The sequence below is a fragment of the Mustelus asterias genome, unplaced genomic scaffold (assembly GCF_964213995.1).
Source record: "Mustelus asterias unplaced genomic scaffold, sMusAst1.hap1.1 HAP1_SCAFFOLD_97, whole genome shotgun sequence".
NCBI lineage: Eukaryota > Metazoa > Chordata > Chondrichthyes > Carcharhiniformes > Triakidae > Mustelus > Mustelus asterias.
This window is the reverse complement of record NW_027590145.1, coordinates 1,062,333-1,132,893: the sequence shown is the minus strand read 5'-3', so window position 1 is coordinate 1,132,893 and position 70,561 is coordinate 1,062,333. Positions and strand designations below refer to the sequence as shown.

Genomic DNA, 70,561 nt, shown 5'->3' with positions numbered 1-70,561 from the left:
GAAAATTCCACCCCAAGGTTTTCCATCACAGCCATTCTCCAGAGGCTGATATGTCAGAGGTTATCATCGAATCCCTACAGTGCAGAAGGAGGCCATTCGGCCCATCAAGTCTGCACTGACAACAATCCCACCCAGGCCCTATCTCCGTAAGCCCACATATTTCCCCTCTAGTCCCCCCGACACGAAGGAGCAATTTAGCACGGCCAATCCACCCAAACCTGCACACCTTTGGACACTAAGAGGCAATTTAGCATGGCTAATCCCCCTAACCTGCACATCTTTGGACACGAAAGGACAATTTAGCATGGCCAATCCCCCTAACCTGCACATCTTTGGACACTAAGAGGCAATTTAGCATGGCCAATCCACCTAACCTGCACATCTTTGGACACTAAGGGGCAATTTAGCATGGCCAATCCACTGCACATCTTTGTCGACTCATGTGGAACATGGACACACTGGGATAAACAGCCTGCTTTGTAGGAAACTCAATGCAGAAAGAAAGCCCCATCAATCTACCTGATTTGTCCCCCTTGAAGAATGTCCTCCCCGGTTCCATGAGAATAATCCTCTCTCACACCAGCCGAAGCACCGAGGCTGCCAGCTCACACTGGGTCTGTGCCAGGGAGTGATGGGGCACAGATTGTGCGAGTGTGTTGGAGCGTTCGAGCTTTCAGACAAAGACGGACTGTCCCCTCCAAGTCCTGTATGGCTGAGCGGCGAAACACAATGCGGTGTGCACTCAACCCGCTTTCAGCCAAGGCACCCGTCCGTAACTCACACGTGTCACTTATTCCATAGAATCATACAATCCCTACAGTGCAGAAGGAGGCCATTTGGCCCATCGAGCCTGCACCGACCACAATCCCACCCAGGCCCTATTCCCATAACCCCACGCATTTACCCTAGCTAGTCCCCCTGACACTAAGGGGCAAGTTAGCATGGCCAATCCCCCTAACCTGCACATTTTTGGACACTAAGGGGCAATTTAGCATGGCCAATCCACCTAACCTGCACATCTTTGGACACTAAGGGGCAATTTAGCATGGTCAATCCACCTAACCTGCACATCTTTGGACACTAAGGGGCAATTTAGCACGGCCAATCCACCTAACCTGCACATCTTTGGACACTAAGGGGCAATTTAGCATGGTCAATCCACCTAACCTGCGCATCTTTGGACACCAAGGGACAATTTAGCATGGCCAATCCACCTAACCTGCATATCTTTGGACACTAAGGGGCAATTTAGCATGGCCAATCCACATAACCCGCACATCTTTGGACACTAAGGGGCAATTTAGCATGGCCAATCCACCTAACCCGCACATCTTTGGACACCAAGGGGCAATTTAGCATGGCCAATCCACCTAACCCGCACATCTTTGGACACTAAGGGGCAATTTAGCATGGCCAATCCACCTAACCCGCACATCTTTGGACACTAAGGGGCAATTTAGCATGGCCAATCCACCTAACCTGCACATCTTTGGACACTAAGGGGCAATTTAGCATGGCCAATCCACCTAACCTGCATATCTTTAGATACTAAGGGGCAATTTAGCATGGCCAATCCACCTCACCTGCACATCTTTGGACTGTGGGAGGAAATCTTATGTGAGGAATAAAAGAATGACCAGGGTGAGGTTAGGGCCGGTCAAGGACAGTAGTGGGAACTTGTGTATGGAGTCAGTAGAGATAGGCGAGGTGATGAATGAATACTTTTCTTCAGTGTTCACCAAGGAGAGGGGCCATGTTTTTGAGGAAGAGAAGGTGTTACAGGCTAATAGGCTGGAGGAAATAGATGTTCGGAGGGAGGATGTCTTGGCAGTTTTGAATAAACTGAAGGTCGATAAGTCCCCTGGGCCTGATGAAATGTATCCTAGGATTCTTTGGGAGGCAAGGGATGAGATTGCAGAGCCTTTGGCGTTGATCTTTGGGTCCTCGCTGTCCACGGGGATGGTGCCAGAGGACTGGAGAATGGCGAATGTTGTTCCTCTGTTTAAGAAAGGGAATAGAAATGACCCTGGTAATTATAGACCGGTTAGTCTTACTTCGGTGGTTGGTAAATTGATGGAAAGGGTCCTTAGGGATGGGATTTACGACCATTTAGAAAGATGCGGATTAATCCGAGATAGTCAGCACGGATTCGTGAAGGGCAAGTCGTGCCTCACAAATTTGATAGAATTTTTTGAGGAGGTAACTAAGTGTGTTGATGAAGGTAGGGCAGTTGATGTCATATACATGGATTTTAGTAAGGCGTTTGATAAGGTCCCCCATGGTCGGCTTATGATGAAAGTGAGGAGGTGTGGGATAGAGGGAAAGTTGGCCGATTGGATAGGCAACTGGCTGTCTGACCGAAGACAGAGGGTGGTGGTCGATGGAAAATTTTCGGATTGGAGGCAGGTTGCTAGCGGTGTGCCGCAGGGATCAGTGCTTGGTCCTCTGCTCTTTGTGATTTTTATTAATGACTTAGAGGAGGGGGCTGAAGGGTGGATCAGTAAATTTGCTGATGACACCAAGATTGGTGGAGTAGTGAATGAGGTGGAGGGCTGTTGTAGGCTGCAAAGAGACATAGATAGGATGCAAAGCTGGGCTGAAAAATGGCAAATGGAGTTTAACCCTGAGAAATGTGAGGTGATTCATTTTGGTAGGACAAATTTAAATGTGGATTACAGGGTCAAAGGTAGGGTTCTGAAGACTGTGGAGGAACAGAGAGATCTTGGGGTCCATATCCACAGATCTCTAAAGGTTGCCACTCAAGTGGATAGAGCTGTGAAGAAGGCCTGTAGTGTGTTAGCTTTTATTAACAGGGGGTTGGAGTTTAAGAGCCGTGGGGTTATGCTGCAACTGTACAGGACCTTGGTGAGACCACATTTGGAATATTGTGTGCAGTTCTGGTCACCTCACTATAGGAAGGATGTGGAAGCGCTGGAAGGAGTGCAGAGGAGATTTACCAGGATGCTGCCTGGTTTGGAGGGTAGGTCATATGAGGAAAGGTTGAGGGAGCTAGGGCTATTCTCTCTGGAGCGGAGGAGGCTGAGGGGAGACTTAATAGAGGTGTATAAAATGATGAAGGGGATAGATAGAGTGAACGTTCAAAGACTATTTCCTCGGGTGGATGGAGCTATTACAAGGGGGCATAACTATAGGGTTCGTGGTGGGAGATACAGGACGGATATCAGAGGTAGGTTCTTTACGCAGAGAGTGGTTGGGGTGTGGAATGGACTGCCTGCAGTGATAGTGGAGTCAGACACTTTAGGAACATTTAAGTGGTTATTGGATAGGCACATGGAGCACACCAGGATGATAGGAAGTGGGATAGCTTGATCTTGGTTTCAGATAAAGCTCGGCACAACATCGTGGGCCGAAGGGCCTGTTCTGTGCTGTACTGTTCTATGTTCTATGTTCTAAATCGGAGCACCAAGAGGAAACCCACGCAGACACGGGGAGAACATGCAGACTCTGCACAGACAGTGACCCAAGCCGGGAATGGAACCCGGGTCCCTGGCACTGTGAGGCAGCAGTGCTAACCCGCTGTGCTACGGTGCCACCCCATAGATTCTTTATTCCAGGTGTTTTTTTGCATTATTCAAATTCCACCATCTGCCGTGGCGGGATTCGAACCCGGATCCCCAGAACATTAGCTGAGTTTCTGGATTTACAGCCTAGCGCGCAAGAAACAATACTTTTCACTGTACCCCAGGACATGTGACAATAATAAATCAAATCAAAGCGTGGGCGTTTTCAGGGTGCTGTGGACTTTTCCATAGAGAGCTTCAGGTCCCTAGGTGGCCAGATCACGAACAACCTGTCCTGGTCCCCCCCATGCCGACACTATAGTTAAGAAAGCCCCACCAATGCCTCTACTTTCTCAGAAGACTAAGGAAATTTGGCATGTCCGCTACGACTCTCACCAACTTTTCCAGATGCACCACAGAAAGCATTCTTTCCGGATGTATCACAGCTTGGTATGGGGCTCCTGCTCTGCCCAAGACCGCAAGGAACTACAAAAGGGTCGTGGATGTAGCCCAATCAATCAAGCAAACCCAGCCTCCCATCCATTGACTCTGTCTACACTTCCCGCTGCCTCGGGAAAAGCAGCCGGCATAATCAAGGACCCCCACGCACCCCGGACATTCTCTCTTCCACCTTCTTCCATTGGGAAAAAGATACAAAAGTCTGAGATCACGCACCGACCGACTCAGGAACAGCTTCTTCCCTGCTGCCGTCAGACTTTTGAATGGACCTACCTTGCATTAAGCTGATCTTTCTCTACACCTGAGCTATGACTGTAACACTACATTCTGCACTCTCTCCTTTCCTTCTCTATGAACGGTATGCTTTGTCTGTATAGCGCGCAAGAAACAATACTTTTCACTGTATGTTAATACACGTGACAATAATAAATTTAATTAAATGTATTGAACTGATCTTTCTCCACACCCTAGCTATGACTGTAACACTAAAATAATTTTTATTATTTATTATTAGTCACAAGTAAGGCTTACATTAACACTGCAATTAAGTCACTGCGAAATTCCCCCAGTCACCACACTCCGGCATCTGTTCAGGTCAATGCACCCTAACCAGCACGTCTTTCAGAATGTGGGAGGAAACCGGAGCACCCGGAGGAAACCCACGCAGACACGGGGAGAATGTGCAATATCCACACAGACAGTGACCCAAGCCGGGAATCGAACCCGGGTCCCTGGCGCTGTGAGGCAGCAGTGCTAACCCACTGTGCCACCGTGCCGCACTACATTCTGCACTCTCTCGCTTCCTTCTCTATGAACGGTATGCTTTGTCTGAATAGCGCGCAAGAAACAATACTTTTCACTGTATCCCAATACATAGGACAATAATAAATCAAATCAAATGTCCGCAGCGTATGCCCTTAGTTGGTGTAATCTCTCCTCGTAGTCACTCTGGTAAATCGGCACTCCCTCCAATGTCAATATTTTGCTGACAAGGTGTGGTGCCCATAACGGCTCATTCCAAATGTGGCCAAGACAAGGCTACTGGCCCCGAACTGCTGATCTTTGGAACTTTGTCCCAATCCCCTATCGCTCGCTTTCTAGTCAAGAAACATCCCCGTTTTAAAGATTCTAACCCGAGTTATCAAATCCCTTTGTGTCCTCCCACACCCTTTCCGATCTCTGCAATCTCCTCCAACCCCGCAACACTGCCTGAGACACCTGCATTCCTCTTCTGCTTACACCAATTACAAACGCTCCACCGTTGGGTGGCACAGTGGTTAGCACCGCTGTCTCACAGCGCCAGGAGCCCGGGTTCGATTCCCGGCTTGGGTCACTGTCTGTGCGGAGTCTGCACATTCTCCCCCCGTGTCTGCGTGGATTTCCAACAGGTGCTCCGGTTTCCTCCCACACTCCAAAGATGTGCAGTTTAGGTGGATTGGCCATGCAAAATTGCCCCTTAGTGTCCAAAGATGTGTCGGTTAGGTGGATTGGCCATATTAAATTGCCCCTTAGTGTCCAAAGATGTGTAGGTTAGATGGATTGGCCATGCTAAATTGCCCCTTAGTGTCCAAAGATGTGCGGGTTAGGTGGACTGGCCGTGCGAAATTGCGTCTTAGTGTCCAAAGATGTGCAGGTTAGATGGATTGGCCGTGCTAAATTGCCCCTTAGTGTCCAAAGATGTGTCAGTTAGGTGGATTGGCTATGCTAAATTGCCCTTAGTGTCCAAAGAGGTGCAGGTTAGGCAGATTGGCCATGCTAAATTGCCCCTTAGTGTCCAAAGATGTGCAGGTTAGGCAGATTGGCCATGCTAAATTGCCCCTTAGTGTCCAAAGATGTGCAGGTTAGGTGGATTGGCTATGCTAAATTGCCCCTTAGTGTCCGAAGATGTGTCAGTTAGGTGGATTGGCTATGCTAAATTGCCCTTAGTGTCCAAAGAGGTGCAGGTTAGGCAGATTGGCCATGCTAAATTGCCCCTTAATGTCCAAAGATGTGCAGGTTAGGTGGATTGGCTATGCTAAATTGCCCCTTAGTGTCCGAAGATGTGCAGGTTAGGTGGATTGGCCATGCTAAATTGCCCCTTGATGTCCAAAGATGTGCAGGTTAGGTGGATTGGCCATGCTAAATTGCCCTTGGTGTCCAAAGATGTGCAGGTTAGGTGGATTGGCTATGCTAAATTGCCCCTTAGTGTCCAAAGATGTGCAGGTTAGGTGGAATTGGCCATGCTAAATTGCCCCTTAGTGTCCAAAGATGTGCAGGTTAGGTGGTCTCTAAGCTCATCTGCTAATCTCCCTGACGCGAAGGGTCAGTTTAGCATGGCGAATCCGCAATTGCAGCAAAACATCCCTATCCCTATACTCAAATCAGCTGTCTACTTGCTCAAGTCCCTTTTGTCCTCCATTGTCTCCATCTCTTTGCAGTCCAGTAAGTAACCTGTGTATCCCTTATGGTCACCGATATATCCCACATGTGAATAAGGAAGGATGTCCTTGCTATAGAGGGAGCGCAGCGAAGGTTTACCAGGCTGATTCCTGGGATGGCAGGTCTGTTATATGAGGAGAGACTAAGTCGGTGAGGATTATATTCACTGGAGTTCAGGGCAGGAGAGGGGATCTCATAGAAACTTATAAAATTCTAACAGGGTTAGACAGGGTAGAGTCAGAAAGAATGTTCCCGATGGTGGGGGGAGTCCAGAACTAGGGGGTGATAGTTTGAGGAGAAGGGGGTAAACCTTTTAGGACTGAGGTGAGGAGAAATTTCTTCACCCAGAGAGCGGTGGAATTCACTCCCACAGAAAGTAGTTGAGGCCAAAACGTTGGGTGATTTCAGGAAGGAATTAGATATCGCTCTTGGGGCTAAAGGGATCGAGGGATATGGGGGGGGGAAGGGGGGAATCAGGATATTGAATTCGATGATCAGCCATGATCAAAATGAATGGCGGAACAGGCTGGAAGGGCTGAATGGCCTCCTCCTGCTTCTAGTTTCTATGACCAGAAACTGAACTAGACCCAGCCACATCTTATTGATCTTATCCAAACTTACAGGACGCTGGGAGGCAAGTGGGAAATGTAATTCTGGGGGGGCGCGCTGGGGGAGGGGGCTGGAGTGGGGGGGGGGCGAGGGGGGGGGGTGCGGGTGGGGGGGTGGAGGCCTGGAGTATTCCTGTGTCTCCTGTTATGAAGCAGAGGAGGATCCCCCCCTCCGAGAACTAAGACCTAACCACTCAAAGAAGAATACCTCTTCCTATAATCTGTTAAAGGGAGTGTGAAGTGGTGCGATCTGCGTGTCAGCAACTTCTAGTGATTAAATCAGCTCATTGAGTGTCTTTAAGACAGAGATAGACAGGTTCTTGATCAATGAGGGGATCAGGGGTTATGGGGAAAAGGCAGGAGAATGGGGATGAGAAAAATATCAGCCATGATTGAATGGCGGAGCAGACTCGATGGGCCGAGTGGCCTAATTCTGCTCCTCGGTCTTATGGTCTTATATAAATATTGTGGCTGCCAGAGCAGATCAGAGCAGACTCGAAGGGCTGAACGGCCTACTTCTGCTCCTACTTTCTATGTTAACCTTCTAGAACAGAGAGAAGACCCAGAGACAGACATGGAATTGTGATGAACCATTCAACCCTTTATTGCAACCACGGTTCCGAGACATTTGAGGAAAATTAAAGGATTGGAAATCTCGTTGGATCTGTTCAGTCGCGTTCAGACCCACTGGTCTCGGTGGTGGATCCAGCCTCCAATTCCACGTCTCCAGGTTCTGACCAGATGTCAGTGAGTTCGCACTCCGCATAGCGGCGAGTGAACAGGTCCATCCCAATACTGTCTCAAACAGAGAGAGAGAGAGGCAAACCACAGTTAAAGTAGAAATGGGTAGACATGGTTCACATTTCTGATCCAAAATTAAATATTTGAGCAATATTTTAGAATCATGCAACTCAGACATTGCCATCTTAAACCCAAGATCATAATTCACCATCAAACACTCCCAGGACAGGTACAGCACGGGGTTAGATACAGAGTAAAGCTCCCTCTACACTGTCCCCCCATCAAACACTCCCTGGACAGGTACAGCACGGGGTTAGATACAGAGTAAAGCTCCCTCTACACTGTCCCCATCAAACACTCCCAGGACAGGTACAGCACGGGGTTAGATACAGAGTAAAGCTCCCTCTACGCTGTCCCCCATCAAACACTCCCAGGACAGGTACAGCACAGGGTTAGATACAGAGTAAAGCTCCCTCTACACTGTCCCCCATCAAACACTCCCAGGCAGGTACAGCACGGGGTTAGATACAGAGTAAAGCTCCCTCTACACTGTCCCCCATCAAACACTCCCAGGCAGGTACAGCACGGGGTTAGATACAGAGTAAAGCTCCCTCTACACTGTCCCCCATCAAACACTCCCAGGACAGGCACAGCTCGGGGTTAGATACACAGTAAAGCTCCCTCTACACTGTCCCCCATCAAACACTCCCAGGCAGGTACAGCACGGGGTTAGATACAGAGTAAAGCTCCCTCTACACTGTCCTCATCGAACACTCCCAGGACAGGTACAGCAAGGGGTTAGATACAGAGTAAAGTTCCCTCTACACTGTCCCCCCCATCAAACACTCCCAGGACAGGTACAGCACGGGGTTAGATACAGAGTAAAGCTCCCTCTACGCTGTCCCCCATCAAACACTCCCAGGACAGGTACAGCACAGGGTTAGATACAGAGTAAAGCTCCCTCTACACTGTCCCCCATCAAACACTCCCAGGCAGGTACAGCACGGGGTTAGATACAGAGTAAAGCTCCCTCTACACTGTCCCCCATCAAACACTCCCAGGCAGGTACAGCACGGGGTTAGATACAGAGTAAAGCTCCCTCTACACTGTCCCCCATCAAACACTCCCAGGACAGGCACAGCTCGGGGTTAGATACACAGTAAAGCTCCCTCTACACTGTCCCCCATCAAACACTCCCAGGCAGGTACAGCACGGGGTTAGATACAGAGTAAAGCTCCCTCTACACTGTCCTCATCGAACACTCCCAGGACAGGTACAGCAAGGGGTTAGATACAGAGTAAAGTTCCCTCTACACTGTCCCCCCCATCAAACACTCCCAGGACAGGTACAGCACGGGGTTAGATACAGAGTAAAGCTCCCTCTACACTGTCCCCCCCATCAAACACTCCCAGGACAGGTACAGCGCGGGGTTAGATACAGAGTAAAGCTCCCTCTACACTGTCCCCCATCAAACACTCCCAGGACAGGTACAGCACGGGGTTAGGTACAGAGTAAAGCTCCCTCTACACTGTCCCCCATCAAACACTCTCAGGACAGGTACAGCACGGGGTTAGATACAGAGTAAAGCTCCCTCTACACTGTCCCCATCAAACACTCCCAGGACAGGTACAGCACAGGGTTAGATACAGAGTAAAGCTCCCTCTACACTGTCCCCCCATCAAACACTCCCAGGACAGGTACAGCACAGGGTTAGATACAGAGTAAAGCTCCCTCTCTGTACCTGCTGCCCATGTCCTTCTAGGTGGTAGAGGTGGTGGGTTTGGAAGGTGCTGTTGAAGGAGCCTTGGCGAGTTGCTGCAGTGCATCTTGTAGATGGTACACACTGCTGCCACTGTGCATCGGTGGTGGAGGGAGTGAATGTTTGTGGTTAGCGTATCGATCAAGCGGGGCTGCTTTGTCCTGGATGGTATCGAGCTTCTTAAGTGTTGTTGGAGCTGCACCCATCCAGGCAAGTGGGGAGCATTCCATCACACTCCTGACTTGTGCCTTGTAGATGGTGGAGAGGCTTTGGGAGGAGTCAGGAGGCAGCGATAACTCAAAGAGACCAACCATCGCAAGAAGAAGAAGTGTACCCTGAAGGATGCTTCAGAGAAGGAGAAGATAGATTCTACATTGAGGATATTTCTTGGCCAAGGTTTTCTGAAACTTGATAGTATCTATTTTCAGTTCAATAGTTAAAGTTGATGTTTCGCTACAGTTGATGTTTAGTTACAGTTAAAGTTCAGTAAAGAGTTATTGAGCTGCAACTGTTTATGTTTGAGTTGGTATCAGAAGTATTGAATAAAGAAATAATTGAAATACTGTCCTTGTTTAGAAACATAGAAAAACTACAGCACAATACAGGCCCTTCAGCCCACAAAGTTGTGCCGAACATGTCCCTACCTTAGCGATTACTAGGCTTACCTATAACCCTCTATCTTACTAAGTTCCATGTACTCATCCAGAAGTCTCTTAAAAGACCCTATCGAATCCGCCTCCACCACCGTTGCTGGCAGCCCATTCCACGCACCCACCACCCTCTGAGTGAAAAACTTACCCCTGACATCTCCTCTGTACCTACTCCCCAGCACCTTAAACCTGTGTCCTCTTGTGGCAACCATTTCAGCCCTGGGAAAAAGCCTCCGACTGTCCACCCGATCTATACCTCTCAACAACTTATACACCTCTATCAGGTCACCCCCTCATCCTTCGTCTCTCCGAGGAGAAAAGGCCGAGCTCCCTCAACCTATCCTCGGTTTGCCTCAGTAATCTGCAATGCTTGGGAGGTTCTTAAAGCTGCATAACAACGTTATCGACACACAAACCGCGCATCCGTTACCTGGTAGCTTTCCAGTTGTCACTTGCATTCACGTTTTGCCGGAGTAGCCACACAGTCTTCAAATGCTCTTTAGCTGCTATCTTCTCGTACTGCCCCGTCCAAACCGTGATGCTATCTGCGGAGGAAGGATATTAGGAAGCAGAGCTGACGGTAGGAGAGTGTGTGGACTTGCACAGGTTAAAAGGAACACTGATTTGATTTGATTTATTATTGTTACATGTATTGGGATACAGTGAAAAGTATTATTTCTTGCGCGCTATACAGACAAAGCATACCGTTCATAGAGTACACAAGGGAGAAGGAAAGGAGAGGGTGCAGAATGTAGTGTTACAGTCACAGCTAGGGTGTAGAGAAAGATCAACTTAATGCGAGGTAGGTCCATTCAAAAGTCTGACAGCAGCAGGGAAGAAGCTGTTCTTGAGTCGGTCGGTACGTGACCCCAGACTTTTGTATCTTTTTCCCCCAGGGAAGAAGGTGGAAGAGAGTGTCAAATATGCTGATCCCCCCGCCCCCCCCAAATCCCTTTAGCCACAAGAAGTGCATCTAATTCCTTCTTGAAATCACACAGCGTTTTGGCTTCAACTATTTTCTGTCGTGGTAAATTCCACAAATTCTATTACAGATGCACCATAGAAAGCATCCTTTCCGGATGTATCACAGCTTGGTATGGGGCTCCTGCTCTGCCCAAGACCGCAAGGAACTACCAAGGGGTTGTGAATGCAGCCCAGTCCCATCACGCAAACCAGCCTCCCATCCATTGACTCTGTCTACACTTCCCGCTGCCTCGGGGAAAAGCAGCCGGCATAATCAAGGACCCCCACGCACCCCGGACATTCTCTCTTCCAGCTTCTTCCGTCGGGAAAAAGATACCCAAGTCTGAGGTCACGTACCAATCGACTCAGGAACAGCTTCTTCCCTGCTGCTGTCAGACTTTTGAATGGACCTACCTCGCATTAAGTTGATCTTTCTCTACACCCTAGCTATGACTGTAACACTACATTCTGCACCCTCTCCTTTCCTTCTCTATGAACGGTATGCTTTGTCTGTATAATGCGCAATAAACAATACTTTTGACAGTATACTAATACATGTGACAATAATAAGTTAAATTAAAAGATACACCACCCTCTGGGTGAAGAAATGTCTCCTCACCTTAGTTCTAAAAGCAGTTAGTCAGTTGGTACGTGACCTCATTCTTTTAATGTTTATTTATTAGTGTCACAAGTAGTCTTACATTAACACTGCAATGAAGTTACTGTGAAAATCCCCTAGTCGCCACTGACCGGCGCCTGTTCGGGTAACACTGAGGGAGAATTTAGCACGGCCAATGCACCCTAACCAGCACGTCTTTCGGACTGTGGGAGGAAACCGGAGGAAACCCACGCAGACACGGGGAGAACATGCAGACTCCGCACAGACAGCGACCCAAGCCGGGAATTGAACCCTGGCGCTGTGAGGCAGCAGTGCTAACCATTGTGCCACCGTGTATCTTTTCCCCGACGGAAGAAGGCGGAAGAGAGAATGCGTGGGGTCCTTAATTATGCTGGCATGGGGAGTGGGGAGAATGCGGGACTCGCTCCCACGGAGGGAGAGGGGGAGAATGTGGGACTCGCTCCCACTGGGGAGTGGGGGAGAATGTGGGACTCGCTCCCACGGGGGAGTGGGGGAGAATGTGGGACTCGCTCCCACGGGGGGAGTGGGGGAGAATGTGGGACTCGCTCCCACGGGGGAGTGGGGGAGAATGTGAAACTCGCTCCCACAGGGAGTGGGGGAGAATGTGGGACTCGCTCCCGTGGGGGAGTGGGGGAGAATGTGGGTCTCACTCCCACGGGGGAGTGGGGGAGAATGTGGGACTCACTCCAACAGGGGGAGTGGGGGAGAATGTGGGACTCGCTCCCACGGGGGAGAATGTGAGACTCGCTCCCACGGGGGGAGTGGGGGAGAATGTGGGACTCACTCCCACGGGGGAGTGGGGGAAGAATGTGGGACTCGCTCCCACGGGGGGAGTGGGGGAGAATGTGGGACTCGCTCCCACGGGGGAGTGGGGGAGAATGTGGGAATCGCTCCCACGGGGGAGTGGGGGAGAATGTGGGACTCGCTCCCACGGGGGAGTGGGGGAGAATGTGGGAATCGCTCCCACGGGGGAGTGGGGGAGAATGTGGGACTCACTCCCGCGGGGAGTGGGGGAGAATGTGGGACTCACTCCCACGGGGGAGTGGGGGAGAATGTGGGACTCACTCCCACGGGGGAGTGGGGGAGAATGTGGGACTCGCTCCCACGGGGGAGTGGGGGAGAATGTGAGACTCGCTCCCACGGGGGAGTGGGGGAGAATGTGGGACTCGCTCCCACGGGGGAGTGGGGGAGAATGTGGGACTCGCTTCCACGGGGGAGTGGGGGAGAATGTGTCCCCGTGTGGCTGAGGTGAATACACAATTAAACGGTGGGGGAGTGGAGCGGGGTGGGGCGGGGGAGAATCAGACGAGGGGGAGAGGAATCGAAGGATTCGGTGATGGGGTGAATCTCTATGCCCGCATTTGGCAACTTTCAATTCCTTGCAGAGAGTGAAAGGCAGAAGGGGAGTCGGCTGAGGAGAGTTTGGAACATCGACAGACAGGAACAAGGCTCAGAGCATCATTCAACTGAATCGATATTTTGGATTACCAATCTTCCATTTGACCACAAATCCGAAGGTTGGCCGCTTGAGATCCTGCTGATATCCAATCATGACTCCCTTCGCCATCTGTCCGGTGCTTGACACCTTCGACCAATAGGCACCACTGATAACCCCCGAGTCGCTCACGATCATCGTCATGTTCGATCCAAGATCATTATCCCAACAGCCGCTCAGCGACATCGCCTGACAGGAAGACTGCATTGTTAAACATCGGTGACCTCTGCGCAGGTGAAGGAAATGTTTGGGCCTTCCAAAGCCCCTTCCTTGACCACAGGTAGCCCCTCCCTCCCCCCCCCCCCCCCCACCTCCAAACGTAACCATCGACCCAGCGTGTACTTGCCCCACAGCTCAATAAATGAGGAACGAAGCAGCCATATTGCGCACGGCAAGGTCGCACAAATATCTCATCACCCCACTCCCGGTTTCCTCCCACAGTCCAAAGATGTGTAGGTTAGGTGGATTGGCTATGCTAAATTGTCCCTTAGTGTCCAAAGATGTGTAGGTTAGGTGGATTGGCTATGCTAAATTGTCCCTTAGTGTCCAAAGATGTGTAGGTCAGGTGGATTGGCCATGCTAAATTGCCCTTTAGTGTCTAAAGATGTGCGGGTTAGCTGGATTGGCCATGCTAAATTGCCCCTTAGTGTCCAAAGATGTCTAGGTTAGGTGGATTGGCCATGCTAAATTGCCCCTTAGTGTCTAAAGATGTGCGGGTTAGCTGGATTGGCCATGCTAAATTGTCCCTTAGTGTCCAAAGATGTGTAGGTCAGGTGGATTGGCCATGTTAAATTGCCCCTTAGTGTCCAAAGATGTGTAGGTTAGGTGGATTGGCCGTGCTAAATTGTCCCTTAGTTCCCAAAGATGTGCAGGTTAGGTGGATTGGCCATGCTAAATTGCCCCTTAGTGTTCCAAGATGTGCCGGTTAGGGTGGATTGGCCATGCTAAATTGCTCCTTAGTGTCCAAAGATGTGCAGGTTAGGTGGATTGGCCATGCTAAATTGCCCCTTAGTGTCCAAAGATGTACAGGTTAGGTGGATTGGCCATGCTAAATTGCCCCTTAGTGTCCAAAGATGTACAGGTTAGGTGGATTGGCCATGCTAAATTGTCCCTTAGTGTCCAAAGATGTACAGGTTAGGTGGATTGGCCATGCTAAATTGGCCCTAGTGTCAGGGGATTCGCGGGGTAAAGATGTGTGGTTACAGGGATAGGGCCTGGGTGGGATTGTTGTCAGTGCAGACTCGATGGGCCGAGTGGCCTCCTTTTGCACAGTAGGGATTCTATGATGCTATGAAACAGCGTGATGTTTCCCCCCCTCCCCCATCCCCCCGATACTTTGTCCCCCAGCACATCACCCCGGTTAGTGAACCTTGAATCAGAGTGTTCGGTGTAACGGAATGTGTCTCGGGGAGAATTTTCTCCTTTCTCTAACCCCTCCCCTCCCCCGGCGAGGGGACGGGGACGGGGACGGGGACGGGGGACGGGGGACTGGGGGGGGCGGGGGGGGGGGGGGGGGAGAGGGGGGGGTGGGAGGGGGTGTGGGGGGGGGGAGGGGTTACCATGCCTGAAATTTAAGCTCTTTGTTGCGGAGTACTGCCCTCTGTAACCTCTTCCCCCCCACACCCTTTCCCTCACCCACACACCAGGCTGACCCCAAAGGGAGTGCGACATTCTTGTGCCCATCATAGACTCACCCCATTTGGGGGTCTCCTGTTCTCAGTCAGTCTTCAGTCCGTTTGTCTAACACTTAATCAGCAAGAACACAGTTTGATTCATCAGACCAAACCCCCTCTCTCCAAGCGTTGGACAGTGATCAGGAGCAGGATCCCTGGCTGATTTCCCCTCTCTCTCTAACCTTGGGGTCACTGGACAGTGATCAGGAGCAGGAACCCTGGCTGATTTCCCCTCTCTCTCTAACCTTGGGGTCACTGGACAGTGATCAGGAGCAGGAACCCTGGCTGATTTCCCCTCTCTCTCTCTAACCCTGGGATCACTGGACAGAGATCAGGGGCAGGAACCCTGGCTGATTTCCCCTCTCCCTCTCTAACCCTGGGGTCACTGGACAGTGATCAGGAACCCTGGCTGATTTCCCCTCTCCCTCTCTAACCCTGGGGTCACTGGACAGTGATCAGGAACCCTGGCTGATTTCCCCTCTCTCTCTAACCCTGGGGTCACTGGACAGTGATCAGGAACCCTGGCTGATTTCCCCTCTCTCTCTCTAACCCTGGGGTCACTGGACAGAGATCAGGGGCAGGAACCCTGGCTGATTTCGCTTCTCCCTCTCTAACCCTGGGGTCACTGGACAGTGATCAGGAACAGGAACCCTGGCTGATTTCCCCCCTCTCTCTCTAACCCTGGGGTCACTGGACAGTGATCAGGAACCCTGGCTGATTTCCCCTCTCCCTCTCTAACCCTGGGGTCACTGGACAGAGATCAGGGGCAGGAACCCTGGCTGATTTCCCCTCTCTCTCTAACCCTGGGGTCACTGGACAGAGATCAGGAACCCTGGCTGATTTCCCCTCTCCCTCTCTAACCCTGGGGTCACTGGACAGTGATCAGGAGCAGGAACCCTGGCTGACTTCCCCTCTCTCTCTCTAACCCTGGGGTCACTGGACAGTGATCAGGAACCCTGGCTGACTTCCCCTCTCTCTCTCTAACCCTGGGGTCTCTGGACAGTGATCAGGAGCAGGAACCCTGGCTGATTTCCCCTCTCCCTCTCTAACCCTGGGGTCACTGGACAGTGATCAGGAACCCTGGCTGATTTCCCCTCTCTCTCTCTAACCCTGGGGTCACTGGACAGTGATCAGGAGCAGGAACCCTGGCTGATTTCCCCTCTCTCTCTCTAACCCTGGGGTCTCTGGACAGTGATCAGGAGCAGGAACCCTGGCTGATTTCCCCTCTCCCTCTCTAACCCTGGGGTCACTGGACAGTGATCAGGAACCCTGGCTGATTTTCCCTCTCTCTCTCTGACCCTGGGGTCACTGGACAGAGATCAGAAGCAGGAATCCTGGCTGATTTTCCCTCTCTCTCTCTGACCCTGGGGTCACTGGACAGAGATCAGTAGCAGGAACCCTGGCTGAGTTCCCCTCTCTCTCTCTAACCCTGGGGTCACTGGACAGAGATCAGTAGCAGGAACCCTGGCCGAGTTCCCCTCTCTCTCTCTAACCCTGGGGTCACTGGACAGAGATCAGTGGCAGGAGCCCTGGCTGATTTCCCCTCTCTGTCTAACCCAGAGACTAATTCTAAGCTGCTAACTGCCCACACCCGACCTTCTCCCTTTCCCTACAGATACTCGTTCTCCAAGACAAGTGGACATACCTGTGCTGTATTCGTTAAGCACAATGATAGTGCAACAGCCAGTTGCAAGAACCGGAGCCACATGATGCTGTCCTCTCGGTTGGTCTGCTCCCGGAGCGTTGATGGAGGTCGGTTTAAGAAGCTCCTTCCCTTTGGTGGGCTGGCTTACAGTTATGCAACAGTTGAGTAAGAGAGCCGTTGAGAAAGGAAGGGTGAACCACAAGTAAGGACTGAGTAATCAGCAAACCGCAGCAATAACGGCCAACTGTTGGGACATGTTGGACACAATTCAACGGCCGTTCGCACCAGTGGGATTCTCCACTCTTAACGGCGGCGCACCCCAGTCCACGGGTCTCTCACTGGAATGGGGTGATATCAATGGGAACTCTCATTGACAGCGGCAGAATCCCACCACTGGCAAACACCACGCCACCTTCCGCCAGTGGGAAACAGGCGGCCAGGAATCGGGAGAATTCCGGCCATCGGATTCTCGGAGCGGGGACGGGGTGGGGGAGAAGTGGCTAGATGGGTGGAGAACTGGCTTGGCCATAGGAGACAGAGGGTAGCGGTCGAAGGGTCTTTTTCCGGCTGGAGGTCCGTGACCAGTGGTGTTCCGCAGGGCTCTGTACTGGGACCTCTGCTATTTGTGATATATATAAATGATTTGGAAGAAGTTGTAACTGGTGTAATCAGCAAGTTTGCGGATGACACGAAGATGGCTGGACTTGCGGATAGCGAGGAGCATTGTCGGGCAATACAGCAGGATATAGATAGGCTGGAAAATTGGGCGGAGAGGTGGCAGATGGAGTTTAATCCGGATAAATGCGAAGTGATGCATTTTGGAAGAAATAATGTAGGGAGGAGTTATACAATAAATGGCAGAGTCATCAGGAGTATCGAAACACAGAAGGACCGAGGTGTGCAAGTCCACAAATCCTTGAAGGTGGCAACACAGGTGGAGAAGGTGGTGAAGAAGGCATATGGTATGCTTGCCTTTATAGGACGGGGTATAGAGTATAAAAGCTGGAGTCTGATGATGCAGCTGTATAGAACGCTGGTTAGGCCACATTTGGAATACTGCGTCCAGTTCTGGTCGCCGCACTACCAGAAGGACGTGGAGGCATTAGAGAGAGTGCAGAGAAGGTTTACCAGGATGTTGCCTGGTATGGAGGGTCTTAGCTATGAGGAGAGATTGGGTAAACTGGGGTTGTTCTCCCTGGAAAGACGGAGAATGAGGGGAGATCTAATAGAGGTGTACAAGATTAAGAAGGGGATAGATAGGGTGAACGGTGGGAAGCTTTTTCCCAGATCAGAAGTGACGTTCACGAGGGGTCAGGGCTCAAGGTGAGAGGGGCGAAGTATAACTCAGATATTAGAGGGACGTTTTTTTACACAGAGGGTGGTGGGGGCCTGGAATGCGCTGCCAAGTAGGGTGGTGGAGGCAGGCACGCTGGCATTGTTCAAGACTTACCTGGATAGTCACATGAGCAGCCTGGGAATGGAGGGAGACAAACGATTGGTCTAGTTGGACCAAGGAGCGGCACAGGCTTGGAGGGCCGAAGGGCCTGTTTCCTGTGCTGTACTGTTCTTTGAGGGATCTAGAGGGTAGGTTCCCCGCGGCTATATTCATGGCCTGGGTGTCGTTGGAGAGATTGCGGTACCTGTTGGCACCATCGACCTCCTCCGTGCTCACTGGGCACCGCAGGGGTGGAGTGCATTATTGACCCTTTCAATCACCTTTTCTAAGTTTCATACACGCTTTGAACAACTGTGCAAGAATCACAAGGAGTTGGTTTGCGGGTGCAGCAAGAAGGCAAATGGAATTTTGTCCTTCATTGCCAGAGGGATGGAGTTTAAAAACAGCGAGGTTATGTTGCAGCTGTATAAGGTGCTGGTGAGGCCACACCTGGAGTTACTGTGTACAGTTTTGGTCTCCTTACTTGAGAAAGGATATACTGGCACTGGAGGGGGTGCAGAGGAGATTCACTCGATCGATTCCGGAGTTGAGAGGGTTGGCTTATGAGGAGAGACTGAGTAGACTGGGGCTATACTCATTTTAATTCAGAAGAATGAGGGGGATCTTATAGAAACATATAAGATTATGAAGGGAATAGATAAGATAGAAGCAGGGAGGTTGTTTCCACTGGCGGGTGAAACTAGAACTGGCCTCAAAATAAGGGGGAGCAGATTTAGGACTGAGTTGAGGAGGAACTTCTTCACACAAAGGGTTGTGAATCTGTGGAATTCCCTGCCCTGTGAAGCAGTTGAGGCTACCTCATTGAATGTTTTTAAGGCAAGGATAGATAGATTTTTGAACGGTAAAGGAATTAAGGGTTATGGTGAGCGGGCGGGTAAGTGGAGCTGAGTTCACGAAAAGATCAGCCATGATCTTATTGAATGGCGGAGCAGGCTCGAGGGGCCAGATGGCCAACTCCTGCTCCTAGTTCCTATTGGGGTTTTTTCAGGCTGTTCCCCCATTAAGGGGCTCCCCCTCTTGCTTTATTCCACAGTTTAGTTAATTTAGTTTAATTTGTTTAACTAAAAATAGTGGCAGGGTCGATGCGGAGAGTTTGTTTGCCCCCTGTGGGAGAGTCCAGGAACAGAGGGGTCATCTCAGAGTAAGGGGGGGTCGTCCATTGAAAACAGAGATGTGGAGGAATTTCCTCTCTGAGAGGTGAGTGTGTGGAATTCTTAACCGCAGAGGGCTGTAGAGGGACAGTGCGGCACTCCCTCAGCACTGACCCTCCCACAGTGCCGCGCTCCCTCAGCACTGACCCTCCCACAGTGCCGCGCTCCCTCAGCACTGACCCTCCCACAGTGCGGCACTCCCTCAGCACTGACCCTCCCACAGTGCGGCGCTCCCTCAGCACTGACCCTCCCACAGTGCCGCGCTCCCTCAGCACTGACCCTCCCACAGTGCGGCACTCCCTCAGCACTGACCCTCCCACAGTGCGGCGCTCCCTCAGCACTGACCCTCCCACAGTGCGGCGCTCCCTCAGCACTGACCCTCCCACAGTGCGGCACTCCCTCAGCACTGACCCTCCCACAGTGCGGCGCTCCCTCAGCACTGACCCTCCCACAGTGCGGCACTCCCTCAGCACTGACCCTCCGACAGTGCCGCGCTCCCTCAGCACTCACCCTCCCACAGTGCGGCGCTCTCTCAGCACTGACCCTCCCACAGTGTGGCGCACCCTCAGCACTGACCCTCCCACAGTGCGGCGCTCCCTCAGCACTGACCCTCCCACAGTGCGGCGCTCCCTCAGCACTGACCCTTCCACAGTGCAGCGCTCCCTCAGCACTGACCCTCCCACAGTGCGGCGCTCCCTCAGCACTGACCCTCTGACAGTGCGGCACTCCCTCAGCAGTGACCCTCCCACAGTGCGGCGCTCCCTCAGCACTGACCCTCCCACAGTGCCGCGTTCCCTCAGCACTGACCCTCCCACAGTGCGGCACTCCCTCAGCACTGACCCTCCCACAGTATGGCACTCCCTCAGCACTGACCCTCCCACAGCGTGGCGCTCCCTCAGCACTGACCCTCTGACAGTGCGGCACTCCCTCAGCACTGACCCTCCCACAGTGCGGCACTCCCTCAGCACTGACCCTCCCACAGTGCGGCACTCCCTCAGCACCCTCCCACAGTGCAGCACTCCCTCAGCACCCTCCGACAGTGCGGCACTCCCTCAGTACTGACCCTCCCACAGTGCGGCGCTCCCTCAGCACTGACCCTCCCACAGTATGGCACTCCCTCAGCACTGACCCTCCCACAGTGCAGCACTCCCTCAGCACCCTCCGACAGTGCGGCACTCCCTCAGTACTGACCCTCCCACAGTGCGGCGCTCCCTCAGCACTGACCCTCCCACAGCGTGGCGCTCCCTCAGCACTGACCCTCCCACAGTGCGGCACTCCCTCAGTACTGACCCTCCCACAGTGCGGCGCTCCCTCAGCACTGACCCTCCGACACTGCGGCACTCCCTCAGCACTGACCCTCCCACAGTGCGGCACTCCCTCAGCACCCTCCCACAGTGCGGCACTCCCTCAGCACCCTCCGACAGTGTGGCACTCCCTCAGTACTGACCCTCCCACAGTGCGGCACTCCCTCAGCACTGACCCTCTGACAGTGCGGCACTCCCTCAGCACTGACCCTCCCACAGTGAGGCACTCCCTCAGCACTGACCCTCCCACAGTACGGCTCTCCCTCAGCACTGACCCTCCCACAGTGCGGGCGCTCCCTCAGCACTGACCCTCCCACAGTGCGGCGCTCCCTCAGCACTGACCCTCCCACAGTGCGGCTCTCCCTCAGCACTGACCCTCCCACAGCGCAGCACTCCCTCAGCGCCGGCCCGGGACGTATCTGGCTAAATTTTACGTTCAAGTTTCTCCTGGAAGTGATTCGAACCGAAGAACTTTGGACTCTGGAGAGGAGTTCTACCCACTGGGCCGTGCGTTGAACAATGCTCTCGGCTGCCGGCCTCGGAAGAGCAAATGAGAAACTTGTTCCTCTTGAACAATCATCGTAGAACTTTATTGTACTGCTGCCAACATGGTAAATCCTGAGGTCAGTTTACACGTCAAATAATCGCAACCCTATCGAGGCAAAATCAATTCAAATGGCATCAAATATCTGCTCAGTCCAACCTAAAGGGGAACTCTGTTTTTCAAGGGGAGAGGGCGAAAGTTCAGATGGAGATTAAACTCCTTCTTTGCTGTTCAAACATAAATCTTCCCACACAGATTTATCCCAGATGGATCTGGTGTTGGACGCACCAATCGGCCTCCAAAGCAAAAAACGTACGTTTTCCCTCAGGCTTTTCAGGGCCTAAGGAAGGCCTCCCACGGCCAATGATAGCCGCCATTGCTGTGGTAACCGTGGCCACCCATTGGCGTCGCCTCATAAACTGAGTGAGGCCACCGCCGTCAGTCAACGGGAGAGGGCCTTTGCTTGACGTGGGTTCAACGGGAAAGAGCTGCTCATTGGTCCTTGGAAAATTCACGGACCTGGAGGTCACGGGCGAGATTTCCCAACTCCATGCCCACGCCCAGCCCGCCTCTTCCGTTACTGATCCCGGAATTGGGCGATGGTGGGGGGGCCAAGAATTGATCGACACACTGTGAACGCAATTGGCCAACAGAAGGGTCAATTTCTTCCCCGATTGGTCAAGAGATGGTGGGGGTGGAGGGGAGAGAGGTGGACAAATGGCGGGGTGGAAGGTCACATGATTGCAGTCGCCCCCAGCAACAGGCCTGGCCTGAGTTGGCACTTTGAGGCCTACATTACTCGGTTGAGCCTGAGGTAAACTCTCAACTGCACCTACACTCCCCTCTCTCCCTCCCTCATCCCGCTTGGCATCAAACAGAGTGCGTGTTCCGGTCAACACTGAGGGGGACATAAATCCGGAGCAGAAAAAGCAAGATAAAGGTGAGGCCTCAGGCCTAGATCGTAGGACAGGCCTTGCCTCATCATGGATGGGCAGAGGTCACAGCAGGGGTCAACGGGTTAGTCAACATCTGGTTCTTGTGATTAAGTTCACCACATAAACCGACACCCCCGCTCCACCCCACGCCGCAGAAAGAAAACAATTCTCAAGAGGATTCCTGTCATCAAATTCAAAAATTGCGCCCCAACGCGGGCAAGTTCAAAGGTTCGCGGCGGGAGGATCCACAGACTTGCGTCCTGTTCCAGCGATTGGTCGGTCCCGCTCCTCCCACAGGGTCACGCCGTCGCAAGAGCAGATCTTTTTCGGATTCTGGAAGAGTCCAGCAGAGCGAGCTATAATTCCACAGGACAACCTTCATGGGAGAATGGAGAGAGCAAGGGAAAAGAGATCAGGTACAGCACCGGGTTAGATACAGAGTAAAGCTCCCTCTACACTGGCCCCATCAAACACTCCCAGGACAGGTACAGCACGGGGTTAGATACAGAGTAAAGCTCCCTCTACACTGTCCCCCATCAAACACTCCCAGGACAGGTACAGCACGGGGTTAGATACAGAGTAAAGCTCCCTCTACACTGTCCCCCATCAAACACTCCCAGGACAGGTACAGCACGGGGTTAGATACAGAGTAAAGCTCCCTCTACACTGTCCCCCCATCAAACACTCCCAGGACAGGTACAGCACGGGGTTAGATACAGAGTAAAGCTCCCTCTACACTGTTCCCCATCAAACACTCCCAGGACAGGTACAACACGGGGTTAGATACAGAGTAAAGCTCCCTCTACACTGTCCCCATCAAACACTCCCAGGACAGGTACAGCACGGGGTTAGATACAGAGTAAAGCTCCCTCTACACTGTCCCCCATCAAACACTCCCAGGACAGGTACAGCACGGGGTTAGATACAGAGTAAAGCTCCCTCTACACTGTCCCCCCATCAAACACTCCCAGGACAGGTACAGCACGGGGTTAGATACAGAGTAAAGCTCCCTCTACACTGTCCCCCATCAAACACTCCCAGGACAGGTACAGCACGGGGTTAGATCCAGAGTAAAGCTCCCTCTACACTGTCCCCCCATCAAACACTCCCAGGACAGGTACAGCACGGGGTTAGATACAGAGTAAAGCTCCCTCTACACTGTCCCCATCAAACACTCCCAGGACAGGTACAGCACGGGGTTAGATACAGAGTAAAGCTCCCTCTACACTGTCCCCCATCAAACACTCCCAGGACAGGTACAGCACGGGGTTAGATACAGAGTAAAGCTCCCTCTACACTGTCCCCCATCAAACACTCCCAGGACAGGTACAGCATGGGGTTAGATCCAGAGTAAAGCTCCCTCTACACTGTCCCCATCAAACACTCCCAGGACAGGTACAGCACGGAGTTAGATACAGAGTAAAGCTCCCTCTACACTGTCCCCCATCAAACACTCCCAGGACAGGTACAGCACGGGGTTAGATACAGAGTAAAGCTCCCTCTACACTGTCCCCCATCAAACACTCCCAGGACAGGTACAGCACAGGGTTAGATACAGAGTAAAGCTCTCTCTACACTGTCCCCATCAAACACTCCCAGGACAGGTACAGCACGGGGTTAGATACAGAGTAAAGCTCCCTCTACACTGTCCCCCATCAAACACTCCCAGGGCAGGTACAGCACGGGGTTAGATACAGAGTAAAGCTCCCTCTACACTGTCCCCCATCAAACACTCCCAGGACAGGTACAGCACGGGGTTAGATACAGAGTAAAGCTCCCTCTACACTGTCCCCCATCAAACACTCCCAGGACAGGTACAGCACAGGGTTAGATACAGAGTAAAGCTCTCTCTACACTGTCCCCCATCAAACACTCCCAGGACAGGTACAGTACGGGGTTAGATACAGAGTAAAGCTTCCACTGTGCGTCGGTGGTGGAGGGAGTGAGTGTTTGTGGTTAGCGTGTCGATCGAGCGGGGCTGCTTTGTCCTGGATGGTGTCGAGCTTCTCGAGTGTTGTTGGGAGCCGCACTCATCCAGGCAAGTGGGGGGTATTCCATCACACTCCTGACTTGTGTCCTTGTAGATGGTGGACAGGCTTTGGGGGGAGTCAGGAGGTGAGTTACTCGCCGCAGGATTCCCAGTGGACAGGCTTTGGGGAGAGTCAGGAGGTGAGTTACTCTCCGCAGGATTCCCAGTGGACAGGCTTTGGAAGGAGTCGGGAGGTGAGTTACTCTCCGCAGGATTCCCAGCCTCTGACCTGCTCTTTGTGTCACACTTTGCTCCATATCCCTCAATACACTTGGCCAACAGTCTACCCAACGATCTGAAGGCCTAGTTGACCCCCAACACCCAAACCCCTTGCTGTGAAGAATTGCTTCTTGACCTATGCCCTGTCTCCCATTTTAAAGGTTACAACCTCTGGTACAGGACTTAACCCCTGCCTCCCAACCCCCACTGGAGGAAACAGTTTCTCTCTATCGACCCCGAGGGAATCTATGTCATATTTTAAATTGGGTGACCCTCCAAGGTCAACTCAATCCTCGGAAATTAACCCTCGAAGCCCCTCCAACAGATAAGACCATAAGACATAGGAGCAGAATGAGGCCACTCGGCCCATCGAGTCTGCTCCGCCATTCAATCATGGCTGATATTTTTCTCATCCCCATTCTCCTGCCTTTTCCCCATAACCCCTGATCCATCAAGAACCTATCCATCTCTGTCTTAAAGACACTCAATGACCCGGCCTCCACAGCCTTCTGCGGCAAAGAGTTCCACACATTCACCACTCTCTGGCTGAAGAAATTCCTCCTCATCTCTGTTTTAAAGGATCGTCCCTTTAGCCTGAGGTTGTGCCCTGTGGTTCTAGTTTTTCCTACTAGTGGAAACATCCTCTCCACATCCATGGCAGCCCCGGCAGCTCGACTGCGATGAGGAGCTCGCAGGGAATCAGACGGGGTAGGGAGGTATATCCCGCTGTCAGTCCTAGCCTGGCCCTATCCCCACCATGCGCCCAGGTACAGCAGGCAGCAAAGAAGGTTAACGGCATGTTGGCCTTCATAGCGAGAGGATTTGAGTACAGGGATAGGGATGTTTTGCTGCAATTGTACAGGGCGTTGGTGAGGCCACACCTGGAGTATTGTGTGCAGTTTTGGTCCCCTTATCTGAGGAAGGATGTCCTTGCTATAGAGGGAGCGCAGCGAAGGTTTACCAGGCTGATTCCTGGGATGGCAGGTCTGTCATATGAGGAGAGACTAAGTGGGTGAGGATTATATTCACTGGAGTTTAGAAGAGTGAGAGGGGATCTTATAGAAACTTATAAAATTCTAACAGGGTTAGACAGGGTAGATTCAGAAAGAATGTTCCCGATGGTGGGGGGAGTCCAGAACTAGGGGGTGATAGTTTGAGGAGAAGGGGGTAAACCTTTTAGGACTGAGGTGAGGAGAAATTTCTTCACCCAGAGAGTGGTGGAATTCACTCCCACAGAAAGTAGTTGAGGCCAAAACGTTGTGTGATTTCAGGAAGAAATTAGATGTAGCTTAAATTTTATTTATTTATTAGTCACAAGTAAGGCTTACATTAACACCGCAATGAAGTTACTGTGAAAATCCCCTAGTCGCCCACACTCCGGCGCCTGTTCGGGTTACACTGAGGGAGAATTTAGCACCCTAACCAGCACGTCTTTTGGACTGTGGGAGGAAACCGGAGCGCCCAGAGGAAACCCACGCAGACACGGGGAGAACGTACAGACTCCACACAGACAGTGACCCAAGCCAGGAATCAAACCTGGGTCCCTGGAGCTGTGAGGCAGCAGTGCTAACCCACTGTGCCGCACTTGGGATCGAGGGATATGGGGGGGAAGGGGGAAATCAGGATATTGAATTCGATGATCAGCCATGATCAAAATGAATGGCGGAGCAGACTGGAAGGGCTGAATGGCCTCCTCCTGCTTCTAGTTTCTATGCTGTGTGCCTGTAGGTCACCACGGATGGCCCATGCATCCACGAGGGAGTCTGGTGCCAACTGGCCAGTCCTCAGCAGGCATGGTGGGTACAGAGAGGGATAGAGATGCCCCCGCCCCATCCCTCAAGGTGAGCCCGTCCACCAAACCCGACCTACCGGTCTCCCGAGTTGCCCGTGATTCGGGACAGAGGGTGGGCACCTCTGCCCAAGTCGTCCTCGCCGCCGTCAACCACCACCGAGCGACCAATAATCTCGCCGACCTGCAGAGGAGGGGAGGGGGGAGTGGATTTAGCGATGGACAGGATGGTGAAAGTGTCACGGCCACATTCCCTACCCGCCCCCACGTTGGGTCAACACCCCCAGTAACCAATGCACCCAACCATCAAACCTTCCTTCACCATGCATGCCCGGGTCATGGTGGTGGATCCAATTTCCCCCCCGGGCAGAGCGAGGGGAGGAGCCACGGAATGGGCAAAGGGAGAACTCAAGGTTATTTAGAATTATAGAGGGTTTACAGCACGGAAACAGGCCCTTCTGCCCAACTTGTCCATACAGCCCAGTTTTTAACCACTAAGCTAGTCCCAATTGCCCGCGTTTGGCCCATATCCCTCTATACCCATCTTACCCATGTAACTGTCTAAATGCTTTTTAAAAGACAAAATTGTACCCGCCTCTACTACTGCCTCTGGCAGCTTGTTCCAGACACTCACCACCCTCTGTGTGAAAAAATTGCCCCTCTGGACCCTTTTGTATCTCTCCCCTCTCACCTTAAACCTATGCCCTCTAGTTTTAGACTCCCCTACCTTTGGGAAAAGATATTGACTATCTAGCTGATCTGTGCCCCTCATTATTTTATAGACCTCTATAAGATCTTCCCTCAGCCTCCTACGCTCCAGAGAAAAAAGTCCCAGTCTATCCAGACTCTGCTTATATCTCAATCCATCAAATCCCGGTAGCATCCTAGTAAATCTCTTCTGCATTCTTTCTAGTTTAATAATATCCTTTCTATAATAGGGTGACCAGAATTGCACACAGTATTCCAAGTGTGGCCTTACCAATGTCTTGTACAACTTCAACAAGACGTCCCAACTCCTGTATTTCTCGAAGATCGGAGAACTGCGGATGCTGGAAATCCGAAATCTGAACATTTAATTGGCCAACTTTCCATGAAAGGTTCTGTCCTTTTAATCGTATCCCTTTGAGGAGTTGTATGCTTTGAGTTTGCAAAGCTGAGAGTAGGGCGGCACGGTGGCACAGTGGTTAGCGCTGCTGCCTCACAGCGCCAGGGACCCGGGTTCGATTCCCGGCTTGGGGGTCACTGTCTGTGTGGACTCTGCACATTCTCCTCGTGTCTGCGTGGGTTTCCTCCGGGTGCTCCGGTATCCACCCACAGTCCAAAGATGTGCGGGTTAGGTGGATTGGCCATGCTATATTATCCCTTAAGGAGATTAGCAGGGTAAATGCATGGGGATAGGGTCTGGTTGGGATTGTGGTCAGTGCAGACTCGATGGGCCGAATGGCCTCCTTCTGCACTGTAGGATTCTATGATGCATACAGTCATAAGAACATAAGAAATAGGAGCAGGAGTAGGCCATCTAGCCCCTCGAGCCTGCCCCGCCATTCAATAAGATCATGGCTGATCTGAAGTGGATCAGTTCCACTTACCCGCCTGATCCCTACAACCCCTAATTCCCTTACCGATCAGGAATCCATCGATCCGTGATTTAAACATATTCAGCGAGGTAGCCTCCACCACTTCAGTGGGCAGAGAATTCCAGAGATTCACCACCCTCTGAGAGAAGAAGTTCCTCCTCAACTCTGTCCTAAACTGACCCCCCTTTATTTTGAGGCTGTGCCCTCTAGTTCTAGTTTCCTTTCTAAGTGGAAAGAATCTCTCCATCTCTACCCTATCCAGCCCCTTCATTATCTTATAGGTCTCTATAAGATCCCCCCTCAGCCTTCTAAATTCCAACGAATACAAACCCAATCTGCTCAGTCTCTCCTCATAGTCAACACCCCTCATCTCTGGTATCAACCTGGTGAACCTTCTCTGCACTCCCTCCAAAGCCAATATATCCTTCCGCAAATAAGGGGACCAATACTGCACACAGTATTCCAGCTGCAGCCTCACCAATGCCCTGTACAGATGCAGCAAGACATCTCTGCTTTTATATTCTATCCCCCTTGCGATATAGGCCAACATCTCATTTGCCTTCTTGATCACCTGTCGCACCTGCAGACTGGGTTTTTTGCGTCTCATGCACAAGGACCCCCAGGTCCCTCTGCACAGCAGCATGTTGTAATTTCTTTCCATTTAGATAATAATCCAATTTGCTATTATTTCCTCCAAAGTGAATAACCTCGCATTTGTCAACGTTATACTCCATCTGCCAGATCCTCGCCCACTCACTCAGCCTGTCCAAATCTCTCTGCAGACCTTCTACGCCCTCCACACGATTCACTTTTCCACTTATCTTTGTGTCGTCAGTGGCAGAACCTTCAGGAACATTGACACACAGAGGGATCTGGGCGTACAGGTCCATGGATCCCTGAAAGTGGATAAGGTGCTCAAGGCGGCATATAGCATGGTTGCCTTCATCGGCCGGGGCATCGAGTATAAAAGTTGCCAGGTTACATTACAGCCGTATAAAACTTTAGTTAGGCTGCATTTGGAATACTGCATACAGCTCTGGTCGCCACACTGCTAGTGTGTAAGCTTTGGAGAGAGTGCAAAGGTTCATCAGGATTTTGCCTGTTCTTGAGGGTGTTGGTTATTAGGTTGGATAAACTGGGATTGTTTTCCCTGGAAAGACGGAGGCTGAGGGGAGGCCGGATAGAGGTCTACAAAATGATGAGATGATGTGGAGATAGAATCATAGAATCTCTGCAGTGCAGAAGGAGGCCATTTGGCCCATCAAGCCTGGTGTTGGACTGGGGTAAGCACAGTAAGAAGTCTCACAACACCAGGTTAAAGTCCAACAGAGACTCCCCCCCCCCCCCTTCCCACTTCCCCCCCCTCCAACGACCGGTTTGGCATCACCGTAGTGGGTCGGATCTCAAACAATGACGAGACAGAGTGCAGGAATGAGATAGAGAATCTGGTGAACTGGTGCGGCCACAATAATCTCTCCCTCAATGTCAACAAAACGAAGGAGATAGTCATCTTGCTGAGCAGAGCATATAAAAACTGCATTCATCGTGGACCCAAATGTATGGATTTAATTTTGGATGAGACTTTGTAGAAATGGAATTGTTATTTTTAATTTGACTTCAGGAAGCGTAAAGGAGAACATGCCCCTGTCTACATCAACGGGGATGAAGTAGAAAGGGTCGAGAGCTTCAGGTTTTTAGGTGCCCAGATCACCAACAGCCTGTCCTGGTCCCCCCCACGCCGACACTATAGTTAAGAGAGTCCCACCAACGCCTCTACTTTCTCAGGAGACTAAGGAAATTTGGCATGTCAGCTACGATTCTCACCAACTTTTACAGATGCACCATAGAAAGCATCCTTTCCGGGTGTATCACAGCTTGGTATGGGGCTCCTGCTCTGCTCAAGACCGCAAGGAACTACAAAAGGTCGTGAATGTAGCCCAATCCATCACGCAAACCAGCCTCCCATCCATTGACTCTGTCTACACTTCCCGCTGCCTCGGGGAAAAGCAGCCAGCAAAATCAAGGACCCCCACGCACCCCGGACATTCTCTCTTCCACCTTCTTCCGTCGGGAAAAAGATACAAAAGTCTGAGGTCACGTACCGACCGACTCAAGAACAGCTTCTTCCCTGCTGCTGTCAGACTTTTGAATGGACCTACCTCGCATTAAGCTGATCTTTCTCTACACCCTAGCTGTGACTGTAACACGACATTCTGCACTCTCTCCTTTCCTTCTCCCAGTGTATTCTACGGACAGCTCAGAGAGTCATAGAGCACAGAAAAGGCCCTTCATCCCATCGAGTCTGCACCGACAATAACGGTCACGATGTGTAGATGCCGGCGTTGGACTGGGGTAAACGCAATAAGTATCACTGACTTGTCTTCAGAAACCCATCTGGTTCACGAATGTCCTTTAGGGAAGGAAATCTGCCGTCCTTACCCAGCCTGGCCTACATGGGAATCTAAACCTGCCCCAGACACACCGCAATGTGGTCAGACTCTGTCCCGAGATGTCCCGAGGCATGGTACATTGGGGAAACTATGCAGACGTTGCGACAATGGATGAACGAACACCGCTCGACAATCACCAGGCAAGACTGTTCTCTTCCTGTGGGCGAACACTTCAGCGGTCACGGGCATTCGGCCTCTGATATTCGGGTAAGCGTTCTCCAAGGCGGCCTTCACGACAGCGCAGAGTCGCTGAGCAGAAACTGATAGCCAAGTTCCGCAGACATGAGGACGGCCTAAACCGGGATCTTGGGTTCATGTCGCACTATCTGTAACCCCCACAGCTTGCCCCCTGGACCTGCAGAGTCTCACTGGCTGTCCTGTCTGGAGACAATACACATCTCTTTAACCTGTCTTAATGCTCTCTCCACTCACATTGTTTGTACCTTTAAGACTTGATTAGCTGTAAGTATTCGCATTCCAACCATTATTCTGTAAATTGAGTTTGTGTCTGTGTGTGTTTGCGGCACGGTAGCACAGTGGGTTAGCACTGCTGCTTCACAGCTCCAGGGACCTGGGTTCGATTCCCGGCTTGAGTCACTGTCTGTGTGGAGTTTGCACATTCTCCTCGTGTCTGCGTGGGTTTCCTCCGGGTGCTCCGGTTTCCTCCCACAGTCCAAAGATGTGCGGGTTAGGTTGATTGGCCATGCTAAAATTGCCCCTTAGTGTCCTGGGATGCGTAGGTTAGAGGGATTAGTGGGTAAAATATGTAAGGATATGGGGGTAGGGCCTGGGTGGGATTGTGGTCGGTGCAGACTCGATGGGCCGAATGGCCCCTTTCTGTACTGTAGGGTTTCTATGATTCTTTATATGCCCTGTTTGTGAACAGAATTCCCACTCACCTGACGAAGGAGCAGCGCTCCGAAAGCTTGTGGCTTTTGCGACCAAAATAACCCGGTGTTGTTAAACTTCTTACCGACAATAACGACCAGAGAAGGCGCGCTAATCCCATTTTCCCGCACTTGCCCCGTAACCCCAGCTGGGGCTACTTAAATTTGATTCATAAAACAAATCTGGAATTATAAAGCCAGTTTCAGTCATGGGGAAACCCTATCACTGACTTGTCTTCAGAAACCCATCTGGGTTCACCAATGTCCTTTAGGGAAGGAAATCTGCCACCCTTACCCAGCCTGGCCTACATGGGAATCTAAACCTGCCCCAGCCACACCGCAATGTGGTCGGACTCTGAATTGCCCCTCTGAAATGGCCGAGCGGGGCATTCGATTCATTGGGGCAATGAGGAATGGGCAACGGATGCGGGGCCTTGCCCAACCATGCCCACTCTGGGAAGGCAGGAAGGGTTTGCTTTCGTACCCGCTTCACTACCCGCGCTGTGAGCCAGGCAGGGGTGATTTCAGGAGGTCCCCTCCCGCGCCCCCCTCTCGCTGGCTGCCTTACCTTGAGCCGGTCATTTTGGATTCGAAAGTTTGCCCTCCCGACATCGTTGGCGCGGATGTTTCCCAGGTCACCAGCATGCTGCAAGAGAGGCAACGATGAGGATGTGTCGATGGAGTGGCAAGGTTTGGCAAAGAGGAGGTGGGAGAGCTCAGGGTAACGCGGGGTTACTCACTTTGGAAGCAAAAACAAGACGACAGATTACGGGTGTAAATTGGGAGAGGGGGGAGTGTGCAGAGGGACCCGGGTGTCCTTGTGCACCAGTCACTGAAGGTAAGCATGCAGGTGCAGCAGGCGGTAAAGAAGGCAAATGGTATGTTGGCCTTCATTGCGAGAGGTTTCGAGTACAGGAGCGAGGGATGTGTTGTTGCAATTATACAGGGCCTTGGTGAGGCCACACTGAGAGTATTGTGTGCAGTTCTGGTCTCCTTTTCTGAGGAAGGATGTTCTTGCTCTCGAGGGAGCGCAGCGAAGGTTTACCAGGCTGATTCCGGGGATGGCGGGACTGAGGAGAGATTGACCAGGTTAGGATTGTTTTCGCTGGAGTTCAGACGAATGAGGGGGGGGGGGATCTCATAGAGACTTATAAAATTCTAACAGGACTAGACAGGGTAGATGCAGGGAGGATGTTCCCGATGGTGGGGGGAGTCCAGAACCAGGGGGTCACAGTCTGAGGATTCGGGGTAGACCATTTAGGACGGAGGTGAGGAGACATTTCTTCACCCGGTGAGCCTGTGGAATTCATTCCCACAGGAAGTAGTTGATGCCAAAACATTGAATGTATTCAAGAGGCGGCTGGATATAGCACTTGGGGCGAACGGGGTCAAAGGTTATGGGGAGAAAGCAGGATTAGGCTATTGAGTTGGATGATCAGCCATGATGGTGATGAATGGGGGAGCAGGTTCGAAGGGCCGAATGGCCTCCTCCTGCTCCTATCGTTTATGTTTCTGCAAAGCTCCCCCTATACTGTCCCCCATCAAACACTCCCAGGACAGGTACAGCACGGGGTTAGATACAGAGTAAAGCTCCCTCTACACTGTCCCCATCAAACACTCCCAGGACAGGTACAGCACGGGGTTAGATACAGAGTAAAGCTCCCTCTACACTGTCCCCCATCAAACACTCCCAGGACAGGTACAGCACGGGGTTAGATACAGAGTAAAGCTCCCTCTACACTGTCCCCATCAAACACTCCCAGGACAGGTACAGCACGGGGTTAGATACAGAGTAAAGCTCCCTCTACACTGTCCCCCATCAAACACTCCCAGGACAGGTACAGCACGGGGTTAGATACAGAGTAAAGCTCCCTCTACACTGTCCCCATCAAACACTCCCAGGACAGGTACAGCACGGGGTTAGATACAGAGTAAAGCTCCCTCTACACTGTCCCCCATCAAACACTCCCAGGACAGGTACAGCACGGGGTTAGATACAGAGTAAAGCTCCCTCTACACTGTCCCCATCAAAGACTCCCAGGACAGGTACAGCACGGGGTTAGATACAGAGTAAAGCTCCCTCTACACTGTCCCCATCAAACACTCCCAGGACAGGGACAGCACAGGGTTAGATACAGAGTAAAGCTCCCTCTACACTGTCCCCATCAAAGACTCCCAGGATAGGTACAGCACGGCGTTAGATACAGAGTAAAGCTCCCTCTACACTGTCCCCCATTAAAGACTCCCAGGACAGGTACAGCACGGGGTTAGATACAGAGTAAAGCTCCCTCTACACAGTCCCCATCAAACACTCCCAGGACAGGTACAGCACGGGGTTAGATACAGAGTAAAGCTCCCTCTACACTATCCCCCATCAAACACTCCCAGGACAGGTACAGCACGGGGTTAGATACAGAGTAAAGCTCCCTCTGCACTGTCCCCATCAAACACTCCCAGGACAGGTACAGCACGGGGTTAGATACAGAGTAAAGCTCCCTCTACACTGTCCCCCATCAAACACTCCCAGGACAGGTACAGCACGGGGTTAGATACAGAGTAAAGCTCCCTCTACACTGTCCCTCATCAAACACTCCCAGGACAGGTACAGCACGGGGTTAGATACAGAGTAAAACTCCCTCTGCACTGTCCCCATCAAACACTCCCAGGACAGGTACAGCACGGGGTTAGATACAGAGTAAAGCTGCCTCTACACTGTCCCCCATCAAACACTCCCAGGACAGGTACAGCACGGGGTTAGATACAGAGTAAAACTCCCTCTGCACTGTCCCCATCAAACACTCCCAGGACAGGTACAGCACGGGGTTAGATACAGAGTAAAGCTCCCTCTACACTGTCCCCCATCAAACACTCCCAGGACAGGTGCAGTCATTGTGTCGCTCTGGGTGGGAGCAGAGGACCCCAGAGTTCACTTACCCGGTCTATGTCCTCCGGACCTCCATGCCTGTTCTTCCCTGGGTTATAGTGGTCACCACAGCTATGAAAGAATGACGCACGTACTTTAATCCATGCAGAGGTGACGGCCAAGTCGTATTATCACGAAACTATTAATCCAGAAACTCAGCTAATGTTCTGGGGGGGACCTGGGTTCGAATCCCGCCACGGCAGATGGTGGAATTTGAATTCAATGAAAAATATCTGGAATTGAGAATCTACTGATGACCCATTGTGGGAAAAACCCACCTGGTTCCCTTTGGGGAAGGAAATCTGCCGTCCTTACCCCGGTCTGGCCTACATGTGACTCCAGAGCCACAGCAATGTGGTTGACTCTCAACTGCCCTCCAAGGGGCAACTAGGGATGGGCAATAAATGCTGGGCCCAGCCAGCGACGCCCATGTCCCACGACTGAATAAAACAAATGTTTGACTCACTTTCTAGCTCACGTGCCTCAGAATCCAAGAAGCGTGGGTGTGAGCTCATCTCCAGAGACTGGAGCTAACCCCAATATTTCTGGTGTAAGTGCCGAGGGAGCGCCGTGCTGTCGGAGGGTCAGTGCTGAGGGAGTGCCGCACTGTCGGAGGGTCAGTACTGAGGGAGCACCGCACTGTCGGAGGGTCAGTGCCGAGGGAGCGCCGCACAGTCGGAGGGTCAGTGCCGAGGGAGCGCCGCACTGTCGGAGGGTCAGTGCTGAGGGAGTGCCGCACTGTCGGAGGGTCAGTACTGAGGGAGTGCCGCACTGTCGGAGGGTCAGTGCCGAGGGAGCGCCGCACTGTCGGAGGGTCAGTGCCGAGGGAGCGCCGCGCTGTCGGAGGGTCAGTGCTGAGGGAGTGCCGCACTGTCTGAGGGTCAGTACTGAGGGAGCACCGCACTGTCGGAGGGTCAGTGCCGAGGGAGCGCCGCACAGTCGGAGGGTCAGTGCCGAGGGAGCGCCGCACTGTCGGAGGGTCAGTGCTGAGGGAGTGCCGCACTGTCGGAGGGTCAGTACTGAGGGAGTGCCGCACTGTCGGAGGGTCAGTGCCGAGGGAGCGCCGCACAGTCGGAGGGTCAGTGCCGAGGGAGCGCCGTGCTGTCGGAGGGTCAGTGCTGAGGGAGTGCCGCACTGTCGGAGGGTCAGTACTGAGGGAGCACCGCACTGTCGGAGGGTCAGTGCCGAGGGAGCGCCGCACAGTCGGAGGGTCAGTGCCGAGGGAGCGCCGCACTGTCGGAGGGTCAGTGCTGAGGGAGTGCCGCACTGTCGGAGGGTCAGTACTGAGGGAGTGCCGCACTGTCGGAGGGTCAGTGCCGAGGGAGCGCCGCACTGTCGGAGGGTCAGTGCCGAGGGAGCGCCGCGCTGTTGGAGGGTCAGTGCTGAGGGAGTGCCGCACTGTCGGAGGGTCAGTACTGAGGGAGCACCGCACTGTCGGAGGGTCAGTGCCGAGGGAGCGCCGCACAGTCGGAGGGTCAGTGCCGGGGGAGCGCCGCACTGTCGGAGGGTCAGTGCTGAGGGAGTGCCGCACTGTCGGAGGGTCAGTACTGAGGGAGTGCCGCACTGTCGGAGGGTCAGTGCCGAGGGAGCGCCGCACAGTCGGAGGGTCAGTGCCGAGGGAGCGCCGCACTGTCGGAGGGTCAGTGCTGAGGGAGTGCCGCACTGTCGGAGGGTCAGTGCCGAGGGAGCACCGCACTGTCAGAGGGTCAGTGCCGAGGGAGCACCGCACTGTCGGAGGGTCAGTGCTGAGGGAGTGCCGCACTGTCGGACGGTCCGTGCTGAGGGAGTGCCGCACTGTCGGAGGGTCAGTACTGAGGGAGCACCGCACTGTCGGAGGGTCAGTGCTGAGGGAGTGCCGCACTGTGGGAGGGTCAGTGCTGAGGGAGCACCGCACTGTCGGAGGGTCAGTGCTGAGGGAGTGCCGCACTGTCGGACGGTCCGTGCTGAGGGAGTGCCGCACTGTCGGAGGGTCAGTACTGAGGGAGCACCGCACTGTCGGAGGGTCAGTGCTGAGGGAGTGCCGCACTGTGGGAGGGTCAGTGCTGAGGGAGCACCGCACTGTCGGAGGGTCAGTGCTGAGGGAGTGCCGCACTGTCGGAGGGTCAGTGCCGAGGGAGCGCCGCACTGTCGGAGGGTCAGTGCCGAGGGAGCGCCGCACTGTCGGAGGGTCAGTGCTGAGGGAGTGCCGCACTGTCGGAGGGTCAGTACTGAGGGAGTGCCGCACTGTCGGAGGGTCAGTGCCGAGGGAGCGCCGCACAGTCGGAGGGTCAGTGCCGAGGGAGCGCCGCACTGTCGGAGGGTCAGTGCTGAGGGAGTGCCGCACTGTCGGAGGGTCAGTGCCGAGGGAGCACCGCACTGTCAGAGGGTCAGTGCCGAGGGAGCACCGCACTGTCGGAGGGTCAGTGCTGAGGGAGTGCCGCACTGTCGGAGGGTCAGTGCTGAGGGAGTGCCGCACTGTGGGAGGGTCAGTGCTGAGGGAGCGCCGCACTGTGGGAGGGTCAGTGCTGAGGGAGCGCCGCACTGTGGGAGGGTCAGTGCTGAGGGAGCGTCGCACTGTGGGAGGGTCAGTGCTGAGGGAGTGCCGCAATGTCGGGGAGGCGCTGTCGTTCAGGATGAGATATCGAACCAAGGCTCCGTCTGCCCTCTCAGGGTGGGTGTAAAAGGTCCCGTGGCCACTGTTGGAAAGCGCGGAGTTGGGAGTTCTCGGTGTTCGGGGGCCAATATTTACCCTCAAATCAACATGATTGAAAACAGAGGCTCTGGCTCAGTGAGGCTCATGGGATCTTTCTGTGCACAATTTGATTGTCCCCAGTGAGGTAACCAGGAAAATATTCAATCCTCAACGCGAGAATTTGACCTCAGTCCGTGAAAGATTTTGGGAACTGAGGGTCACTTATCGTAATGAACTGACCAGGAGAAGATCAGAATCTCTGAGAATCCCAAGCAGTCCCAGGCCAAGTGCCACTCCGATGATGCCAAATCCAGCTCCCCGGAACTGGCCACACAAGGCATTGTCTTGTCTCAATCTTCTTAACACCACTGAGTGCAGGGGTCAGGGGAGGGGGCGGGGGGGCGGGGGGGGGGCGCGCGGGGGCGGGGGGCGCGAGACAGACCTCATCCCTCCCGAGGGGCAGTTAAGAGGGGTGGACACTAAATAAAGTTAAAGTTTATTTATTAGTCACAAGCAGCCTTACATTAACACTGCAATGAAGTTACTGTGAAAATCCCCCCAGTCGCCCACACTCCGGACCTGTTCGGGTAACACTGAGGGAGAATTTAGCACCCTAACCAGCACGTCTTTCGGACTGTGGGAGGAAACCGGAGCACCCGGAGGAAACCCACGCAGACACTGGGTGAGAAGACTAAGGAAATTCGGCATGTCCGCTACGACTCTCACCAACTTTTACAGATGCACCATGGAAAGCATTCTTTCCGGATGTATCACAGCTTGGTATGGGGCTCCTGCTCTGCCCAAGACCGCAAGGAACTACAAAAGGTCGTGAATGTAGCCCAGTCCCGTCACGCAAACCAGCCTCCCATCCATTGACGCCGTCTACACTTCCCGCTGCCTCGGGAAAAGCAGCCAGCATAATCAAGGACCCCACGCACCCCGGACATTCTCTCTTCCACCTTCTTCCAATGGGAAAAAGATACAAAAGTCTGAGGTCACGTACCGACCGACTCAAGAACAGCTTCTTCCCTGCTGCCGTCAGACTTTTGAATGGACCTACCTCGCATTAAGCTGATCTTTCTCGACACCCTAGCTGTGACTGTAACACTACATTCTGCACCCTCTCCTTTCCTTCTCTATGAACGGTATGCTTTGTCTGTATAGCGCGCAAGAAACAATACCTTTCACTGTATGTTAATACATGTGACAATAATAAATCAAATCAAATCATCTGGAGGAAACCCACGCAGACACGGGGAGAATGTGCAGACTCCGCACAGACAGTGACGCAAGGCCGGGAATCGAACCCGGGTCCCTGGTGCTGAGAGGCAGCAGTGCCAACCACTCTGCCGCCCTCGTTAGCAGCACCCCTCCCCCCAGCATCAATGGAGAATAAAATTGTGCCCGCCTGCGCTGCTTGCCATGGTCGAATAGCCGGCCGGTATCAAGCACCCAGGACAATTGGGCACCCATCTGCCAAGAGGGGAGACAGGAGAGAAAAGAAGGGTGCCCCCCCTCCCCCATCTGTACACTCCGCCTCACTATCTCCCTCACGCCAGGCCGAGGCGACACACTACCTGAGGCAGGAACTGGTCAGGTCACCAAACTCGTGCACATGCAGCCCATGCAGGCCAGGTTTCAGCCCATCGATCGTCCCCTCGATCAGGCACAGCGTCTCCGACAGCTGCAGGAACCGCACGGCACCCGTAACATTGCCATCGGGGCCCAACATCGCCACGGCAGCGCCCAGATTCTCTGCAGAGAAACCGGCACAGGTTAGATACAGAGTAAAGCTCCCTCTTCACTGTCCCCCATCAAACACTCCCAGGACAGGTACAGCACGGGGTTAGATACAGAGTAAAGCTCCCTCTACACTGTCCCCATCAAACACTCCCAGGACAGGTACAGCACGGGGTTAGATACAGAGTAAAGCTCCCTCTACACTGTCCCCCATCAAACACTCCCAGGACAGGGACAGCACGGGGTTAGATACAGAGTAAAGCTCCCTCTACACTGTCCCCATCAAACACTCCCAGGACAGGTACAGCACGGGGTTAGATACAGAGTAAAGGTCCCTCTACACTGTCCCCCATCAAACACTCCCAGGACAGGTACAGCACGGGGTTAGATACAGAGTAAAGCTCCCTCTACACTGTCCCCATCAAACACTCCCAGGACAGGTACAGCACGGGGTTAGATACAGAGTAAAGCTCCCTCTACACTGTCCCCCATCAAACACTCCCAGGACAGGGACAGCACGGGGTTAGATACAGAGTAAAGCTCCCTCTACACTGTCCCCATCAAACACTCTCAGGACAGGTACAGCACGGGGTTAGATACAGAGTAAAGCTCCCTCTACACTGTCCCCCACCAAACACTCCCAGGACAGGTACAGCACGGGGTTAGATACAGAGTAAAGCTCCCTCTACACTGTCCCCCATCAAACACTCCCAGGACAGGCACAGCACGGGGTTAGATACAGAGTAAAGCTCCCTCTACACTGTCCCCCATCAAACACTCCCAGGACAGGTACAGCACGGGGTTAGATACAGAGTAAAGCTCCCTCGACACTGTCCCCATCAAACACTCCCAGGACAGGGACAGCACGGGGTTAGATACAGAGTAAAGCTCCCTCTACACTGTCCCCCACCAAACACTCCCAGGACAGGTACAGCACGGGGTTAGATACAGAGTAAAGCTCCCTCTACACTGTCCCCCATCAAACACTCCCAGGACAGGTACAGCACGGGGTTAGATACAGAGTAAAGCTCCCTCTACACTGTCCCCCACCAAACACTCCCAGGACAGGTACAGCACAGGGTTAGATACAGAGTAAAGCTCCCTCGACACTGTCCCCCATCAAACACTCCCAGGACAGGGACAGCACGGGGTTAGATACAGAGTAAAGCTCCCTCGACACTGTCCCCATCAAACACTCCCAGGACAGGTACAGCACAGGGTTAGATACAGAGTAAAGCTCCCTCTACACTGTCCCCATCAAACACTCCCAGGACAGGGTACAGCATGGGGTTAGATACAGAGTAAAGCTCCCTCTACACTGTCCCCCATCAAACATTCCCAGGACAGGTACAGCACGGGGTTAGATACAGAGTAAAGCTCCCTCTACACTGTCTCCATCAAACACTCCCAGGACAGGGTACAGCACGGGGTTAGATACAGAGTAAAGCTCCCTCTACACTGTCCCCCATCAAACACTCCCAGGACAGGTACAGCACGGGGTTAGATACAGAGTAAAGCTCCCACTACACTGTCCCCCATCAAACACTCCCAGGACAGGTACAGCACGGGGTTAGATACAGAGTAAAGCTCCCTCTACACTGTCCCCCATCAAACACTCCCAGGACAGGTACAGCACGGGGTTAGATACAGAGTAAAGCTCCCTCGACACTGTCCCCCAGCAAACACTCCCAGGACAGGTACAGCACGGGGTTAGATACAGAGTAAAGCTCCCTCTACACTGTCCCCCCATCAAACACTCCCAGGACAGGTACAGCACAGGGTTAGATACAGAGTAAAGCTCCCTCTACACTGTCCCCCCCATCAAACACTCCCAGGACAGGGACAGCACGGGGTTAGATACAGAGTAAAGCTCACTCTACGCTGTCCCTATCAAACACTCCCAGGACAGGGACAGCACGGGGTTAGATACAGAGTAAAGCTCTCTCTACACTGTCCCCCCATCAAACACTCCCAGGACAGGTACAGCACGGGGTTAGATACAGAGTAAAGCTCCCACTACACTGTCCCCCATCAAACACTCCCAGGACAGGTACAGCACGGGGTTAGATACAGAGTAAAGCTCCCTCTACACTGTCTCCATCAAACACTCCCAGGACAGGGTACAGCATGGGGTTAGATACAGAGTAAAGCTCCCTCTACACTGTCCCCCATCAAACATTCCCAGGACAGGTACAGCACGGGGTTAGATACAGAGTAAAGCTCCCTCTACACTGTCTCCATCAAACACTCCCAGGACAGGGTACAGCACGGGGTTAGATACAGAGTAAAGCTCCCACTACACTGTCCCCCATCAAACACTCCCAGGACAGGTACAGCACGGGGTTAGATACAGAGTAAAGCTCCCACTACACTGTCCCCCATCAAACACTCCCAGGACAGGTACAGCACGGGGTTAGATACAGAGTAAAGCTCCCTCTACACTGTCCCCCATCAAACACTCCCAGGACAGGTACAGCACGGGGTTAGATACAGAGTAAAGCTCCCTCGACACTGTCCCCCAGCAAACACTCCCAGGACAGGTACAGCACGGGGTTAGATACAGAGTAAAGCTCCCTCTACACTGTCCCCCCATCAAACACTCCCAGGACAGGTACAGCACAGGGTTAGATACAGAGTAAAGCTCCCTCTACACTGTCCCCCCCATCAAACACTCCCAGGACAGGGACAGCACGGGGTTAGATACAGAGTAAAGCTCACTCTACGCTGTCCCTATCAAACACTCCCAGGACAGGGACAGCACGGGGTTAGATACAGAGTAAAGCTCTCTCTACACTGTCCCCCCATCAAACACTCCCAGGACAGGTACAGCACGGGGTTAGATACAGAGTAAAGCTCCCACTACACTGTCCCCCATCAAACACTCCCAGGACAGGTACAGCACGGGGTTAGATACAGAGTAAAGCTCCCTCTACACTGTCCCCCACCAAACACTCCCAGGACAGGTACAGCACAGGGTTCGATACAGAGTAAAGCTCCCTCGACACTGTCCCCCATCAAACACTCCCAGGACAGGGACAGCACGGGGTTAGATACAGAGTAAAGCTCCCTCGACACTGTCCCCATCAAACACTCCCAGGACAGGTACAGCACAGGGTTAGATACAGAGTAAAGCTCCCTCTACACTGTCTCCATCAAACACTCCCAGGACAGGGTACAGCATGGGGTTAGGTACAGAGTAAAGCTCCCTCTACACTGTCCCCCATCAAACACTCCCAGGACAGGTACAGCACGGGGTTAGATACAGAGTAAAGCTCCCTCTACACTGTCTCCATCAAACACTCCCAGGACAGGGTACAGCATGGGGTTAGATACAGAGTAAAGCTCCCTCTACACTGTCCCCCATCAAACATTCCCAGGACAGGTACAGCACGGGGTTAGATACAGAGTAAAGCTCCCTCTACACTGTCTCCATCAAACACTCCCAGGACAGGTACAGCACGGGGTTAGATACAGAGTAAAGCTCCCACTACACTGTCCCCCATCAAACACTCCCAGGACAGGTACAGCACAGGGTTAGATACAGAGTAAAGCTCCCTCTACACTGTCCCCCATCAAACACTCCCAGGACAGGTACAGCACGGGGTTAGATACAGAGTAAAGCTCCCTCGACACTGTCCCCCAGCAAACACTCCCAGGACAGGTACAGCACGGGGTTAGATACAGAGTAAAGCTCCCTCTACACTGTCCCCCCATCAAACACTCCCAGGACAGGTACAGCACAGGGTTAGATACAGAGTAAAGCTCCCTCTACACTGTCCCCCCCATCAAACACTCCCAGGACAGGGACAGCACGGGGTTAGATACAGAGTAAAGCTCACTCTACGCTGTCCCTATCAAACACTCCCAGGACAGGGACAGCACGGGGTTAGATACAGAGTAAAGCTCTCTCTACACTGTCCCCCCATCAAACACTCCCAGGACAGGTACAGCACGGGGTTAGATACAGAGTAAAGCTCCCTCTACACTGTCCCCCATCAAACACTCCAGGACAGGTACAGCACGGGGTTAGATACAGAGTAAAGCTCCCTCTACACTGTCCCCCATCAAACACTCCCAGGAGAGGTACAGCACGGGGTTAGATACAGAGTAAAGCTCCCTCTACACTGTCCCCCATCAAACACTCCCAGGACTGGTACAGCACGGGGTTAGATACAGAGTAAAGCTCCCTCTACACTTTCCCCCCCATCAAACACTCCCAGGACAGGGACACCACGGGGTTAGATACAGCCGGTAGTTCTGGGCTGCTGCACTCACTGAGGGTGGAGGGGCCCATTCCTTTCAGTACAGCGCGTCTCCCGGTGCTCTCCAGTAACGCCTGCACCTCCCCCGACGTCAGTGTCGTGTCGATCAGGACTTGCTCAGCGCCAACATTGATATCCACAGAGTGAATTCCTGTAACAAATCTCAGAGAGGTCAGCCAGTGTTTCTGTATCATTGACATCCAATATCCTCACACTGGCCTGCTGCACTCCCATAAGGGAGGATGTCTCAGTTAGGCCAGAGGAGCAGAATGAGGCCACTCGGCCCATCGAGTCTGCTCCTCCATTCAATCATGGCTGATATTTTCCTCATCCCCATTCTCCTGCCTTTTCCCCATAACCCCTGATCCCCTTATTAATCAAGAACCTATCTATCTCTGTCTTAAAGACACTCAATGACCCGGCCTCCACAGCCTTCTGCGGCAAAGAGTTCCACACATTCTCCACTCTCTGGCTGAAGAAATTCCTCCTCATCTCTGTTTTAAAGGATCGTCCCTTCAACCTGAGGTTGTGCCCTCTGGTTCTAGTTTTTCCTACTAGTGGAAACATCCTCTCCACGTCCACTCTATCCAGGCCTCGCAGTATCCTGTAAGTTTCAATAAGATCCCCCCCCCCTCATCCTTCTAAACTCCATCGAGTACAGACCCAGAGTCCTCAACCGTTCCTCATACGACAAGCTCTTCATTCCAGGGATCATTCTTTGTGAACCTCCTCTGGACCCTTTCCAAGGCCGGCACATCCTTCCTTAGATCGGGGCCCAAAACTGCTCACAATCCTCCAAATGGGGTCTGACCAGAGCCTTATACAGCCTCAGAAGTACATCCCTGCTCTTGTATTCTAGCCCTCTCGACATGAACGCTAACATTGCATTTGCCTTCCTAACTGCCGACTGAATCTGCACGTTAACCTTAAGACAATCTTGAACAGGGACTCCCAAGTCCCTTTGTGTCTCTGATTTCCAAAGCATTTCCCCATTTAGAAAATAGTCGATGCCTCCATTCCTCCTTTCAAAGTGTATAACCTCACATTTTTCCACATTGTATTCCATCTGACACTTCTTTGCCCACTCTCCTAACCTGTCCAAGTCCTTCTGCAGCCCCCCTGCTTCCTCAATACTACCTGTCCCTCTACATATCTTTGTATCATCTGCAAACTTAGCAACAGTGCCTTCAGTTCCTTCCTCCAAATCGTTAATGTATATTGTGAAAAGTCATGGTCCCAGCACCGACCCCTAGTCACCGGCTGCCATCCTGAGAAAGACCTCTTTATCCCCACTCTCTGCCTTCTGCCAGCCAGCCAATCCTCTATCATAAGAACATAAGAAATAGGAGCAGGAGTAGGCCATCTAGCCCCTCGAGCCTGCCCCGCCATTCAATAAGATCATGGCTGATCTGAAGTGAATCAGTTCCACTTACCCGCCTGATCCCTATAACCCCTAATTCCCTTATCGATCAGGAATCCATCTATCCGTGATTTAAACATATTCAGCGAGGTAGCCTCCACCACTTCAATGGGCAGAGAATTCCAGAGATTCACCACCCTCTGAGAGAAGAAGTTCCCCCTCAACTCTGTTCTGAACCGGTCCCCCTTTATTTTGAGGCTGTGCCCTCTAGTTCTGGTTTCCCTTCTAAGTGGAAAGAATCTCTCTGCCTCTACCCTGTCGAGCCCCTTCATTATCTTATATGCCTCTATAAGATCACCCCTCAGCCTTCTAAACTCCAACGAGTACAGGCCCAATCTGTTCAATCTCTCCTCATAACCTACACCCCTCATCTCCGGAATCAACCTGGTGAACCTTCTCTGCACTCCCTCCAAGGCCAATATATCCTTTCGCAAATAAGGGGACCAAAATTGCACACAGTACTCCAGTTGCGGCCTCACCAGTACCCTGTACAGTTGCAGCAAGACCTCCCTGCTTTTATACTCCATCCCCTTCGCGATAAAGGCCAACATTCCATTCGCCTTCTTGATCACCTGCTGCACCTGCAGACTGAGTTTTTGCGTCTCATGCACAAGGACCCCCAGGTCCCTCTGCACAGTAGCATGATGTAATTTTTCTCCATTTAAATAATATTCCAATTTACTATTATTTCTTCCGAAGTGGATAACCTCAGACTTGCCAACGTTATACTCCATCTGCCAGATCCTCGCCCACTCGCTCAGCCGATCCAAATCTCTCTGCAGACTTTCCGCATCCTCCACGCAATTCGCTTTCCCACTCATCTTCGCGTCAACAGCAAACTATCCGTGCCAGGACATGAATCATAGTCACAAATATACCTCCCATCTCCAGGCAACCTCCCCCATTCTCACACTGCGGCCTTCCCCAGTGGGTACACATTCAACTGGGGCGTCCGCGATTACGGTTACATTTAAAAAGCACATCACTCAACCAGAAGGTTTTGAGAGCCGCTCAGAAAATAAGCCATGGAAGTTTAAGCTTATTTATTGGCGTCACATGTAGGCTTGTGGCTTGATCAAAGCAGATTACTGCGGATGCTGGAATCTGAAACCAAAAGGGAAAATGCTGGAAAATCTCAGCAGGTCTGGCGGCGTCTGTAAGGAGAGAAAAGAGCTGACGTTTCGAGTCCTGATGACCCTTTGTCAAAGCTTTGACTCGGGAAACGTGAGCTCTCCTTCCAGATGCTGCCAGACCTGCTGAGATTTTCCAGCATTTTCCCTTCAGGCTTGCAGCTTGTAGGCTAGTATGAAAGGAGGCGGCAGGGTGGCACAGCGGGTTGGCACTGCTGCCTCACAGCGCCAGGGACCCGGGTTCGATTCCCGGCTTGGGTCACTGTCTGTGCGGAGTCTGCGTGTTCTCCCCGTGTCTGCGTGGGTTTCCTCCGGGTGCTCCGGTTTCCTCCCACACTCCAAAGATGTGCAGGTTAGGTGGATTGGCCATGCTAAATTGCCCCTTAGTGTCCAAAGATGTGTGGGTTAGGTGGATTGGCCATGCTAAATTGCCCCTTAGTGTTCAAAGATGTGCAGGTTAGGTGGATTGGCCGTGTTAAATCGACCCTAGTGACAGGGGAATTAGCAGGGTAAATGTGTGGGGGTTACAGGGATGGGGCCTGGGTGGGACTGTGGTCGGTACAGACTCGATGGGCCAAATGGCCTCCTTCTGTACTGTAGGGATCCTATGATTCAATGAAAGTAAGCTGGCGGGGAAGAAAAAAACTGACTGTAAACGTTTCTATCGATATGTAAAGAGAAAAAGATTGACAAAAGCGAATGTAGGCCCCTGATTTACAGTCAGAAACGGGAGAATTTATACCGGGGAATAAAGAAATGGCCGAGGAATTAAATTTGTATTTTGCGTCAGTCTTCACAAAGGAAGACATGAAAAATGTGTCAGAAGTGCTGAGAGAAACATGGCTTAGAGAGGAGCTGAAAGAAATCACACAACGGCACGGTGGCACAGTGGGTTAGCACTGCTGCCTCACAGCGCCAGGGACCCGGGTTCGATTCCCAGCTAGGGTCACTGTCTGTGCGGAGTCTGCACGTTCTCCCCGTGTCTGCGTGGGTTTCCTCCGGGTGCTCCGGTTTCCTCCCACACTCCAAAGATGTGCGGGCTAGGCGGATTGGCCATGTTAAAATTGACCCTTCGTGATTAGCAGGGTAAATATGTGGGGTTACGGGAATAGGGCCTGCGTGGGATTGTGGTCGGTGCGGATTCAATGGGCCTCCTTCTGGACTGTAGGGATTCTATGATTCTGACGAGTAGAGGAATGGTTTTGGGGAAATTGATGAGATTGAAGGTGGATAAATCTCCAGGTCCTGATAATCTTCATCCCAGAATAGTTAAGGAAGCGACCCTGGAAATAGTAGATCCATTGGTGGTTATTTTCCACGATTCTTTGGACTCTGGAATAGTTCCTACAGATTGGAGGGTAGCTAATGTAAACCCGCTATTCCAAAAGGGAGGTGGAGAGAAAACAGGGAACTATAGACCAGTGAGCCTAACCTTGGTACAGGGGAAGTTGTTTGAGTCTATTATCAAGGATTTCATAACTTGGTATTTGGAACGCAGTGATAGAATCAGACAAAGTCAGCATGGATTTACAGAAGGGAAATCATACTCGACGAATCTATTGGAATTCTTTGAGGATGTAACTACGAGAGTTGACCGAGGAGAACCAGTGGATGTGGTTTATTTAGACTTTCAGAAGGCTTTCGACAAGGTCTCACATACTATGTAAAGTTAAACCACATGGGATTGCAGGTAATGTCTTGAGACGGATAGAAAGCTGGTTAGCAGATAGGAAGCAAAGAGTTGGCATAAATGGGTCTTTTTCTGATTGGCAGTCAGTGACTAATGGGGTTCCGCAGGGATCTGGGCGAGGACCCCAACTGTTCACATTATTAATGATTTGGAAGAGGGAACTGAATGTGTTATCTCCAAATTTGCAGATGATACAAAGTTGGGTGGAGGGTGAGCTGTGAGGAGGATGCAGAGATGCTTCAGTGTGATTTGGACAGGCTGAGTGTGTGGGCATCGGCACGGCAGATGCAGCATAATGTGGATCAACGTGAGGTTATCCAGTTGGTAGCAATAATTGGAAGACAGATTATTATTTGAATGGGTGTAAATTGAGAGAGGCGGATACTCAGCGAGACCTTGGAGTCCTCGTGCATCAGTCGCTGAGAATAAGCGCCCAGGTACAGCAGGCAGTAAAGAAGGCAAACGGTGTGTTGGCCTTCATACCGAGAGGATTGAAGTATAGGAATAGGGATGTTTTGCTGCAATTGTACAGGTGAGGCCACACCTGGAGTATTGTGTGCAGTTTTGGTCTCCTTACCTGAGGAAGGATGACCTTGCTATAGAGGGAGCGCAGCGAAGGTTTACCAGGCTGATTCCTGGGATGGCAGGTCTGTCATATGAGGAGAGACTAAGTCGGTTAGGATTGAATTCACTGGACTTTCGAAGAGTGAGAGGGGATCTCATAGAAACTTATAAAATTCTAACAGGGTTAGACAGGGTCGATTCAGAAAGAATGTTCCCGATGGTGGGGGGAGTCCAGAACTAGGGGGTCACAGTTTGAGGATAAGGGGGTAAACCTTTTAGGACTGAGGTGAGGAGAAATTTCTTCACCCAGAGAGTGGTGGAATTCACTCCCACAGAAAGTAGTTGAGGCCAAAACGTTGTGTGATTTCAGGAAGGAATTAGATATCGCTCTTGGGGCTAAAGGGATCGAGGGATATGGGGGGGGATCAGGATATTGATTTCGATGATCAGCCATGATCAAAATGATTGGCAGAGCAGACTGGACGGGCTGAATGGCCTCCTCCTGCTTCTAGTTTCTATGATAGTCTGGCACACAGCGCGGTACTGAAGGAGTGCTGCACTGTCAGACACACCACATTTTGAATGAGGTGTTAAACCCGCTAGCCCTCTAGACTACCCCTACCCCCTCATCCCAAAACAGGGCAAACCTACCATTCACGCCAGTCAGGGTGCTCCTGATAGCATTGGCACAACTCTCACAGCTCATCTGCACCGCAAACTCCAGCTGAAAACACAAGAACTTGCATTTATATAGCGCCTGGTAAACCAATCCCCACCCTCCAGCAGGAACGCTGAGCAAAACAAGCACTAACCAAGTCACACCATTAAATATTAACAGCAGCACTCAACTCCAAAAACTCAGAGAGAGGCAGAGGGAGAGAGAGAGATGAAGAGACAGAGAGAGAGAGACACACACACAGAGAGAGAGAGAGAGAGACACACACACACAAAGAGAGACACACACAGAGAGAGAGAGAGACACACACAGAGAGAGACACAGAGAGAGAGAGAGAGAGACACAGAGAGAGAGAGAGAGAGAGACACAGAGAGAGAGAGAGAGAGACACAGAGAGAGAGAGAGAGAGACACAGAGAGAGAGAGAGAGACACACACAGAGAGAGAGAGACACACACACAGAGAGAGAGAGAGAGACACACAGAGAGAGAGAGAGAGACACAGAGAGAGAGAGAGAGAGACACACAGAGAGAGAGAGAGAGACACACAGAGAGAGAGACACACACAGAGAGAGAGACACACACAGAGAGAGAGACACACACAGAGAGAGAGACACACACAGAGAGAGAGAGACACACAGAGAGAGAGACACACACAGAGAGAGAGACACACACAGAGAGAGAGACACACACAGAGAGAAAGAGACACACACAGAGAGAAAGAGACACACACAGAGAGAAAGAGACACACACAGAAAGAGACACACAGAGAGAGAGAGACACACACACACACAGAGAGAGACACACACAGAGAGAGAGACACACACAGAGAGAGAGTGAGAGACACACAGAGAGAGAGACAGAGAGAGAGAGAGAGAGACACAGAGAGAGAGAGACACACAGAGAGAGAGAGAGAGACACACAGAGAGAGAGACACAGAGAGAGACACTCACACACACAGAGACACACTCACACACAGAGACACACTCACACACAGAGACACACTCACACACAGAGACACACTCACACACAGAGACACACTCACACACAGAGACACACTCACACACAGAGACACACACACACACAGAGACACACACACACACAGAGACACACTCACACACACAGAGACACACTCACACACACAGAGACACACTCACACACACAGAGACACACTCACACACACAGAGACACACTCACACACACAGAGACACACTCACACACACAGAGACACACTCACACACACAGAGACACACTCACACACACAGAGACACACTCACACACAGAGACACACTCACACACACAGAGACACACTCACACACACAGAGACACACTCACACACACAGAGACACACTCACACACACAGAGACACACTCACACACACAGAGACACACTCACACACACAGAGACACACTCACACACACACTCACACACACAGAGACACACTCACACACACAGAGACACACTCACACACACAGAGACACACTCACACACACAGAGACACACTCACACACAGAGAAATACAGAGGCAGTCAGGGAGGCAGTTAAGCGTCAGCAATGTGGCTGATTCTTAACTGCCCTCTAAGAGCAACCAGGGATGGGCAATAAATGCCCATGTCCCACGAATGAATAAAAATAAAAACTTAGCCTGAAAGACAGCATCTCTGACAGTGCAACTACTGGGTGCTAAAGTGTGCAGAGGACGCTGAAAGTCTGCAAAGGGATATCGATAGTCTAAGTGAGTGGGCGAGGGTCTGGCAGATGGAGTACAATGTTGGTAAATGTGAGGTCATCCATTTTGGTAGGAATAACAGCAAAATGGAACATTATTTAAATGGTAAAAAATTGCAGCTTGCTGCTGTACAGAGGGACCTGGGTGTCCTTGTGCAGGAATCTCGAGGAGTTGGTTTGCAGGTGCAGCAGGTAATTAAGAAGGCAAATGGAATTTTGTCCTTCATTGCGAGAGGGATGGAGTTTAAAAACAGGGAGGTTATGTTGCAGCTGTATAAGGTGCTGGTGAGGCCACACCTGGAGTACTGTGTACAGTTTTGGTCTCCTTACTTGAGAAAGGATGTACTGGCACGGGAGGGGGTGCAGAGGAGATTCACTAGGTTGATTCCGGAGTTGAGAGGGTTGGTTTATGAGGAGAGACTGAGTAGACTGGGGCTACACTCATTGGAATTCAGAAGAATGAGGGGGAATCGTATAGAAACATATAAGATTATGAAGGGAATAGATAAGATAGAAGCAGGGAGGTTGTTTCCACTGGCGGGTGAAACTAGAACTAGGGGGCATGGCCTCAAAATAAGGGGGAGCAGATTTAGGACTGAGTTGAGGAGGAACTTCTTCACACAAAGGGTTGTGAATCTGTGGGATTCCCTGCCCAGTTGAGGCTACCTCATTGAATGTTCTTAAGGCAAGGATAGATAGATTTTTGAACAGTAAAGGAATTGAGGGTTATGGTGAGCGGGCGGGTAAGTGGAGCTGAGTCCACGAAAAGATCAGCCGTGATCTTATTGAATGGCGGAGCAGGCTCGAGGAGCCAGATGGAGCACAATGTTGGTAAATGTGAGGTCATCCATTTTGGTAGGAATAACAGCAAAATGGAACATTATTTAAATGGTAAAAAATTGCAGCATGCTGCTCCTAGTTCTTATGTTCCTCTCTCTTTCTCTCACTCTCACCATGACTCAGGTCTGATAACCCACTGCGCGAGTCTTGCCGTTACACCCTTGGCAAACCGTGACTTGGCACAATTTTGGGAACATGGCTTCAGTTTGTTTTTCCTTTTGACAAGACATTCAGACCATTGTCCAGAAAGCCTCGCTCTCTGCAGAATAAAACACACACACTCACACACGATGGAGGCCGACAGATAAAATGGGGGGAAAGGATGAACAGGGGAAGGGGCTCTTTAAAAAGCTTGCCTGCCCCCCCTTTCACCCCGTCAGGGCAGTCTAGGTACGTGGAGAGATCTCGGATTGTTTTCACTGGAAAGACGGAGGCGGAGGGGGCGACCCGATAGAGGTCTATAAAATTAAAAGTTTCAAAGGCTTATTTTATTATTGTCACGAGTAGGCTCACATTAACACCGCAATGAAGTTACTGTGAAAATCCCCCAGTCGCCACACTCCTGTTTGGGTAACACTGAGGGAGAATTTGGCACCCGAACCAGCACGGTCTTTCGGAGGAAACCGGAGCACCCGGAGGAAACCCACGCAGACACGGGGAGAACGTGCAGACTCCACACAGACAGTGACCCGAGCCGGGAATCGAACCCGGGTCCCCTGGCGCTGCGGGGACAGCAGTGCAAACCCACTGTGGCACCGTGCAAATAGTGAGCAGCGTGGTAGACAGACTAGATAGTCAGAGGTTTTTTTCCCCCTCCTCGGGTTGGAAGGGTCGACTACAAGGGGTTGAAGGTTAGAGAGGGACAGTTTGAAAGGGAGATGTGTGGGGGACGTTTTTCCCACACAGAGGGTGCCTGGAACGCCAGAGGAGGTGGTGGGAGCGGGGCACATTAAGATTCAAGGCATATCCTGATAGACACACAAATAGGAGGGACACAGAGGGATAGAAAGCGCGTGTCAGCTCAGGCTCGATGGGCTGAAGGGCCTGTTCCTGTGCTAACATTGCTCTTGATACAAGAAGCACAAAGGGAGAGGGTGCAGCTTAGTAAGTGGGCTGTGGAGAGGGAAATTAATTGTATTTCTCCTGTTGTAACAGTGCCAAACATTGCTTATTTAGGACTTGTTCCTACCTTACTGCTGTGTGAGTCACCAGACGCAGCCATCTCGGGTGCAACACTCGAATCCTTCCCCGCCTCTGTCTGACCTGGCAGTAAATCCCTCCAGCTGGAGTTAAACATGTCCTGCTGTGGTGTCGAGAATCCTTAAAGGGGCATTGCCCCCTGTAGCATCTCTCTCCACACTGTCAGCACATCAGACATATGTCTGAAATCGCACGCGCCCCGGACATTCTCTCTCCCACCTTCTTCCGTCGGGAAAAAGATACAAAAGTCTGAGGTCACGTACCAACCGACTCAAGAACAGCTTCTTCCCTGCTGCTGTCAGACTTTTGAATGGACCGACCTCATAATAAACTGAACTCTCCCTCTGCACCCTTTAATATCCCACCCAGTCTAATCCCACTCTCCCCCCTCACTCCCCGCACCCTTTAATATCCCACCCAGTCTAATCCCACTCTCCCCCTCACTCCCCGCACCCTTTAATATCCCACCCAGTCTAATCCCACTCTCCCCTCACTCCCCGCACCCTTCAATATACCACCCTGTCTAATCCCACTCTCCCCCTCACTCCCCGCACCCTTTAATATCCCACCCAGTCTAATCCCACTGTCCCCTCTCACTCCCCGCACCCTTTAATATCCCACCCAGTCTAATCCCACTGTCCCCCTCACTCCCCACACCCTTTAATATCCCACCCAGTCTAATCCCACTGTCCCCCTCTCACTCCCCGCACCCTTTAATATCAAACCCAGTTAAATCCCACTCTCCCCCTCACTCCCCGCACCCTTTAATATCCCACCCAGTCTAATCCCACTGTCCCCCTCTCACTCCCCGCACCCTTTAATATCCCACCCAGTCTAATCCCACACTCCCCCTCACTCCCCGCATCCTTTAATATCCCACCCAGTCTAATCCCACTCCCCCCTTCACTCCCCACACCGTTTAATATCCCACCCAGTCTAATCCCACTCTCCCCCTCGCTCCCCGCACCCTTTAATATCCCACCCACCCAGTCTAATCCCACTCCCCGCACCCTTTAATATCCCACCCAGTCTAATCCCACTCTCCCCCTCGCTCCCCGCACCCTTTAATATCCCACCCAGTCTAATCCCATTCTCCCCCTCACTCACCACACCCTTTAATATCCCACCCAGTCTAATCCCACTCCCCTCCTCACTCCCCGCACCCTTTAATATCCCACCCAGTCTAATCCCACTCTCCCCCTCACTCCCCGCACACTTTAATATCCCACCCAGTCTAATCCCACTCTCCCCTCACTCCCCGCACCCTTTAATATCCCACCCAGTCTAATCCCACTCTCCCCCTCACTCCCCGCACCCTTTAATATCCCACCCAGTCTAATCCCATTCTCCCCCTCACTCACCACACCCTTTAATATCCCACCCAGTCTAATCCCACTCTCCCCCTCACTCCCCACAACCTTTAATATCCCACCCAGTCTAATCCCACTCTCCCCCTCACTCCCCACACCGTTTAATATCCCACCCAGTCTAATCCCACTCTCCCCCTCACTCCCCGCACCCTTTAATATCCCACCCAGTCTAATCCCACTCTCCCCCTCACTCCCCACACCGTTTAATATCCCACCCAGTCTAATCCCACTCTCCCCCTCACTCCCCACACCGTTTAATATCCCACCCAGTCTAATCCCACTCTCCCCCTCACTCCCTGAGCCCTTTAATATCCCACCCAGTCTAATCCCACTCTCCCCCTCACTCCCCACACCGTTTAATATCCCACCCAGTCTAATCCCACTCTCCCCCTCACTCCCTGAGCCCTTTAATATCCCACCCAGTCTAATCCCACTCTCCCCCTCACTCCCTGAGCCCTTTAATATCCCACCCAGTCTAATCCCACTCTCCCCCTCGCTCCCCACACCCTTTAATATCCCACCCAGCCTAGTCCCACTCACCTCCTGCACCCTTTAATATCCCACCCAGCCTAGTCCCACTCTCCCCCTCACTCCCCGCACCCTTTAATATCCCACCCAGTATAATCCCATTCTCCCCTCACTCCCCGCCCTTTAATATCCCACCCAGTCTAATCCCACTCTCCCCCTCACTCCCCGCACCCTTTAATATCCCACCCAGTCTAATCCCATTCTCCCCCTCACTCCCCGCACCCTTTAATATCCCACCCAGTCTAATCCCAATCTCCCCCTCACTCACCACACCCTTTAATATCCCACCCAGTCTAATCCCACTCTCCCCCTCGCTCCCCACAACCTTTAATATCCCACCCAGTCTAATCCCACTCTCCCCCTCACTCCCCACCTTTAATATCCCACCCAGTCTAATCCCACTCTCCCCCTCACTCCCCACACCGTTTAATATCCCACCCAGTCTAATCCCACCCTCCCCCTCACTCCCCACACCATTTAATATCCCACCCAGTCTAATCCCACTCTCCCCCTCACTCCCTGCGCCCTTTAATATCCCACCCAGTCTAATCCCACTCTCCCCCTCGCTCCCCACACCCTTTAATATCCCACCCAGCCTAGTCCCACTCTCCCCCTCACTCCCTGCGCCCTTTAATATCCCACCCAGTCTAGTCCCACTCACCTCCTGCACCCTTTAATATCCCACCCAGCCTAGTCCCACTCTCCCCCTCACCCTTTAATATCCCACCCAGTCTAATCCCACTCACCCCCTCACTCCCCACAACCTTTAATATCCTACCGATTCTAATCCCATTCTCCCCCCCACTCCCCGCACCCTTTAATATCCCAGTCTAATCCCACTCTCCCCGCGCCCTTTAATATCCCAGTCTAATCCCATTCTCCCCCTCACTCCCTGCACCCTTTAGTATCCCACCCAGCCTAATCGCACTCTCCCCCAATCCCTGCACCGTTGAATATCCCACCCAGTGTAATCCCAGTCTCCCCACCCTTCAATATCCCATCCAGTCTAATACTGCTCTCCCCTTCAATTCCCGTACTTTCATATCCCACCGTCTAGTCCCATTCTCCCCCTCACTCCCCACACCCTTTAATATCCCACCCAGTCTAATCCCATTCTCCCCCTCACTCCCCACACCCTTTAATATCCCAGTCTAATCCCATTCTCCCCACGCCGTTTAATATCCCAGTCTAATCCCATTCTCCCCCTCACCCTTTCATATCCCACCCAGTCTAATCCCACTGTCCCCCTCACTCCCTGCACCCTTTAATATCCCACCCAGTCTAATCCCACTGCCCCCCTCACTCTTTAATATCCCACCCAGTCTAATCCCACTCTCCGCACCCTTTAATATCCCACCTCGTCTAATCCCACTCTCCCCGCACCCTTTTCTGTCCCTTCCAGTCTAATCCCACGCACTCCCGGCATATTCTACCCAGCCTACTCCCACTCTCCCTCCCTGCACCCTTTAATATCCCAACCAGTCTAATCCCACTCTCCCCTAAATCTATTCAAGCTGTGTAGGCTTCCTTCCTGGGACTTTTCCTCCATACACTTGTGTCCACCTTGTAAACGTGCTCCCTTGAATTCCCACGTGCAGTCTCTTTGCAGCGTTTGTTGGTCCATTTGGACTCCTATGGCAATGGCCACAGGAAGCCAAGATCCCAGTAAGAGACAACTTTGTGCACTTATAATGGAATTCTCGTTTAATCATTAGGGGATTTACCCCAGCCTGGGACATGCCGCATCTCCATGAGACATTGTTAGCGCCACACAAACTGGTGGTTATCTCATCATTCTTCCCCTCACCCTCCTGCCGTAAATATATCCCACATCTACTCCTTCCTATCCTCATAATCATGGCAGAACAAAGGTAATTACAACACAGTAACAGGCCCTTCGGCCCTCCAAACCTATGCCGATCATGATGTCCTAACTTAAAAAAAAACTGCCCTTACTCGGGTCCCTCTATTCCCTCCATATTCATGCACCCATCCAGATGCCTCTTGCAGATTGGAGTCCTGTTCACAAAGGTATACCACAGCGATGTTTAATTCGTTTTGGTGTCAGCGCTCCGATTCCGGTCTCGAAGGGTTAACACTGCCTCTCGCTCCGCAGAGGCTGCCAGGCCTGCTGAGTTTATCCAGCACTTCCCGTTTGTATTGGTAACAAGGTGGATCCACGACTCGGTGAAGGTGGCCTGGGGAAGGAACATTGATCCCGGGACGCACCGGAGAGTTGTCCTGCCCTTCCGGAGTTCGTGACTCGGATGAAAGCTAAACACTGCAGCTGCTGGAGATCTGAAATAAAGGCTGGAAAAACTCAGCAGGTCGGGCAGCAGCCGCAGAGAGAAAAACCGTGTTAACGTCTTGTGTCTTCTCGGAGTAAAGTAAAAAGCTTATTTATTAGTCACAAGTAGGCTTATATTCAGACTGCAATGAAGTTACTGTGAAAATACCCTAGTGGCCACACTCCGGCGCCTGTTCGGGTTACACCGAGGGAGAATTTAGCACCCTAACCTGCACGTCTTTGGACTGTGGGAGGAAACCCACGTGGACACGGGGAGAACGTGCAAACTCCACACAGACAGTGACCCAAGTCAGGAATCGAACCCGGGTCCTTGGCACTGTGAGGCAGCAGTGCTAACCACTGTGCCGCCCCCTTACATCAGACTCGGAAGCGCTAACTCTCGATTTTATTTCCCCCACAGATGCTGCCGGGACTGGAGGAGTTTTTCCAGCACTTTCCATCTGCACTTCTTGACACAGAGATAAAAGTGCGATGATAATCCTAACACATCAGACCAATCTACAGGAACTGGACGAAGGAGGATGGAGGCGAACGAGACCCAGATTGCTATGATTCCTGGCAAGGGGAGGGGGGCGGGGGGTGCGGCGAGTGCCACAACAAGGCAAGGGGTGACGGGGGGGGGGGGGGGGGGGGGGGGAGGAGTGAAACAGTGGCAGATGCCACAGCACGACAAGTGTGAATGTCTAGTCAACAGGCGCACATACACACACATAAAAGAGGTGTTTCAGATTAGGTTTATTGAATCTTGCTACACATTTACGATACAAACAACCCTCCCCACTCACTGCCAACTCTTTAAATTTCAAGACACTGGTTCTCCAGTGTAGGCAATTATTACACAAACTAAATCATTCTGTCATACCAAAAAGAAAATTAAATGCCTCATTTTTTTTTTGTTTCAACAGCGGACGTGTAATGTCCACCCACCTCCGCAATCCCACTCCTCTTCCATCAATTCCCACTGCTGCCCCAGCCCAAAGACAACCCCACTTTTCACTCTTGCGCTGCCCAGCCTCACTGAAGGTGCCATCTCTCGCGAGGTACATTCTCACCGATCGGCAGGGCAGCTCCCCGAGAGAAGATGCAGGCCATCGTCCGCCCTGCTGCCCGGGACCAGTACACCGCACACGTCCACCGGTTGGCCTGCCCGTGGAGCCAGCGGCTTGCGAGGCACGGCCCCCCTCTACAAAAGTAGGAGCCACCCACGAACGCAAGTGCACCCGACTTGCCAGGGTGAAAAAGTACCGAACACACACACAGATATACTGTAAGAAGTCTCACAACACCAGGCTAAAGCCCAACAGGTTTATTTAGTGTATCACGAGCTTTTGGAGCACTGCTCCTTCGACAGCTGAGGAAGGAGCAGCGCTCCGAAAGCTCGTGACACCAAATAAACCTGTTGGAGTTTAACCTGGTGTTGTGAGACTTCTTGCTGTGCCCAACCCAGTCCAACACCGGCATCTGCACATCACAGATATACAAACAAACACACACACACACACACTCAGTCCACCCTGAAAAGGGTACCCCCTCTGCCCTTTCACAGCGAGTCCAACAAGCCAGATGGAGAGAAATATATCCAGGAGCTGGGCGATTCTCCCCTGCGCCCCCCCCCTCCCCCCCAGGCTTCCTCTTCATGCCAACACAAGGGGCACCAACGGCGGCGAATCGCTTTTTTAAAAAAAAAGCAGTAAATAAAAAAGTCTGGCGACGGAAGGAAAGAGACGAGGGAGTTTCTCAGGGAAGTCGGGACTGTTGTCTCTTAACCCTGGCCGGTAGTGTACGGGTTACGCACTCTGCCCATGAGCGGACCCCAGGCTGCGGGAAGATGATGGAAGGACTGAAATGAGGGCAAGCCCAGCCACGGGGGGTGGATTATCCATTCCTGTGTGTCCCCCTCGGCAGCTGGGAGTCATAGCAGCGTCGGCAAGGTGTGCGGAAGAAGCACCTGTCTGTCTGTAGTGCGGTGGGGGTGGTGAAAACGCAGCTTTTAATGATGTATCGGATTATTCGAGGTGGCGGTACAGTTTAAGGGGCTAGGATGATTTTAAAAGTGGAGAGGGGCGGTGGCGGCGGGGGGGGGAGGAGCCAGTTCAGCTTTGCAGCATGATCCCTCTAGCTGCTGTGTGTTTTACACCAAGGAGTGACAGATCGGAGGCTGCATGTCTCCACCGCCGCCCCAAAACCCTTGAGCTCCACATCAGAATGTGGAAACCAGGTCCCCCCCCCAAGCACTTACCCACTCGAGGGATGCCCATGGGGGGGCAGGCAGGAGCGAGCGTGACGATCTTTACTCCCTCGGATGGGAGCAAGGCAAAACAGAACAGGCTCCCCGCCCCGTTGAAAGGGGCCGGGGGGCGAAAGCATCGGCAAGAACCGCCACATAGGAAAGCAAGCGGTGCCTGGCGAGGATGTTAGCGGGAATGTGCAGGGAGGGGCGATTCACTTTTCTGTTTAAACAAAACAAAAGGTTGTCCGGGGGGGGGGGGGAGAGAGAAAGGGAAAAAAAAACCCCTGGCAAGCAGCATCTGATCACAATCAGCGAGATGGAGAGCGTTAAAGAGTGTTTACAGAATCTAGGCTGGGCTGCAGTGATTATATCTAATTTTGTTTTTTAAAGAGAGAGAATGTAAGTGATGTTTTAAACGGCGAGGCGCTGTCGTGCTGCGATGGCGGGGCCGTGTGTTCGCCTGGAGAGAGCAAAACTTCCGGTCGGAGAGCGGCGGCGGAGGAGGAGGAAGAGGAGGAAATCGTCGGTTCATTGGGCATAGCGGGTGTCGGTGGTGTTATCGTAGTCAAACTGATCATACCTAAGAGAAAAAGCACATCATGTCAATACAGGGCCGGCCGCAACGGTTAAAAAGTTGCTTCATGCAATTCACCGAGGGAGGAGCCGGGGTAGTTAAGCAGATGTGGCGGGACTGCAGCGGGGAGGGGAGGTGGGAATGGTTGGGGCGAGGGGGTCCGACGGGATAGGGCCTTTATATGTTCTTGTTTTAAAATGTGCCTCCCCAAAAATCGAGGAACGGTAAGCGGGACGTCCCACCCCGCCGCCCACCCCTTCTGTCCCTGTCCCTCCCCACAGATTTGAGCCAGGACGGATCCGGGAGACCGCTGCATGTTCCTCGGCTGCTACAAGCCACCACACCTCAAAAAGAAAAGTACTTCACTGGCTGTCAAATGCTCAAAAGTTCGGGGTTGTCATTTTCCTCCCCCCCAGCAAGTGTCTCTGACTTGGGATTCATTTGTTACTCTGTAGTGGCTGCACCCCCCCCTTCCCCCCCGCAGCTCCAGCCACAGGGGAACGGGCATCGTTGGTACACAATACTATTCCAGCATCACACAATCGCGCAGAAGGCGAAGAGTTGTGTGGTCGTACAGCGGAGGGGGAGGGAGGGTGCGGACACTAGCTGCTGGACTCGGGGAGGAGCCTTTGGGGGCAGGAAAGTTTATCAGGCGGCGGGGATGAAAAGGCCCCCCCCCCCCCCCCCGAGCTGTGCCACCCGGCGAAGGATACACCATCAGGGGAACGGGTCCCCCGCCTACTCCGAGTCTACAGAGCGATGTTCGGTTCAGGGGGAAGTGGATGGAGACCTGTTAGCAGTCTGCGTACCCGGGTGGAGACATTGTGTAGGTGTGGGGGACGCAACTCAAGACGTGTCTGCAGGCAGGAGGTTGTGGGGGGGAGGGGGAAAGAGAGAAGAATCTTAAGCAAGCAGCTTCACAGATGATTGGGAATTTTTCACGGAGAATGAGGGACTGCAGCATCTCGGAGCGGGCGGGTGCAGCTGAGACAGAAACGCCTGACAGAACATAAAACCAACCCGGGAGCTGGGCATCAAGAGGCAGCCGATTTGAAGGACGTTACTTGAAAACAGGAGCCACGATCGTGGAACTCCAAACCCCAGGACATGCCCCAATCCGGGCAGACAAGCTCAGTGACGGGACAATGCACCCCCCTTCCCCGTTTGAACACCAGCGACTTAGAGAGTCACCCCTATTTGCCCATCGCCACACAGTGGCAACCTGGGCACAAGTATCGTTCGTAATTCCTGGCGGCAAAATGCCTCCCCCCCAGAGATCTCACGTCAACTTTACAAACAGGAACCCTGATGGCCACAGCCGAGTCCGAACTCCCCTCCCCGTCACTAACGCTGCTACGGCAAGGATAAATGGAAGATTCTTTTTATTAAAAAATAATTTTGTACAAGACAACATTCAGAGCAATCTATCCAGGAGACAGATATCCGTGAAAGATTGTTGGAGACAAGTCGCACAGTTTGAGAATTGGTCAGTGGAATTGGGTTTGGATACTTGATCGCATTCTCTCAGGTCTAGACGCAACCCGCCTCTGATGAGGCGGGCTCTGGGTGTTTCATAGTTTAAAACAGGCACTGTATTTCAAAATCCTGCCCACTTCATTCCGCCACTGCATCGTGACAGGGCTTCTGCGTGACAGCTTAGAGAGTGTGGCTGGCGACTGCAAATGATCCCACTGCAATCCATCCCCGTGACTGGTGAAATCTGTTGTTAACGCAAGGAGGCTGTTTTAATTAGTGGAGGGCGCTCTTGGGTCGGGGGAGGTGCCAGCCGTAAGGCCATTAAACTAGGCAAAATCTGCAGGGATCGCCGGGATTGTGGACAAGTCTACGGTTCCCACCAACAGAAAGGGACACTTCCGACCAAGTTGACCTGGCCGCCTCCAAGCAACGACCAATCCTGTACCACAGCAAAGCTTACTCGGGGAGTGCGATGTAACGGCCACAGCATCAACGAGGCGGCGGCCAACCGGCCCGCCGTGCTGGCTCTCTGAACCGGTCACCCAATCAAGTCCCATCCTGTTTACTTGAGGAAGTTTCTCTCCGACTTTGAACGCCACCCTTCTTAAACTTTCCCGCCAGGAGTAGAATAAACCGGTGTACTGGGTACCATGCTAAAAAGTCTATTAAGACACACTCTCTCTCGGCACCTGGGAGCTCTGCACCGCTGTGGGGGCGAGCTGGGGCGGGGTGTGGTTTCCCCAGGTCCTGAATCTTGACAAAAGTCGGCAGATTGGATCGCTGCGATCACCCAGTAACTCTCATTTGCTCGGGAAGGTAAGAAAGGCCGTCTAAGTAGCTGCTCCGGAAGGAATGAATTCTCCTGAAGGGCAGCGAAGCGCGATTCACAGCTTACAACATTCTCTCTCCAGACACAACCTCGACCACAAAAGGCTCTTCAAGCTACGGCGGAACTACTCCCCGGTGACCGTGCCCCCCCCTGCCCCCGACACGCTAAAGGACCAGTTCCATTTACAACCAGAAACAAAAAACGCCTGCGGCGAGGAGGGGCAGTCGGGACTTGTCCCTCACCGACACCGCGTACACCTCCCCACGCCAGCGTCAGGATCCGCCTTTCTCACCGTGGAGCAGGGCTGGCGCTACCACTCCGAAACCTGGGCACTGCCGAGGGAAGACTCGTTAACATGTGGCTCTGACTTCCACGCAGGGGTGGAGAGACAAGTCGCACTCGCGGCAGGCCAGGCTGCGGTGGCGGCAGCCTCCTCTTCCCGCCCGCCCTCCGCCTCACAGGGCCCCTTACTCGCCGTGCTCTTGCCGGCAGCCGATACATACCTACTGATGCTATCATCTATGAATGTCTCATTCTGATATTTTGGCACAGTGAGGGGCGACAGACGGGTGCGTTCGTACAGGGTGCAGCTGTTGGCAGCCGCAGTGGTGGACGCGCTGAGGCGGTTCGGACTCCTCTCCCTCACGTAATCGAGCGGCGCATAACTGGCGGCGGTGGCGCCCGCGCTCTGGTAATCTTCGTAATAGTCGTAATAGGAGCTGTGGCCATAGTCGTAATCGTAATACGAATAGTAAGAGGGGTAATATTGAGACTGGAACTGGTACTGGGCGTACTGGTTATAGCGCGCCGAGTGGCAATCTCGCGCCTGGTGCCCCTGCCTCCCGCAGCGCTGGCACACATCGCGCTGCCCGCCAGACTTCCCGTAGGTCGACCGGGACAGCTGCACCCGGAGCTTGTTCCCGTTGAACTCCTTCTCGTCCAGGTTGGCGATGGCTTGGATGGCGTCCTCTTCCTTCTCCATGTGCACGAAGGCGTAATCTGCAGGGCGGGAAGAGGACAGGTTGCAAAGTCACGCTCAAAGCAAAAAAAATAATCGTAACCCTGGCCAACCGCCGGGAGAGCGGCAACGCCTACGACTCGCTCACACGGTGCCTACCCACTGGCCTTTTCAGGGGAAGCTAGACAAATTATGGGTGAAGATGGGACGGGGGAGGTGGGGGAAGCTGGTGTAGCATTGGATTCAAACGGCCTGCTTCTGGCCAGCACCGTTCTACACAAACCCACGGCCGTAAGCAAAACCTACCGGGAATGCTCAGCCGGATCTGTGGAGAAAGAGAGTTGAATGTTAAATGGAAACAGACAATGCAGCAGGCCTGGCAGCGTCTGCGCGGAGAGAACCAGTCTGCATGAGAGCTTAACGTTCATTCTTTGATTCTGATTTGATTTATTATTGTTACATGTATTGGGATACAAGTGGAAAGTATTGTTTCTTGCGCGCTGTACAGGCAAAGCTCTATGACTCTCTGAGCTGTTCATAGAATACACGGGGAGAAGGAAAGGAGAGGGTACAGAATGTAGTGTTACAGTCACAGCTAGGGTGTAGAGAAAGATCAACTTAACGCAAGGTAGGTCCATTCAAAAGTCTGACAGCAGCAGGGAAGAAGCTGTTCTTGAGTCGGTCGGTACGTGACCTCAGGCTTTTGTATCTTTTTCCCGACGGAAGAAGGTGGAAGAGAGAATGTCCGGGGTGCGTGGGGTCTTAAATTATGCCGGCTGCTTTGCTCTTTCTCTCTCCACAGATGCTGCCAGAATTGCCGAGTGTTCCCAGCACCCGCAGGACATTTATTTTTTCAAAAACCTACACAATTGGATTGGGAAAACCTGATATCTCCCCGTCAGGAAAGGTTCAAATTGTCCCCGATTCACCAGCTTTACAGAAACAGAAGATAGGAGGAGGCCATTCGGCCCTTCGAGCCTGCTCTGCCATTCATCACGATCATGGCTGACCATCCAACTCAATAGCCTAATCCTTTCTCCCCATAACCTTTGATCCCGTTCGCCCCAAGTGCTATATCCAGCCGCCTCTTGAATACATTCGTAAATCATTGTTGCATATGCTCCCTAAATTGTAGTTACTCCTGCATCCCCGCTGGAATCTCTTGTGTAATGTCATTATATCATGGCATTTCCTTCTGTAGCCCGTTTCTGAACCGGCCAACGGTTCTTACAGCAAAGAACTCAACCCCAATCATCTGGCATCTGCGATGATAGCTCGAGGTGAGCGATTCCAAACCCAAATGAACAGAAATTGGCAGGAGCAAAATGAATCATAGAATCCCCCCAGTGCAGGAGGAGGCCATTCGGGCCATCGAGCCTGCACCGACCACAATCCCACCCAGGCCCAATGTATCCCCGTAACCCCACACACACACACACACACCCCGCTAATCCCCCTGACACCAAGTGTCAATTTAGCACGGCCCAATGCACTTTAACCAGCACGTCTTTCGGACTGTGGGAGGAAACCCACGCAGACACGGGGAGAACGTGCCGACGCCGCACAGTTTCAGACCAAGGTCGCAGAGCCGTGCCTATCGGGCAAGGCCTCAATGGCGGTCGGACTGGCTCACTGAGGTTGGAAGCGGGGTTACTATAACGATCTTCAGCACCCATCAGCTCAGGATAGCACGCTCTGCCAGAGTCGCTGACAGCAGTTGCTGCTTTAGTGACCGCCGCCACTCCTAACTGCTCACACACTCAGGCGACCGCTGCTCAGTGACGCCCCGGCCACTTGCCGGAAAGCGTGACCACACCTGCGTGGACAAGGTCCAATTGGTCGCGGCGTGCTCCCTGGTTGAATGGGTTCCATCGAGTCACACCATGTGGAGAGATTGGTCAAGCCAGCAGCGACAGAACGGTACAAGTGGTTGCTGTCGATTTGCATCAGGGAGTGGGCAGTTTGAAAGTGAAGGTTGGAATGAGAAACATAGGAATTTTAAGTCTCCAACATGCCGCTGTCTAAACTGCATGACATAGTTGGAGATGACAGAATGTGGCCGGGTTTGGAGGAGGGGAGGGGACAGAAAACACTCCCTAAATTAATAGTCATAGAACCTACAGTGCAGGAGGTGGCCACTCGGCCCATCAAGTCTACACTGACCACAATCCCACCCAGGCTCTAACCCCACATATTTACTCTCCTAATACCCCTGACACTAAGGGGCAATTTAGCATGGCCAATCCCCCTAACCCGCACATCTTTGGACACTAAGGGACAATTTAGCATGGCCAATCCACCTAACCTGCACATCTTTGGACACTAAGGGACAATTTAGCATGGCCAATCCACCTAACCTGCACATCTTTGGACACTAAGGGACAATTTATCATGGCCAATCCACCTAACCTACACATCTTTGGACACTAAGGGACAATTTAGCATGGCCAATCCACCTAACCCGCACATCTTTGTACACGAGGGGACAATTTAGCATGGCCAATCCACCCTAACTCGCACATCTTTTGGGCTGTGGGAGGAAACCGGAGCACCCGGAGGAAACCCACGCAGACACGGGGAGAACATGCAGACTCCGCACAGACAGTGACCCGAGGCCGGGAATCGAACCTGGGTCCCTGGCGCTGTGAGGCAGCAGTGCTAACCCACTGTGCCACCCAGCCCTGTGGTGTTCCACCAGCATTTGATTTAATTTGCTATCCTTTTCCTTTCCCCCCATTTCTTTCCTCTTGGCAACTCCATTCCCCCCTCCCCCCAGATTTATGCTCTGACCAGCCTCTGCACAACCTCTCACTCAGCCACACTCAGGGAGGTGCTGTGTCTCTCAGTTTTATTGTAAATCTCTCATCAGGCGAGTTTAAAAATACCCCAGAAGGGCAAGGAGGTCCCCCCAACCCCCCCTTGACGAACATAATTAAATCAGAGCGACTGATCGTTGCTATAGAACACTGCTGTATTGGGGCTGGCCCCACTGAACACGGACTTGGGGGGGGGGGGGGAAAGTTCCAGCTGGCCCCACTGAACTCGGACTTGGGGGCAATTCAGTGGGGCCAGCTGGAACTGGGACTTGGGGGGGATTCCAGCTGGCCCCACTGAACACGGCCTCTTTTAAGGTCAAACCAAATAAACAAACTCAAATTAAATCAGGACAAAGTAAAAGGGGCAGTTCCCCAAATGAAGGGGGAAACAACAGCCCGAACAAAAATCAAAAGTACAAAGGAAACTTAAAAAAAACATCAAATTAAAATGTGATTATCAGGGTCGATAACGCACTCCGACCCCTGCGGTGCCCAATGGGCACGGCACTCGGGGGAATTCAGAGTTTAGAAGATTAAGGGGCTATCGTTTCTGAACTGTTTAGAATAATTAAAAGATGTGCTTTGGGTCGATGGAGAAAGGTGTTCTCTGGTCTGGAGGCAGGCACAACGTTCAAACAGCACCAGTGCACTCAGAGGTGACTGGGAAATCACTGTTGGTATGTGAATAGGATAGAGGGGCAGAATGGCCTCCAGCATCTCTTTTCCATGGGTTGGATAACCACCTACACTCCCTATGGAAGAACTGAGTGACCCTGTCACCCCAATGGGGTGGGGGGGGGGGTGGGGGGGCGCTGAATGGCACTGAATGCCACCCCATTACAAAGAGGGAATGAATGGGCATCCATCCCACCACCCTCAATGGAGGGTTGGACTGAATGGGCTCCCTGCTGCCCCCAATGGAGGATCCGAACGGCCTCCCTGGTACACCCAATGAAGGGGCTGAATGGTCCCTCCGATGGCCCAATAGGCCGAATCATCCACCTCTCCACCCCCGGGGGTGGGGCCGAACGGACGCCCTGCCGCCCCCCGAGGAGGGAGGGCCGAACGGACGCCCTGCCGCCCCCCAGAGGAGGGGGGCCGAACGGACGCCCTGCCGCCCCCCAGAGGAGGGGGGGGCGAACGGACGCCCTGCCGCCCCAAGAGGGGGGTGGGGGCGAACGGACGCCCTGCCGCCCCCAGAGGGGGGGGGGGCCCGAACGGACGCCCTGCCGCCCCCAGAGGAGGGGGGGTCGAACGGACGCCCTGCCGTCCCCAGAGGAGGGGGGGGCCGAACGGACGCCCTGCCGCCCCCAGAGGAGGGGGGGCCGAACGGACGCCCTGCCGCCCCCAGAGGAGGGGGGGCCGAACGGACACCCTGCCCTCCCCAGAGGAGGGGGGGGGGGGGGCCGAACGGACGCCCTGCCCACCCCAGAGGAGGGGGGGCCGAACGGACGCCCTGCCGCCCCCAGAGGAGGGGGGGCCGAACGGACGCCCTGCCGCCCCCAGAGGAAGGGGGGCCGAACGGACGCCCTGCCGCCCCCAGAGGAGGGGGGGGCCGAACGGACGCCCTGCCGCCCCCAGAGGATGGGGGGCCGAACGGACGCCCTGCCGCCCCCAGAGGAGGGGGGGCCGAACGGACGCCCTGCCGCCCCCAGAGGAGGGGGGGCCGAACGGACGCCCTGCCGCCCCCAGAGGAGGGGGGGCCGAACGGACGCCCTGCCGCCCCCAGAGGGGGGGCCGAACGGACACCCTGCCGCCCCCAGAGGAGGGGGGGCCGAACGGACGCCCTGCCGCCCCCAGAGGAGGGGGGGCCGAACGGACGCCCTGCCGCCCCCAGAGGAGGGGGGGCCGAACGGACGCCCTGCCGCCCCCGGGGAGCTGAACAGCCCTAAATGAAGGGGCTGAAGGGATCCGCTGCTGCCTCAACCGGAGGGGCTGACGGGCTCCCCTGCTGTCTCAAGTGGAGAGGATTGAAGGGGGGGGTCCCCTGCTGCCTCAAATGAAGGTGTTGAACGGGTCCCCTGCTGCCTCAAATAGAGGGATTGAAGGGGGGTCCCCGTTTCATCAAGTGGATGGGGCTGAAGGGGGTCCCCTGCTACCTCAAGTGGACAGGGTTGGAAGGGGTCCCCTGCTGCCTCAAGTGAAGGGGATTGAAGGGGGGGGTCCCCTGCTGCCTCAAGTGGAGGGGATTGAAGGGGGTCCCCTGCTGCCTCAAGTGGATGGGATTGAAGGGGGGGTCCCCTGCTGCCTCAAGTGGAGGGGATATGGAAGGGGGGGTCCCCTGCTGTCTCAAGTGGAGGGGATGGAAGGGGGGTCCCCTGCTGCCTCAAGTGGAGCCGTACCTTTGACAATGTCGCACTCCAGCACCCGGCCGAACTCCTCGAAGCGGGCCCGCAGCTCCTGGTTGCTGCAGCCGCTCGCCAGGTTGCCCACGTAGACCTTGGTGACGGCGGCCGTGGCCCCGGTGGTGGTGGCGCCGGTGGTGGCGCCGGTGGTGGCGGCGGCGGTCCGGGGCCGCGACTCGGCCACGTTGAGCCGCTGGCCGTGCAGCTCGTACTGGTGCAGGGCGGCGATGGCCCGGCCGGCCTCCTCGGCGCTCTCCATGTGCACGAAGCCGTAATGCCGGATGATGTCGCACTCCCGCACCGCGCCGTAGCACTCGAACAGCGCCCGCAGCTCCTCCACCGTGGTCTCGCTGGGGATGTTGCCCACGAAAATCTTCATCTTTATTTGTCGCGTTTTTTAAAAAAAAATTTAAAAAATTCCCGGTGATGGTCGATTATTCGCTCCCCCTCATCGCCTCACGGGGCTCACACAAAATGGCGCCGATCCCCACCGTTCGTCCGAGCCGCCTTCCCCCACCCCCCCCTTCACACACCCTCCCTGATTGACAGCCCCATCCGACCAATCGCGGCCGACGCCGCCCACGTACAGCCAATGGGACGTCGCGTTCAGAGCCCGCCCCCTCACTTCCGCCCTCTCCCACCGGAAGAGGAGGCCAAAACCGCTTTGTCCCATCCGACACACCCCCCCTTCCCGCTACTGATTGGTGAGAGGGGGGGGGCGCGCGATCCCATTGGTGTGAAGGGCTGTCGCTCAATTCGTAGACCCGCCCACTCCCGCTTCTGATTGGTGGAGAGTTGGGGGGACGCGCGGTCCCATTGGTCTGATCGGCTGTCGCTCACATCGTAGACCCGCCCCCCCTCCACTATTGATTGGCCAGGATGGGGCGTACGCGCGATTCGATTGGACGAATGTGCGGTCGCTCAAGAGGGTGGTCCTGACCCGCCCCCCCGCTTGCGTCAGCGCCTCTATTGATTGGCCGGGACGGGGAGGGGAGGCGCAATGGGATTGGTGCATCGGGCTGTCGCTCAAGACTGTTGCCCCCCCACTTCCCCCCCGCCCTTCCTCGCCCCCCCCCGCCCTTCCTCACCCCCCCCGCCCTTCCTCGCCCCCCCCCTACTATTGATTGGTTAGGGAGGGACGGACTCGAAATCCGCATTCGTGCACTGGGCTGGCACTCATGAGGGGGCGGGTGTCCCCCCCTCCGTTGATTGGCCAGGAAGGGGCGACGGCGGATTCCGATTGGTCCAGTCCGCTGTCACTCAACACCATGTCCCGCCTACCTTCCGTTGATTGGCCGGGAAGGGGCGAAGGCGGTACCCGATTGGTCCAGTCGGCTGTCACTCACAACTGTGTCCCGCCCCCCTCCGATGATTGGCCGGGAAGGGGCGAAGGTGGTATCCGATTGGTCCAGTCGGCTGTCACACACAACGGTGTCCCCGCCTCCACCACCATTAATCTCCCTATTGATTGGAAAAGACCTGCGCTAATCCCGATTGGTGCAGAGAGCCGTCGGTCAAGATGTGGGCGCCGCCCCCCCGTCATTGATTGGCCAGGAAGGGGCAGACGCGCCATCCGATTGGTGTATGTGGCTGTCACTCAAGACGGGTGGGAGGAGGGAGGAGGGGGCGGGGCGGGAGCAGCCGGGTGGCGGCCATTTTGAGAGTGCGCGCGAGCGGCCTGGTTCCTTTTACGCGGGCAGCGGACCCAGATTGAAGCTGCGGTGTGCCTCCCTCTCCTCCTCCCGCTGGGCAGCAAGAGCTGCGGACAGACACCGGGCTTGGAGGTGTCCGGGCGGGGTGAGTGTGACAAAGGTGAGAGGTCGCGCCTCTCCCCCCCCCCCCCCGGGCTGGGCTGGGGGGAGGGGTTTCACGGGGACGTCAGGGGCAGGAGGAAGGGGCCGCCATTACGGCCCTGGATCAGCCTGGCACTGCCAGCCGGTGAGCCTGGCACTGCCAGCCGGTGAGCCTGGCACTGGGACCGGTGAGCCTGGCACTGGGGCCGGTGAGCCTGGCACTGGGGCCGGTGTGCCTGGCACTGGGGCCGGTGAGCCTGGCACTGGGGCCGGTGAGCCTGGCACTGCCAGCCGGTGAGCCTGGCACTGGGGCCGGTGAGCCTGGCACTGGGGCCGGTGAGCCTGGCACTGCCAGCCGGTGTGCCTGGCACTGGGACCGGTGAGCCTGGCACTGGGGCCGGTGTGCCTGGCACTGCCAACCGGTGAGCCTGGCACTGCCCTGGAGTAGCCTGGTACTGCCAACCGGTGAGCCTGGCACTGGGACCGGTGAGCCTGGCACTGGGACCGGTGAGCCTGGCACTGGGGCTGGTGTGCCTGGCACTGCCAGCTGGTGAGCCTGGCACTGCCCTGGAGTAGCCTGGTACTGCCAACCGGTGAGCCTGGCACTGGGACCGGTGAGCCTGGCACTGGGACTGGTGAGCCTGGCACTGGGGCCGGTGTGCCTGGCACTGCCAGCTGGTGAGCCTGGCACTGCCCTGGAGTAGCCTGGTACTGCCAACCGGTGAGCCTGGCACTGGGACCGGTGAGCCTGGCACTGGGGCCGGTGTGCCTGGCACTGCCAGCTGGTGAGCCTGGTACTGGGGCTGGTGAGCCTGGCACTGCCAACCGGTGAGCCTGGCACTGCCCTGGAGTAGCCTGGTACTGCCAACCGGTGAGCCTGGCACTGCTCTGTAGGAGCCTGGCGCTGCCAGCCGGTGCTTCAATGAACCTGCTTTTGTAATCCGTGCCTCAAATGTTAAAGACAAGTGTCCCATACGCCTTTTTCACCACCCTAAGAAAATGCGCTCCCGTCTTCAGGGATCTGTGGACAAACACTATCTCGTCGTCTGTCCTGCTCCATATCTCAAAACCTGTAATCAGATTACCCCTTCTGCTAAATTCCAGGGCACGCACGTCTTGGGCTGCAAAGTGGTTAGCACTGCTGCCTCTCAGCTCCAGGGATCGATTCCCGGCTTGGGTCACTGTCTGTGTGGAGTCTGCACGTTCTCCCCGTGTCTGCGTGGGTTTCCTCCGGGTGCTCCGGTTTCCTCCCACACTCCAAAGATGTGCAGGTTAGGTAGATTGGCCATGCTAAATTGCCCCTTAGTGTTCAAAGATGCGCGGGTTAGGTGGATTGGCCATGCTAAATTGCCCCTTAGTGTCCAAAGATGCACGGGTTAGGTGGATTGGCCATGCTAAATTGCCCCTTAGTGTCCCGGGATGTGTAGCTTAGAGGGATTGGTGGGGTAAATATGTGGGGTTACGGGAATAGGGCCTGGGTGGGATTGTTGTCGGTGCAGACTCAATGGGCCGAATGGACTCCTCCAGCACAGTAGGGTTTCTACGATTTCTATTTCTCTCCTCTGTGGCTTAACCCTTGG

At 53.4% G+C, this 70,561-nt stretch overlaps 3 protein-coding genes across 4 annotated transcripts; all 3 read right to left on the bottom strand.

The window, feature by feature from the left end:
• Positions 1-7,588: 7,588 nt before the first annotated feature.
• LOC144484276 (avidin-like) lies at positions 7,589-16,669 on the bottom strand. The gene is made up of 4 exons (XM_078202804.1): positions 16,573-16,669; positions 13,248-13,443; positions 10,587-10,701; positions 7,589-7,801 (listed from the first exon to the last, which is right to left on the bottom strand). The coding sequence occupies exons 1-4, from the start codon at positions 16,633-16,635 to the stop codon at positions 7,675-7,677; spliced, it is 501 nt and encodes a 166-aa protein (XP_078058930.1). The 5' UTR covers positions 16,636-16,669; the 3' UTR covers positions 7,589-7,674.
• Positions 16,670-21,051: 4,382 nt separating this feature from the next.
• On the bottom strand, positions 21,052-51,981 carry ccs (copper chaperone for superoxide dismutase). The gene is made up of 8 exons (XM_078202796.1): positions 51,744-51,981; positions 47,965-48,037; positions 42,523-42,660; positions 38,085-38,262; positions 33,848-33,908; positions 31,482-31,559; positions 26,080-26,183; positions 21,052-22,338 (listed from the first exon to the last, which is right to left on the bottom strand). The coding sequence occupies exons 1-8, from the start codon at positions 51,849-51,851 to the stop codon at positions 22,185-22,187; spliced, it is 894 nt and encodes a 297-aa protein (XP_078058922.1). The 5' UTR covers positions 51,852-51,981; the 3' UTR covers positions 21,052-22,184.
• A 4,699-nt stretch (positions 51,982-56,680) lies between these two features.
• Positions 56,681-67,732, bottom strand: LOC144484269 (RNA-binding protein 4B-like). 2 transcript variants are annotated; one of them, XM_078202793.1, is made up of 3 exons: positions 67,186-67,732; positions 61,573-62,068; positions 56,681-58,770 (listed from the first exon to the last, which is right to left on the bottom strand). In XM_078202793.1, exons 1-3 carry the CDS (start codon positions 67,565-67,567, stop codon positions 58,719-58,721), a joined length of 930 nt encoding a protein of 309 aa, XP_078058919.1. In that variant the 5' UTR covers positions 67,568-67,732; the 3' UTR covers positions 56,681-58,718. The 2 variants fall into 2 exon arrangements, with proteins under 2 accessions (XP_078058919.1, XP_078058918.1); XM_078202792.1 differs by having other exon boundaries at positions 56,681-62,068.
• Positions 67,733-70,561: the final 2,829 nt, after the last annotated feature.

Excerpts from the sequence above, each read along its gene's own strand:
- LOC144484276 (XM_078202804.1), bottom strand. The coding sequence starts at position 16,635 with ATGTGGCTCCGGTTCTTGCAACTGGCTGTTGCACTATCATTGTGCTTA. Across the intron at positions 10,702-13,247 it reads TGTGGTCAAATGGAAGATTG|ATAGCATCACGGTTTGGACG; the intron begins GTAATCCAAAAT and ends CTTCCTCCGCAG. Across the intron at positions 7,802-10,586 it reads GACAACTGGAAAGCTACCAG|TATTGGGATGGACCTGTTCA; the intron begins GTAACGGATGCG and ends TGTTTGAGACAG.
- ccs (XM_078202796.1), bottom strand. The coding sequence starts at position 51,851 with ATGTTTAACTCCAGCTGGAGGGATTTACTGCCAGGTCAGACAGAGGCG. Across the intron at positions 38,263-42,522 it reads AATGGGCCCCTCCACCCTCA|AGAATCTGGGCGCTGCCGTG; the intron begins GTGAGTGCAGCA and ends GTTTCTCTGCAG. Across the intron at positions 22,339-26,079 it reads ACGGGCAACTCGGGAGACCG|GTTGTCCTGTGGAATTATAG; the intron begins GTAGGTCGGGTT and ends TCTCCCATGAAG.
- LOC144484269 (XM_078202792.1), bottom strand. The coding sequence starts at position 67,567 with ATGAAGATTTTCGTGGGCAACATCCCCAGCGAGACCACGGTGGAGGAG. Across the intron at positions 62,069-67,185 it reads GGAGTGCGACATTGTCAAAG|ATTACGCCTTCGTGCACATG; the intron begins GTACGGCTCCAC and ends CCCGCCCTGCAG.